General features: G+C 44.7%; 2 protein-coding genes and 1 non-coding gene across 4 annotated transcripts in view; 2 read left to right on the top strand and 1 right to left on the bottom strand.

The window, feature by feature from the left end:
* The window catches only part of LOC106608517 (F-box only protein 24), a 12,454-nt gene extending 10,582 nt beyond the window's left edge, over positions 1-1,872 (bottom strand). The window contains exons 1-3 of the mRNA XM_045721475.1: positions 1,650-1,872; positions 1,343-1,423; positions 915-1,101 (exon numbers count right to left, since the gene is read on the bottom strand). Coding sequence (XP_045577431.1) covers positions 915-1,101; positions 1,343-1,423; positions 1,650-1,733 — 352 coding nt within the window. The 5' untranslated portion in view covers positions 1,734-1,872. The remainder of the gene's footprint in view (positions 1-914; positions 1,102-1,342; positions 1,424-1,649) is intronic.
* Positions 1,873-16,211: 14,339 nt separating this feature from the next.
* lrch4 (leucine-rich repeats and calponin homology (CH) domain containing 4) lies at positions 16,212-65,138 on the top strand. Of its 2 annotated transcripts, none has more exons than XM_014206463.2 (17): positions 16,212-16,720; positions 45,723-45,867; positions 45,962-46,091; positions 47,894-47,999; positions 51,075-51,321; positions 53,013-53,109; positions 53,301-53,415; positions 54,892-54,998; positions 55,112-55,167; positions 56,618-56,770; positions 57,168-57,239; positions 57,603-57,657; positions 59,696-59,756; positions 59,873-60,066; positions 60,424-60,561; positions 60,764-60,841; positions 61,111-63,736. In XM_014206463.2, exons 1-17 carry the CDS (start codon positions 16,549-16,551, stop codon positions 61,309-61,311), a joined length of 2,127 nt encoding a protein of 708 aa, XP_014061938.1. In that variant the 5' UTR covers positions 16,212-16,548; the 3' UTR covers positions 61,312-63,736. The 2 variants fall into 2 exon arrangements, with proteins under 2 accessions (XP_014061938.1, XP_014061939.1); XM_014206464.2 differs by lacking the exon at positions 61,111-63,736 and adding an exon at positions 64,774-65,138 and having other exon boundaries at positions 16,215-16,720.
* On the top strand, positions 19,684-19,759 carry trnas-uga (transfer RNA serine (anticodon UGA)). The gene has a single exon. It is a non-coding gene; the product is annotated as a tRNA-Ser (tRNA).
* Positions 65,139-72,089: the final 6,951 nt, after the last annotated feature.

Below are 72,089 nucleotides of genomic sequence, written 5' to 3'. Positions count from 1 at the left end.
GCTGACTGCAGGAGTGTCCACCAGTGCTGTTGCCAGATAATTGAATGTTCATTTCTCTACCATAAGCCGCCTCCAGCGTTCTTTTAGAGAATTTGCCAGTACGTCCAACTGGCCTCACAACTGCAGACCACATGTATGGTGTTGTGTGGGCGAGCTGTTTGCTGATGTCAACGTTGTGAACAGAGTGCCCCATGGTGGAGGTGGAGTTATGGTATGGGCAGGCATAAGCTACCGACAACGAACACAATTGCATTTTATCTATGGTAATTTGAATGCACAGAGACACCGTGACGAGATCCTGAGGCCCATTGTTGTGTCATTTATCCACCACCATCACCATCACCTCATGTTTCAGCATGATAATGCACAGCCCCATGTCGCAAGGATCTATACACAATTCCTGGAAGCTGAAAATGTCCCAGTTCTTCCATGGCCTGCATACTCACCAGACATGTCACCCATTGAGTATGTTTGGGATGTTCTGGATCGGTGTGTACGACAGCCTGCTCCAGTTCCCACCAATATCCAGCAACTTCGCACAGCCATTGAAGAGGAGTGGGACAACATTCCACAGGCCACAATCAACAGCCTGATCAACTGTATGTGAAGGAGATGTGTCGCGCTGCATGAGGTGGTCACACCAGATACTGACTGGTTTTCTGATCCACACCCCTAACTTTTTTTAAGGTATCTGTGACCAACAGATGCATATCTGTATTCCCAGTCATGTGAAATCCATAGATTAGGGCCTCATGAATGTATTTCAATTGTCTGATTTCCTTATATAAACTGTAACTCAGTACAATCTTTGAAATTGTTGCATGTTGCGTTTATATGTTATTTCAGTGTATATTCAAACAGAGAAAAATCTGTTTGATTAGCGCCACACACTCAGTCCCTCCATCTATTCTTACATTTCAAGATGGCTGTCCTTCGCCAGTCGTTGGGCGTGGCAGCGGAAGGCTGCTGCGTTCCGGATGCCTGGCGATGGCAGAGCCGTCTCCAGAGGGAGGAGCTTAGGCTCAGCTGGTGGTAGGTGCGGCAAGTGGCTCCAAAAGCGATGACGTCACTGACTGACACTCTGGACAGAATCTCTTCCAGCTTGAGTGTGATTGGTTGGAGATTGAGATCAGTTTATGAGCAGACATACAGCAGAGACCATCATGGCACAATGTTCAAGCCCATGTTCTAACAGTGGTTAGTTTGATTCACAGTTTATGTAACAAATGAAACAATGAGAAAGTTACACTTCCTGTATGTGATCAAATGTGTGCATTAGGTCTAGTTTTGCACTTGACCATTTTAAATTATACTCTACCACACTGTGATGTAGTTATCTCACCAGCTCAGGTGGCAAAGAGCGAATAGTGGTGCAGTGCTCTACAGCATCCTTAGTTGGTGGGTTAGTCCTTCTCTTCTTTGGCTTGAAACATAGAAGCACACATTTTCACTTTTTTTTTAACAATATTCCATCTCTGAGTTTCACTTTCGGAAATACTGTACTTATCTCAACAAACCTCACTCTTAGTGATGACATCATCAAAAGGGAAAGGTCACGGTCAATGCCAATAATAACCATGTCATTATTTATATAGTGTCCACACTATAACAGTTTCACTTTCAGAAATACTGTACTTATCTCAACAAACCTTTGGTGGCGCCTCAGCTCTGTCGTATCCACACGCAAAGTTGGAACGGAGCTTTCCTGACTCTTTATTTGGCCTCTCATCCATTTCTTATTAAAAATGTTTGGATTTGATCTTTGAAAATATTAAGTGGTTCCTCCTTCTCATGTGTGCAAATATTTGAAGTACATTTTTCAGAATGTCTGTTCTTTTGAGCCATTGTTCTAGAAGTCGTCATGGTGAACTTTGTTTTGGAATCATAAGCTATTGTTGCGTGATTGTAGAACTTTGGTGATGACCCATTGTGAGGTACTTCTGTTTCCTTCTGAACAAGTGGATCCTACATTTTGACTTATTGTGTATCCCTAATAAGCCATATTATCTCACTACGTGTCCCTTTGGCAACACATTTGCAAGCAGACCCCTTCCTGATAATTCCCAACAACTTATGGTATACATCCATTATACATACGCTAGGTTGATAGAAATGGAAATCAATTGATAGATAGTTATAAAAAAATAAAATTGAACTAAACGTCCTTTCACTGTCAACTGCGTTTATTTTCAGCAAACTTAACGTGTAAATATTTGTATGAACATAACAAGAATCAACAACTGAGACCTAAAATGAACAAGTTCCACAGACATGTGACTAACAGAAATGGAAAATTGTGTCCCTGAACAAAGGGGGGGGGGGGGTCAAAAGTAACAGTCAGTATTTGGTGTGGCCACCAGCTGCATTAAGTAGTGCAGTGCATCTCCTCCTCATGGACTGCACCAGATTTGCCAGTTCTTGCTGTGAGATGTTACCCCACTCTTCCACCAAGGCACCTGCAAGTTCCTGGACATTTCTGGGGGGGAATGTCCAAGCCCTCACCCTCCAATCCAACAGGTCCCAGACGTGCTCAATGGGATTGAGATCCGGGCTCTTCACTGGCCATAGCAGAACACTGACATTCCTGTCTTGCAGGAAATCACGCACAGAACAAGCAGTACCTTGGTTCATGAAACCAGAGCGTGACCAAGGCCTCTTCGGTTTCTGGATCACTGCTGTGTTAATGTGCAACAGGCTCCTTACAGTGTGTGTGTGTGTGTGTGTGTGTGTGTGTGTGTGTGTGTGTGTGTGTGTGTGTGTGTGTGTGTGTGTGTGTGTGTGTGTGTGTGTGTGTGTGTGTGTGTGTGTGTGTGTGTGTGTGTGTGTGTGTGTGTGTGTGTGTTTGTAGTGTAAAGTCCTTAAATAAAAATATGTGAAAGTACTACTTAAGTTACATTTTGAATGCTTAGCAGGACAGGAAAATGGTCCAATTCACACACTTATCAAGAGAACATCCCTGGTCATCCCTACTGTCTCTGATCTGGTGGACTCACTAAACAGAGAACATCCCTGGTCATCCCTACTGCCTCTGATCTGGTGGACTCGCTAAACAGAGAACATCCCTGGTCATCCCTACTGTCTCTGATCTGGAGGACTCACTAAACAGAGAACATCCCTGGTCATCCCTACTGCCTCTGATCTGGAGGACTCACTAAACAGAGAACATCCCTGGTCATCCCTACTGCCTCTGATCTGGAGGACTCACTAAACAGAGAACATCCCTGGTCAGCCCTACTGCCTCTGATCTGGAGGACTCACTAAACAGAGAACATCCCTGGTCATCCCTACTGCCTCTGATCTGGAGGACTCACTAGACAGAAAACATCCCTGGTCATCCCTACTGCCTCTGATCTGGAGGACTCACTAAACAGAAAACATCCCTGGTCATCCCTACTGCCTCTGATCTGGAGGACTCACTAAACAGAGAACATCCCTGGTCATCCCTACTGCCTCTGATCTGTAGGACTCACTAAACAGAGAACATCCCTGGTCATCCCTACTGCCTATGATCTGGAGGACTCACTAAACAGAAAACATCCCTGGTCATCCCTACTGCCTCTGATCTGGAGGACTCACTAAACAGAGAACATCCCTGGTCATCCCTACTGCCTCTGATCTGGAGGACTCACTAAACAGAGAACATCCCTGGTCATCCCTACTGCCTCTGATCTGGAGGACTCACTAAACAGAGAACATCCCTGGTCATCCCTACTGCCTATGATCTGGAGGACTCACTAAACAGAGAACATCCCTGGTCATCCCTACTGCCTCTGATCTGGAGGACTCACTAAACAGAGAACATCCCTGGTCATCCCTACTGCCTCTGATCTGGAGGACTCACTAAACAGAGAACATCCCTGGTCATCCCTACTGCCTCTGATCTGGAGGACTCACTAAACAGAGAACATCCCTGGTCATCCCTACTGCCTCTGATCTGGAGGACTCACTAAACAGAGAACATCCCTGGTCATCCCTACTGCCTCTGATCTGGAGGACTCACTAAACAGAGAACATCCCTGGTCATCCCTACTGCCTCTGATCTGGTGGACTCACTAAACAGAGAACATCCCTGGTCATCCCTACTGCCTCTGATCTGGAGGACTCACTAAACAGAGAACATCCCTGGTCATCCCTACTGCCTCTGATCGGGTAGACTCACTAAACAGAGAACATCCCTGGTCATCCCTACTGCCTCTGATCTGGTGGACTCACTAAACAGAGAACATCCCTGGTCATCCCTACTGTCTCTGATCTGGAGGACTCACTAAACAGAGAACATCCCTGGTCATCCCTACTGCCTCTGATCTGGAGGACTCACTAAACAGAGAACATCCCTGGTCATCCCTACTGCCTCTGATCTGGAGGACTCACTAAACAGAGAACATCCCTGGTCATCCCTACTGTCTCTGATCTGGAGGACTCACTAAACAGAGAACATCCCTGGTCATCCCTACTGCCTCTGATCTGGTGGACTCACTAAACAGAGAACATCCCTGGTCATCCCTACTGCCTCTGATCTGGAGGACTCACTAAACAGAGAACATCCCTGGTCATCCCTACTGCCTCTGATCTGGAGGACTCACTAAACAGAGAACATCACTGGTCATCCCTACTGCCTCTGATCTGGAGGACTCACTAAACACAAATGCTTCGTATGCAAATTATGTCTGCATGTTGGAGTGTGCCCCTGGCTATCCGTAAATAAAAAATATAAATATAATTTGGTGCGGTCTGATTTTTTTATATAAAGAATTTTAAATGATTTATACTTTTACTTTTGATAATTCATTATATTTAAAACCAAATACTTTTAGACTTTTACTCAAGTAGTATTTAACTGGCTGACTTTCACTTTTACTTGAGTCATTTTCTATTAAGCTATCTTTACTTTTACTCAAGTATGACAATTGGATACTTTGTGTATGAGTGTGTGTGCCATTCACTGTCTCGCACAACACGACACGCACAGCTGGTGGTGGGCTGGTCACTTCCAATCGCATACCTATCATTCTCAGGCATTCTCTTTAGAGGGCATTCACTCTCTCTCTCTCTCTGCCCCTGTGTGTCTCTCTCTCTCTCCACCTCATTCACTCTCTCTGCCTCTGTGTGTCTCTCTCTCTCCACCTCATTCACTCTCTCTATCCCGGTCTCTCTCTCTCTCTCTCTCTCTCTCTCTCTCTCTCACCTCATTCATTCTCTATCCCTGTGTCTCTCTCTTTCTACCTCATTCACTCTCTCTGCCCCTGTGTCTCTCTCTCTCTCTCCACCTCATTCACTCTATCCCTGTCTCTCTCTCTCTCCACCTCATTCACTCTATCCCTGTGTCTCTCTCTCTCCACCTCATTCACTCTATCCCTGTGTCTCTCTCTCGCTCCACCTCATTCACTATCTCTATCCCTGTGTGTGTCTCTCTCTCTCTCTCTCCACCTGATTCACTCTCTCTATCCCTGTGCCTCTCTCTCTCTCTCCACCTCATTCACTCTCTCTGCACCTGTCTCTCTCTCTCCCTCATTCACTCTATCTCTCTTCCTTATTCTCTCTCTCGCTCTCCCTCATTCACTCTCTCTCTTCCTTATTCTCTCTCTCGCTCTCCCTCATTCACTCTCTCTCACTCCCTCCCTCATTCACTCTCTCTGACTCTCTCTCACTTCAATTTAAGGGATTTATTGGCATGGAAAACATGTGTTTACATTGCCAAAGCAACTGAATAATAAACAAAAGTGGAAAAAATAATACAAATGAACAGTAAACATTACATTCATATAGGTTTTTAAAAAAAAGACATTTCAAATGTCATATTATGTCTATATACAGTGTGGTAATGAAAGGGAAAATAAATAAACATAAATATGGGTTGTATTTACAATGGTGTTTGTTCTTCACTGGTTGCCCTTTTCTTGTGGCAAAAGGTCACACATCTTGCTGCTGTGATGCCACACTGTGGTATTTCACCCAGTAGATATGTGAGTTTATCAAAATTGGGTTTGTTTTAGAATTCTTTGTGGGTCTGTGTAATCTGAGGGAAATATGTGTCTCTAATATGGTCATACATTGGGCAGGAGGTTAGGAAGTGCAGCTCAGTTTCCACCTCATTTTGTGGGCAGTGTGCACATAGCCTGTCTTCTCTTGAGAAGCCTGTCTTCTCGTCGCCAAACCCACTGGCTACAGGTTATCTACAAGTCTCTGCTAGGTAAAGCCCCGCCTTCTCTCAGCTCACTGATCACCATAGCAGCACCCACTCGTAGCACGCGCTCCAGCAGGTATATCTCACTGGTCACCCCCAAAGCCAATTCCTCCTTTGGTCGCCTTTCCTTCCAGTTCTCTGCTGCCAATGACTGGAACGAACTGCAAAAATCACTGAAGCTGGAGACTCATATCTCCCTCACTAGCTTTAAGCACCAGCTGTCAGAGCAGCTCACAGATCACTGCACCTGTACATAGCCCATCTGTAAACAGCCCATCTATCTACCTCATCCCCATACTGTATTTATTTATCTTGCTCCTTTGCACCCCAGTATCTCTACTTGCACATTCATATTCTGCACATCTACCATTCCAGTGTTTAATTACTATATTTTAATTACTTCGCCACCATGGCCTATTTATTGCCTTAACTCCGTTATCTTACCTAATTTGCACTCATTTGTTTTCTTTTGTGCTACTGTATTATTGACTGTATGTTTTGTTTATTCCATGTGTAACTCTGTGTTGTTGTATGTGTCGAATTGCTATGCTTTATCTTGGCCAGGTCGCAGTTGCAAATGAGAACTTGTTCTCAACTAGCCTACCTGGTTAAATAAAGGTGAAATAAATTAAAAATGTAAAAAGAGTCAGGTCTGCCTACGGCGACCTTTCTCAATAGCAAGGCTATGCTCACTGAGTTTGTACATAGTCAAAGATTTCCATAATTTTGGGTCAGTCACAGTGATCAGGTATTCTGCTACGATATACTCTCTGTTTAGGGCCAAATAGCATCTAGTTTGCTCAGTTTTTTTGTTAATTCTTTCCAATGTGTCAAGTAATTGTCATGACTGTCCTGATCCGGTCAGGTTACAGGAGACCACAACCCTACAGATTATCTCTCACCCCCAACAGAGGAGGAGAGATCTAGGGGTCTGAAGATGTGGGGGTTTTATGACCCCTCACGCCCATAATAGTCTTAGGCCACAGGCAAATTCCTTTGTCCTCACTATGGAGAACTGGCCTCAGAACATTAAACATGCAATAAAGGGACTTTGGAACAATGGTGGTCATGACGATAGATATAATATGAAAATGTGTGTCATTTTTGTCTTGTTATTAAGGGTTAATAGATGATGTTATTACAAAAACATTGTACCTTTAAGAGTTTTCCCAGTATATGCCTGATGTTTATACATTGTACGTTGTGTGGAAAATGTCCAAATCAAAGAGAATGTTTTGGTAAAGATGAAATATGAAATTAGTTGTCTAAAATTGGATTTAGGTAAAATCTAGACCTTGCCTCTTAACTTGGTACGTCCAGAGAATTGCCCTAAAGGCGGTTACGCCCACTTCTGACCCGAGGGTATAAGACATGGGGTTAAGGATGAACAGATCGGACTAAGTGACCCAAGCTGCAGCAAGGTCTAAAAGATCAACGAACTCCACAACGCCACACAAGGTTGAAGACAAAGAAATCTTTTTCTACACGAGCTACGGATGAGTAGCTGTGTCTAAGCGGGTGAATTCAAGCCGAACCACCCAGCCTCCACTCTCCATTGAATCGTGGTATCTACACTGTTTCATTCCTACGCTGTGAGCTCTGAGCTACAGAGCTGTCTGTCCATCTGACCCATAAGAGCGGCAGTTCGGGGCAAGGCTAGGGTTAAAATAAGCATAGCTGACAAATGCACCCAAATGTATATTTCTCTCGTGTACTTTCTCTTTTCTCTCTCTTTTAAATCCCCATTTTGCGTAACACGCCTCATAGTGTGTTGGCCCGTTCTACTAAGTTCTAATCAATAGCCTAGACTGTGTTTTTGTGTATGTGTATCTTTTATCATCATTTTAGCTTTCTAGTAAATAAATAATCAACTAAGATTGGTGTGGTAAACTCATTGGTGGGACCCGGGTCCGTGCAGATTCCCGGATTATGCGACGTTCAGAATGAGACTGTAGAGGAAATTGATTAATTAGCGACTGTTGTAAAATCAATATTCTGATATTCTTTGAGTTAATTTGGGAAATAGAAACTCAATAAAACTAATTTTCCCATGGTGCCCCAGGTTTATGAGTTAATAATTGCTTGATTCATTTAATCACGCAATTATAAACCGTTAATCATTCGATGAGCAACAGTCGTCACATTAACTAATACAACGTCACGACATATATCTTTTTGCTTTCTCATGATTTGGTTCGGTCTAATTGTGTTGCTGTGCTGGAGCGCTGTGAAGTCTGTTTGTGAACAGAGCCACAGGACCAGCTTGCTTAGGGGACTCTTCTCCCTGTGTCTCTCTCTCTCTCTCTCTCTCTCTCTCTCTCTCTCTCTCTCTCTCTCTCTCTCTCTCTCTCTCTCTCTCTCTCTCTCTCTCTCTCTCTCTCTCTCTCTCTCTCTCTCTCTATGTCAGTGTCTCTCTCTCCCTCCCTCTGTCCCTGTGTCTCTCTCTCTCTCTCCCTCTGTCCCTGTGTCTCTCTCTCTCGTACTCTGTCCCTGTGTCACTCTGTCCTCCACTCTCCCTCTCTCTTCTGCTCTCCCTCTCTCCTCCTACACTCCTCTTTCTCTCCCCTTGTCCCTCTCTCCTCCTGTACTCCTCTCTCTCCCCTTGTCTCTTCTCCTGGACTCCTCTCTCTCCCCTTGTCCCTCCTCCTGCACTCCTCTCTCTCCCCTTGTCCCTCCTCCTGCACTCCTCTCTCTCCCATTGTCTCTCCTCCTGGACTCCTCTCTCTCCCCTTGTCCCTCCTCCTGCACTCCTCTCTCTCCCATTGTCTCTCCTCCTGCACTCCTCTCTCTCCCCTTGTCCCTCCTCCTGCACTCCTCTCTCTCCCATTGTCCCTCCTCCTGCACTCCTCTCTCTCCCCTTGTCCCTCCTCCTGCACTCCTCTCTCTCCCATTGTCTCTCCTCCTGTACTCCTCTCTCTCCCATTGTCTCTCCTCCTGCACTCCTCTCTCTCCCCTTGTCCCTCCTCCTGCACTCCTCTCTCTCCCATTGTCTCTCCTCCTGTACTCCTCTCTCTCCCATTGTCTCTCCTCCTGGACTCTTCTCTCTCCCCTTGTCCCTCCTCCTGCACTCCTCTCTCTCCCCTTGTCCCTCCTCCTGCACTCCTCTCTCTCCCATTGTCTTTCCTCCTGCACTCCTCTCTCTCCCATTGTCTCTCCTCCTGTACTCCTCTCTCTCCCCTTGTCTCTCCTCCTGTACTCCTCTCTCTCCCATTGTCTTTCCTCCTGCACTCCTCTCTCTCCCATTGTCTCTCCTCCTGTACTCCTCTCTCTCCCCTTGTCTCTCCTCCTGTACTCCTCTCTCCCCCATTGTCTCTCTCTTTTAGTCCATCTGTCACTCTCTATTCATTCTTCATTCCTGCTGCCTCTCTCTGTCTTACTGTCTCTCTCTGTCTTACTGCCTCTCTCTGTCTTACTGTCCTCTATGTCTTACTGTCTCTCTCTGTCTTACTGTCTCTCTCTGTCTTACTCTCCTCTATGTCTATTAATCTGTTAATCTCTCCCATTATGTGCCGCCCTATCGGCCCAGCATTGTCCGGGTTAGGCCATCGTCGTAAAATAAAAATGTGTTCTTAACTGATTTAGTTAAATAAAGGTTAAATAAAAACCTATTTAAAAAGCATTCTGCCATGTTAAGTTGCCATGAGTTGCCATGTAAAGTTAACATGAGCTGCCATGTAAAGTTACCATGAGTTGCCATGTAGAGTTATAATGAGCTGCCATGTACAGTTGCCATGAGCTGCCATGTAAAGTTACCATGAGTTCCATTACAGTTCCTGATTGCCATGTATTGCTTTTCTGCTCCTGTAAAGTTACCATGAGTTGCCATGTAGAGTTATAATGAGCTGCCATGTACAGTTGCCACATCATACAGTAAGAAATATTGAAGGCATACAACATAAATGCACACACGCACGCACACACACACACACACACACACACCCTGAGCTGGGCTCAGACACTCGCACGGAACATACAATTGGTCCAAAACAAAGGAAATGGTGCCACAAAGCTTAGTCAGAGCATGATGAATGTGCATGGTCCTCATTGACCCACATGCTTTGGGAGTGATGTCATGGCCCCCGAGACAGTGACCAGTCAAAGTCAGAATGGTGGTGACTGACAAAGCTCTGTCACTATCTGGAATGTAAGAGTTTGAAGTTCGCCTTGTTTTGCCCTGAGCGAGCCAATGACCTGGTGATATTTACTGGATCTGTGACGTCTCCTTTTCCTGTCCTCTTTTGCTCTACTCTCTCTCTCTATACATATCTCTCTCTCCAGCCCACCATCATTTCCCCTCCTCCCCCGTCTCACCCTCAGTGTCTCTTGAGTTTTGTAGGATGCAGCTCTGACATCACTCTTTCTCACGCTCCCTATCTTCTCCGATCCTTCTCTTTTCTCCCTGGAATTATTGGATCGGATGTGAATTTTTTTGCTCCATGGTAACAGACCAATGCATGCAAGGCATTGGGAAAAGTATTCAGACCCCTTGACTTTTTGCACATTTTGTTACGTTACAGCCTTAATGTAAAATTGATTAAATTGTCTTCTTTCCTCATCAATCAATACACAATACCCCATGATGACAAAGTAAAAACAGGTTTTAATAAATAAAAAACAGAAAGATTACATTTACATACACTACCGGTCAAAAGTTTTAGAACACCTACTCTATTCCGACTGTAGTAACCAAATAATTGCTAAACAAATCAAAATATATTTTATATTTGAGATTCTTCAAATAGCCACCCTTTGCCTTGATGACAGCTTTGCACACTTTTGCATTCTTTGGTTTTTAGTAATGTATTTAAAATAAAAAGCAGAAATATTACATTTACAGTAGAAGTCAGAAGTTTACATACACCTTAGCCAAATACATTTAAACTCAGTTTTTCACAATTCCTGACATTTAATTCTAGTAAAAAATCCCTGTCTTAGGTCAGTTAGGATCACCACTTCATTTTAAGAATGTGAAATGTCAGAATAATAGTAGAGAGAATTATTTATTTCAGCTTTTATTTCTTTCATCACATTGTCAGTGGGTCAGAAGTTTACATACACTCAATTAGTATTTGGTAGCATTGCCTTTAAATTGTTTAACTTGGGTCAAACGTTTTGGGTAGCCTTCCACAAGCTTCCTACAATAAATATGGTGAATTTTGGCCCATTCCTCCTGACAGAGCTGGTGTAAATGAGTCAGGTTCGTAGGCCTCCTTGCTTGCACACGCTTTTTCAGTTCTGCCCACAAATTTTCTATGGGATTGAGGTCAGGTTTTTGTGGTGTCCACTCCAATACCTTGACTTTGTTGTCCTTAAGCCATTTTGCCACAACTTTGCAAGTATGCTTGGGGTCATTGTCCATTTGGAAGACGCATTTGCGACCAAGCTTTAACTTCCTGACTGATGTCTTGAGATGTTGCTTCAATATATCCACATAATGTTCCTGCCTCATGATGCCATCTATTTTGTGAAGTGCACCAGTCCCTCCTGCAGCAAAGCTCTCCCACAACATGATGCTCCCACCCCCGTGCTTCACGGTTGGGATGGTGTTCTTCGGCTTGCAAGCATCCCCCTCCTCCAAACATAACGACGGTCATTATGGCCAAACAGTTCTATTTTTGTTTCATCAGACCAGAGGACATTTCTCCAAAAAGTACTATCTTTGTCCCCATGTGCAGTTGCAAACCGTAGTCTGGCTTTTTTATGGTGGTTATGGAGCAGTGGCTTCATCCTTGCTGAGCGGCCTTTCAGTTTGTGTCGATATAGGATTTGTTTTACTGTGGATATAGATACTTTTGTACCTGTTAGCTCCAGCATCTTCAAGGCCCCTTTGCTGTTGTTCTTGGATTGATTTGCACTTTTTGCACCAAAGTACGCTCATCTCTTGGAGACAGAACGCATCTCCTTCCTGAGCGGTATGACGGCTGCGTGGTCCCATGGCGCGTACTATTGGTTGTACAGATGAACGTGGTTCCTTCAGGCGTTTGGAAATTGCTCCCAAGGATGAACCAAACTTGTGGAGGTCTACAATGTTTTTTCTGAGGTCTTGGCTGATTTCTTTAGATTTTCCCATGATGTCAAGCAAAGAAGCACTGAGTTTGAAGGTAGGCCTTGAAATACATCCACATGTAGACCTCCAATTGACTCAAATGATGTCAATTAGCCTATCAGAAGCTTCTAAAGCCATGACATCATTTTTTGGAATTTTTCAAGCTGTTTAAAGGCACAGTCAACTTAGTGTATGTAAACTTCTGACCCACTGGAATTGTGATAGATATTTAACTTTTAATTCACTGTGTCTGTAAACAATTGTTGGAAAAATTACTTGTGTCATGCACAAAGTAGATGTCCTAACTGACTTGCCAAAACTATAGTTTGTTAACAAGACATTTGAGGAGTGGTTGAAAAACAAGTTTTAATGACTCCAACCTAAGTGTATGCAAACTTCTGACTTCAACTTTAAGTTATTTGACCATTTACTCAGTACTTTGTTGAAGCACCTTTGGCAGCGATTACAGACTTGAGTCTTCTTGGGTATGAAGCTACAAGCTTGGCACGCCTGTATTTGGGGAGTGTCTCCCATTCTTATCTGCAGATCCTCTCAAGCTCTATCAGGTTGGATGGGGAGCGTCGCTGCACAGCCTTTTTGAGGTTTCGCCAGAGATGTTCGATCCGGTTCATGTCCGGGCTCTGGCCCGGCCACTCAAGGACATTCACAAACTTGTCTCTAAGTCACTCTTGCGTTGTCTTGGCTGTGTGCTTAGGGACGTTGTCCGGTTGGAAGGTAAACCTTCTCCCCAGTCTGAGGTACTGAGCGCTCTGGAGCAGGTTTTCATCAAGGATCTCACTGTACTTTAATCCGTTCGTCTTTACCTCTATCTTGATTAGTCTTCCTGCCGCTGAAAAACATCCCCACTGCATGATGCTGCCAACACCATGCTTCACCGTAGGGATGGTGCCAGGTTCCCTCAAGACGTGACGCTTGGCATTCAGGACAAATAGTTAAATCTTGGTTTCAACAGACCAGAGAATCTTGTTTCTCATGGTCTGAGAGTCTTTAGGTGCCTTTTGGTAAACTCCAAGCAGTCTGTCATGTACCTTTACTGAGGAGTGGCTTCCGTCTGGCCACTCTACCGTAAAGGCCTGATTGGTGGAGTGCTCCAGAGACAGTTGTTCTTCTGGAAGGAACTCTGGAGCCCTGTCCGAGTGACCATCGGGTTCTTAGTCACCTCCCTGACCAAGGCCCTTTTCCCCCGATTGCCCAGTTTGCCCGGGCGGCCAGCTCTAGGAAGAGTCTTGTTGGTTCCAAACTTCTTCCATTTAAGAATGATGGAGGCCACTGTGTTCTTGGGGACCTTCAATGCTGCAGATATTTCTTTGCATCCTTCCTCAGATCTGGGTCTCGACACAATTCTGTCTCAGAGCGCTACGCACAATTCCTTCGACCTCATGGCTTGGTTTTTACTCTGACGTGCACTGTCAACTGTGGGACCTTATATAGACAGGTGTGTGCCTTTCCAAATCATGTCCAATCAATTGAATTTACCACAGGTGGACTCCAATCAAGTTGTAGAAACATCTCAAGGATGATTAATGGAAAAAGGATGCAGCTGAGCTCAATTTCGAGTCTCATAACAAAGGGTCTGAATACTTCTGTAAATGAGGTATTACTGTTTTTATTTTTAATTAATGTGGAAAAAAATTGAACTGTTTTCACTTTGTCATAATGGGGTATTGTGTGTAGATTGATGAGGAATGTGTTTTATTTAAATCAATTTTAGAATAAGGCTGTAACGTAAGAAAATGGGGAAAAAGTCAATGGGTCTGAATTCTTTCAGAATACCCTGTATAACTTAGCAATGTGAATGCCTCTAGGGTTTATGACCTCTATGTGGCCAGCATCTGGTCCAGGTACATAATGTCCTTTTAACCCTTTTCCCTGTCACTAGTTCATTTCTGCTGCCATTATGGTGACTCAGGCTTTACGACTCCCAAAAACCTGTGTCCAGTCCAGATACAAAATGTGTAATTTTAACCCTTTTACTAAACATCATTTCACTTCAATAGCCAGTATTAATTTGACAACAACATCATCTGACCTGATTGCCAGTCAATTACGAAAACCAGTGCATCTAACATAGCAGGGATGAGAGGACAAATGGAGGGAGGGGAGGAAGTGGGGTGGGGGAGGGGGGGCAATGTTAAAGGACCCTGAGAACGAGGGGGAGGGGGCAGTCATCTGGTCAAGGGGGAAGAATGGATGAAGAAGAAAAAGCAAACGGGGTAAAAACCAAAACCCTACAGGAGGTTTGGTCGACAATACAGCCAAAAAGCCTACAGGAGGTGCTGTCGACAATACAGCCAAAACCCTACAGGAGGTGCTGTCAACAATACAGCCAAAACCCTACAGGATGTGCTGTCGACAATACAGCTAAAACCCTACATGAGGTGCTGTCGACAATACAGCCAAAACCCTACAGGAGGTGCTGTCGACAATACAGCCAAAACCCTACAGGAGGTGCTGTCGACAATACAGCCAAAACCCTACAGGAGGTTTGGTCGACAATACAGCCAAAACCCTACAGGAGGTGCTGTCGACAATACAGCCAAAACCCTACAGGACGTGTTATATGGACAATACAGCAAAAACTATACAGGAGGTGCTGTCGACAATACAGCCAAAACCCTACAGGAGGTCCTGTCGACAATACAGCCAAAACCCTACAGGAGGTGCTGTCGACAATACAGCCCCATAATGGCCGAAATGGAGTGAATGGAATGTCACATGGAACCCATGTGTTTGATGTATATGATACCATTCCACATATTCCACTCCAGTCGCGAGCATGTCCTCCCCAATTAAGATGTCATCAACCTCCCGTGATGTGTGCTTGTGCCACACAGGAGATTGGTGGCACCTTAATAGGGCAGGACGGGCTCGTGGTAATGACTGGAGTGGAATCAGTGGAATGGTATCATATACATCAAACACATGGTTTCCAGGTGTTTGGTGACATTCCATTTACTCCATTTCGGACATTATTTTGAGCAGTTCTCCCCTCAGCAGCTTCCTGTGGGACACATACTGTATGTATGCATAAACACACACACACACACACACACACACACACACACACACACACACACACACACACACACACACACACACACACACACACACACACACACACACACACACACACACACACACACACACACTGTTGGTGTAAACAAATCTGCGTGCTCACACACATATCCATGAGTCTACTAATGACGTGACGAGACATGCTAATCTAACATGGTTTTACTGAGCATGGCTGTGACTCTGGAAATAAAGGGACAGTAATCTGTGTAACACATTTAGAGCTCTGGAACTCAGGGGACAGTAATTTCTGTAACACATGTAGAACAAAGAGTTTCCACTAGCTTCTATAGCCACAAAGTCAGATTCTACAGCCACAAAGTCAAAATTGGCATAAAAAAAATGTGTTTTTTGCTATTAATTTAAGGTGAGGGTTAGGTTTAAAATCACATTTTAAGAAGATAAATTGTAGAAAAGGGCAGGATTTATGACTTTGTACCTATAAAAGCTAGTGATTACCAACAAAGAGGCTAGATAATGTTGTTACATTATACCAGATGGGGTACAAATTGGAATTCTGCTGGAGGAATTTCCCTGGGGCCACACATATCTCACTAATGAGAAAGAATAACCTGTATTCAATATGGGAAATATGACATTTGCATGTAGGGAATTAATTTTACATTTTTAACCAACTGGCAAAAATGAAATGGATGGATATGAACGGTTTACCTGGCAGCTCCAGTCACAATAATTATTGGTCCACTCTTCAATTATCTACCCAGAACCATCCTACTGTATCTGATTGGTGTATATTTCCATCAATATAATCTCAGCTCTTTTGAAATCCCTTTACATGCACGCCCTTTTTTCTTCAGACCCCGCCTTGAGTCCATTCATCTCGGTTGAGATATGGGTGTTGTCCCTGTCAATCAAACTCCTTCTCGTCGTAGGCTTCTCCCACGGCTCCTCCGCTTCCCTTTGCGCTGCTGCTGCTGCTGCTGCACCCCTTTCTGACAGCTACTAGTACCGCTTTCTCGAAGGCAACCGGACCGCAGACAATCCTCGCTGTGGAAGATTAAGAAATAGCATATATATTTTTTTGTTGGTCGGATTTATTCATTGTCCTACTTCGAAAAGTTGTTTATCGGACGAAGAGACGGATGGTTTTGGAAGTCGTTCTGAGGGATACGAAAGTATAAAGGAAGGTTTTCTTTTCTTTCTTTCCCCTTCTTTTTTTTTTGACCTAAACACAGTAACATAAAGAGACATATATCTACCGTTCATGGCTGCTGGGGAAGGTGCCCAGCTGCCGGCAACAATAGCGGCTAGCCGGTGCGTGGAGAAGTCGCTAGAGGAGGCTGCCGGGAGCGGTGCTCTGAACTTGTCGAACCGTAAATTGAAAGAGTTTCCCCGAACCGCCCGGAACTATGACTTGTCGGATATTACAGCAGCCGGTGAGTTGTGTTTTAGTGTCTGTTTTGTTGTAGATAACGTATTTTTTTTAATTTTTAAATTTAAATTTTTTCAATTTAGTTGACAATTCATATGACGTGGACAGTCTTTTGTTAGTGTTGTTGTTGTTGTCACCTGTGTGTGTTGTAACTATGGCTAGCTAACAAGCTAACGTTAGCAACACATCCGTGAAAAGACGTACATAAAAAAAACAAAGTTAAAAGTGTAACGTTACGAGCGAATTCATTATTTTTCCAAGGTTCCTTGACACTATCTAAAGATGTTGGACTGCACATTTAAGCCACAACTTCTTCAACTAACATTTTGTTTATTCTTTCAATTACGGAGATATATTTTTAAAATGTGTTTTTATTCGAGTTTATATTCTTGTTCTTCTGGGTGTCAAGTTGAAGCAAATTTCCCCTTCGCTTCCTGTATGATGAAGGGAGTTGCTTGCTGGTCGTAATGGTTGTGTATGAGCCTGACAAAATGCCACTATTCTATCTCCTGTTTTTGAGGTTCCCTTCTTTCATTTTGTCAATTCACAACACTATCACAATGGATTGAAAGGCAATTTTATAGATGACAATAACACTGTAAAGTTTAATGGTGCCTAAAATGCCTGTAAGGTTGATTTTTGACAGTGCCATCTAAAGGAGAACTAACTCGTCCTCGCTTTGTTGAAAGAAGATTACCCAATCCAGGTTGCAGCCTGAAATCAATCTTATCTACCCAGTGTTTCGAAACAACACTCCTCTCTGCTGCTTTTCTGCACTCTCTGGTAATTATAACCATCTGCTCAAAGGACCTAGACCTTATACAGTGAGGAGATACATTGGACACACACACACACACACATACATAAATACACACACACACACACCCAGCTGCCATCTGTAATCCAACAACAGTAATGGATACTGTAGTGATGAATGTATCCAAGGCCTTAGATAACAACACTATCTTGATGTACGCTTGTTTATACAAAGCGTAGCTCATATTATAAACTAAGAACTAAAGGCAAGCCGTTTTTTTTTATTATATATATTTTATATATATATATAAACATTGACATATGTTATTAATGGTGTCCAATGAGCTCTTCATTGTAACCACCTCCTAATGAAAGCTGGTTATGCATTTTAATAATACAGTTTGTCGTGAGATGCACGTTGCTGCAGTCTGTTCCAACTCCGTAATACGTCTGTCCTGTCTCTGTCATCCAATTCAGTGACTTCATTTTTCTGGTGGTGTTATGATTACAGTGTTGTTCCCTTTTTTTGAATTGGTCGTAATAACACGTTACTCCAGACACACACACACGACGTAGCTCATACCTGGTCTTTTAGATAATGCTACTCTTTCAGTTTGAATGAGGTGCTTGCTTGGGCACACCCCACCCCTCTCCTCTAATCTGTCTGGATGCGCAATGACACAGCATTCCTGTGTGCTGATGTACAGTGAAAGCTTGAGTCTGCAACTTTTTTTATTTCAGACTGTGTTTTGCTACTGTGTTCATGAGAGATTTAGGCTGGCTCACTATAATTGCCAGTGATGAAATAGACAGTTTTTGTGTGTGTGTGTGTGTGTGTGTGTGTGTGTGTGTGTGTGTGTGTGTGTGCGTGTGTGTGTGCACGCTGGTTAGTGGGACAGGTAGGGGTTTGACAGTCAGGTATGGTCTTACCCCTGACTGTGGAGTAAATGTCTTAACTGTAAAATGACGTGCCTTTTTACATCACCAGACTAACACAACAACGGGAAGTCCTCAAGAAACAGAAAGGCTGTAATCTTCATAGTGGTGATCGTGGATCGATGATGACGAAGTCAGAGAGACGTTTAGATTTGTAGTGGACAACTAACAGAGAGTCAGAACAGAGGCCTTGTACGTGTCCTATTCTAAACTAGTCTTCAAAAGAAATGGCACCTGGAAGTTGCCTTATTGATAAGAACAACCTGTGTGGATGGATAAGGGATGACTAAAGTTCCCTAGCTAGTGCTATGGATTGAAGAGTGCAGAATTGGGGACAAGATCCCAAGCAGGCCCTATGGTGTTTATGATAACAGTGACGGTCTCCCTCTCTGTTATTCCCCCCCCTCTCCTGTGTGGAGCAATTTCCCTTCAGGAAGTTCAGGGGTTCAGTCCCCGCCCCCTCCTCGCCCTTACACACGCGTACATGCTCTTTGGCTCCTGTAGGAAGGATAGTGTTCTACCGAGCCAGCGAGCAGAGCAGGCCCATCCAGGACAACAATCCCCAGCTGTGTGCCCCTCTCTCTGGCTGCAGCCCTCTCCCTGCACCCCTCCGAATAAGACCCCAAAATAATACTGATCTACACCCAGATTTGGGTAGCTAGTGTTGTGCAGTGGCATTTTAATAATTACCGACGGCGGTGTTTTGGGCTGCCCAAGCTGACATTGTCTAGCAATAACCCAAACAGAATTAAACCTAGCCCCTCAGCCTCATAAGTCTGAGCAGACATTGAAAACTACTCACAGCCTAACCCAAATTCTGAACACAGCTTGCAGGGAACAGTGAAAGGATAAGTTTTCTGTGACCTGAGCATGCCACCATTCAAATCAAATGTTATTTTGTCACATGCTTCATAAACAATAGGTATAGACTAACAGTGAAAGGCTTACTGACGGGCCCTTCCCAAAATAAGGACAATTGAAAAATAACAAAAGGAATAATAATAATAACACAATAAATAAATAAATACACAATAACTTGGCTATATACACAGGGTACCAGTACCGAGTCGATGTGCAGGGGTACGAGGTATTTGGTGTAGATATGTACATGAGGGTAGGGTTAAAGTGACTAGGCAACAGGATAGATGATAGACAGTAACAGCAGTATTTGATGAATCATAGGAGTTAATCCTGGTAGTAATTGGTTAACTATTTAGCAGTCTAGTATCAACAGTAGTAGGCTAATGTTGTTTCAGGGAGAGCATGACGACTTAAGGTCCCGTGTGGCTCAGTTGGTAGAGCATGGTGTTTGAAACGCCAGGGTTGTGGGTTCGATTCCCACGGGGGGCCAGTACGGAGAATGTATGAATGAAAAATGTCTGAAATGTATGCATTCACTACTGTAAGTCGCTCTGGATAAGAGCGTCCTGCTAAATGACTAAAATGTAAATGTTAAGAAATAGTTGTTGCTGGGACCTCTGTAACACTATCATAGGATCTCTTTTGGGAGGAGAGAGAGAGAGAGAGAGAGAGAACCCTTGCAGCTGAGAGATACATTAATTAAAGGAAGGGGGATGGGAGGAAGGGATGGGCGGAGAGGGGGGAGGTAGGCCCTTTGATGGTGTGGGCTGCTTGCATTGTCGTGTTGTGTTCCCTTAAAGGGGTTTTACTTGAGCGGGAACCCTTTCTCTCGCTCTCTTGAGCCCCCAACCCCCCTCTCTTTGTCTGAGTCATGGTTTTAACCAGGCTCTTCTCTCTCTCCCTCGTGCTCTCTCTGTTAGTCTCTCTCCCCGTGCTGTCTCTTTCTCTCCCTTGGGCTCTCCCATTCGATCTATCTCATTCCTCTACCTCTCCTTCCCCCCATTCCATCTCTATCGGATCCATAAAGAGCACTGTGTCTGTCCTGTAATGTGTGGTCTCTGTCCCATTTTTTAAATTGTTTTTACATGTTGGTCATTTAGCAGACGCTCCGACCCAGAGCGACTTCGTCAGTTCATTCCACTAGGTAGATGGGGCCCCGATGTGGTTGATTATCACAGTAAAACGTTTATGTAACACTTACTGCCAACGGTGTTTTGAATATTCTTCCAGTTTTCCTTTCTCCGTGTCTCTGCAGTTACTAGACTGCTAGACGAGTTATGACATATCACACACAGAAGAGATGGCATGAGTTTTTTTATTTTTATTGAGTGCATATGCTCAAGATCAGCCAAATCTGTGTGTGTGTTCAGGTTTAGCGCTCGGTTGGGTGGAGCCTGTCGTCATGGGAACCGTGCCCACACTGAGGAGGTGTACTGGCAAGAGGAATGTTCCAGAGGATTTCAAATTAAAAAATCATTTTTTTTCCTTTCTCCAAAACCATTTGAATCCTCTTTGTCCCCTTCCCTGCTCACAAACACCTGTTTTTTAAAAGGTGAGCTGCGTTCAGGGGCCGGTGTTTTGGCTCAGTTAACGAGCCTTTTGGAGGTTGTTAGTGAAGAGATTGTTGGCTCTTACAAATATATGTGCTCAGGTTGTCAGCTCGTGACTAATGGTGATTCACCACAACACTGAAAACAACTAAGCTAGGCTATAGGCCTGTAGGAACATTGATCTCTGTGTGTGTGTGTGTGCACAGTATTAACCTCATTCTCTCCTGTAGTCCAAGGTGAGCTATGACTCACTAGTTTTGATTGAACTCAATAGATATTCATTGATCCGTCCACACAAAAGGTGAAAACCCATTTAAAGTCTGCCCAACGTCCATCCAGTTTCTTGTTTCTCGTTCACGTGAATGACACTCCAGAGAGAGCACTGTGTCGACCTAGCCTTTTCTGTCGTTTTGTTGAAGGCCCAAGTGGCCTAACCAGTCTTTCACCTCCCTCCTAACTTGTTTCCTTGGGCTTGTTCATGAAACTGTTTACCATTGTCAGTCGCCAGTTACCATGGAGAAGCTAGGGAACGAAAGGAAGGGGTTACATCCCAAATGGAACTCTATTCCCTATATAGTGCACTACTTTAGACCAGAGCCCTATTCCCTATATAGTGCACTACTTTAGACCAGAGCCCCTATTCCCTATATAGTGCACTACTTTAGACCAGAGCCCCTATTCCCTATATAGTGCACTACTTTAGACCAGAGCCCCTATTCCCTATATAGTGCACTACTTTAGACCAGAGCCCCTATTCCCTATATAGTGCACTACTTTGAGTCCCGGCCGAAAGTAGTACACTTTATAGGGAATGGTTTGCTATTTGGGATGCACCCATAGACTCTCACCAGCAAAACATATTTTATTTTTTTATCTTGCTAGGCTCCCATTTCTGTGAGTATAATGAGCTAAGCTGATTGAAGCTGTATGGTTATTGTTACAGTAGCTTTAATGGGGTTGTTGTGCTAGACCTGACGACACTGATTTTGAACATGTGTTTGAACAGTTTAACTGTGTCTGTGCTGTAGAAGAGGAGAACATCTGTGACCCGTTTCAGGAAGCTACATGTACAGTTAAAGACGGAAGTTTACATACACTTAGGTTGGAGTCATTAAAACTGATTTTTCAACCACTCCACAAATGTCTTCTTAACAAACTATAGTTTTGGCAAGTCAGTTAGGACATCTATTTTGTGCATGACACAAGTAATTTTTCCAACAACTGTTTACATACAGATTATTTCACTTATAATTCACTGTATCACAATTCCAGTGGGTCAGAAGTTTACATACACTAAGTTGACTGTGCCTTTAAACAGCTTGGAAAATTCCAGAAAATGATGTCATGGCTTTAGAAGCTTCTGATAGGCTAATTGACATCATTTGAGTCAATTGGAGGTGTATCTGTGGATGTATTTCAAGGCATACCTTCATACTCAGTGCCTCTTTGCTTGACATCATGGGAAAATCAAAAGAAATCAGTCAAGACCTCAGAAAAGAAATTGTAGACCTCCACAAGTCTGGTTCATCCTTGGGAGCAATTTCCAAACACCTTAAGGTACCACGTTCATCTGTTCAAACAATAGTACGCAAGTATAAACACCATGGGACCAGCCATCATACCGCTCAGGAAGGAGACACATTCTGTCTCCTAGAGAGGAACGTATTTTAGTGCAAATCAATCCCAAAACGACAGCAAAGGACCTTGTGAAGATGCTGGAGGAAACGGGTACAAAGTATTTATATCCACAGTAAAACGAGTCCTATATCGACATAACCTGAAAGGCCTCTCAGCAGGGAAGAAGCCACTGCTCCAAATCCGCCATAAAAAAGCCAGACTATGGTTTGCAACTGCACATGGGGACAAAGATAGTACATTTTGGAGAAATGTCTGATGAAACAAAAATAGAACTGTATGGCCATAATGACCATCATTATGTTTGGAGGAAAAAGGGGGACGCTTGCAAGCCGAAGAACACCATCCCAACCGTGAAGCACGGGGGTAGCAACATCATGTTGTGGGGTGCTTTGCTGCAGGAGGGACTGGTGCACTTCACAAAATAGATGGCATCATGAGGCAGGAACATTAGGTGGATATATTGAAGCAACATCTCAAGACATCAGTCAGCAAGTTAAAGCTTGGGTCTTCCAAATGGACAATGACCCCAAGCATACTTCCAAAGTTGTGGCAAAATGGCTTAAGGACAACAAAGTCAAGGTATTGGAGTGGCCATCACAAAGTCCTGACCTCAATCTATAGAAAATTTGTAGGCAGAACTGAAAAGGTGTGTGCGAGCAAGGAGGCCTACAAACCTGACTCAGTTACACCAGCTCTGTCAGGAGGAATGGGCCAAAATTCACCCAACTTATTGTGTGAAGCTTGTGGAAGGCTACCCAAAACATTTGACCCAAGTTCAACAATTTAAAGGCAATGCTACCAAATACTAATTGAGTTTATGTAAACTTCTGACCCAGGAATGTGATGAAAGAAATAAAAGCTGAAATAAATCATTCTCTCTACTATTATTCTGACATTTCACATTCTTAAAATAAAGTGATCCTAACTGACCTAAGACAGTGAATTTTTATCAGGATTAAATGTCAAGAATTGTGAAAAACTGAGTTTTAAATGTATTTTGCTAAGTTGTATGTGAACTTCCGACTTCAACTGCATGTCTCACTTCACTACTTCACAGGAGAGCCATTTGAACCTTTTTTTGTTTTGTTTATCAAAATATATTTTGTGGGCAGAAATGCCATCTGGAACATGTGATCTTTCATGTGTCTTAATAACAAACTTGTATTACATCTGTAAATGCGAATAAAAATGTTCAATAAATTCTGAGCCTAGTTGGTTTAGCTACAGAAAAATACAGGATCCTTCCCGCTAGCCCTGATTGGCTGAGATAATGGATTGGCTGGACATGCCGAGAGATGAGTTCTGATTGGTCTACCATGTAGCATGCTTCTGTCTATAACATGAGCTGCTAAGTATGTGAGTCTACCGTAGCTTAATAAAAAAAGATTTAATGAAGAACTGAATGTTTTGCTACTGCTCTCAACATTGCTGCCCTTTAGTTAATTGGACAATCGACAAAGTTCAGTCAGAAAACGTTGTGATCGTCCCATGCTGACTTTCTCTGACTCTGAAAATGAATCAGACTAGTTGGAATTCCGAGTTGGATGACCGTTCAAATCGATTTCTTTTTTCTCTCACAGTGAGTTTTAAAAAAAAGTTCCCAGTTGTTTTGAACGTGGCATTAGAGTTGTGATTAAGGTTCATTGTTTTGCCAGCTACATGTCTAAACAAAACAAAAACTGCCCTATGCAAGTAACCAATTCACTGTACCGTTTATTGCTTCTGTATCCTGTGCATGTGAAGAATAATCTTTGATTTTATTTGATTGTGTGTGTGTGTTTACCAAAGACGGTAATGTGAACAACATGACCTGTACCAAAGTCAGATTAGGATAAAGGCCAAGGACTGGATAAAGTGTATTTTTACCTGGAGTTTTTCCTTATTATAGACTACTACTTTTACCACTTTTAGTCTTGAAATCTTTGGTTGTTTACTACAATGCCTCACTCACTCTGTTTAGCACATGGCCTCACATGTGAACACTTAAAGAGATGGGTGGGGTTAAAGCTTAAGAGGGTGTGAACGATGCTGAATGGGCGTAGACAAAGAAGAGCTCTCTAGCAGGTACCAAAACATTCAAGGGTCATTTTCTCAAAAGTGGGTTTACAAGTTTATCAACTTTCAAAGCTGAATTACTTTCATTGTTCCTCAACTGCAGTGTATGATATACCATTTTGTAGCTCTGAGTCTACTTAACCAATGTAATAAATAACAATTTCATATTTTGCTACATAGAACCAAATCCGTGTGGTGGGTCACACTGTCAGTTGGTTGCATCTGTTTCACTTTGAGTGTTGTTTTATCTCTTGAGCAGTGCTCTTGCTTCTCCCCCCACTCTTGCATTTCCGTCACACTGCGGATGTGGGTGTGCATGCTCACTCAAACTTCTGCTTTTTCTCCGCTTTTCTACTGAATCCTCTCTCTCTCTCTCTCTCTCTCTCTCTCTCTCTCTCTCTCTCTCTCTCTCTCTCTCTTTGAGCCCTGTTCTCTCTCTTTGAGCCCTGTTCTCTCTCTTTGAGCCCTGTTCTCTCTCTTTGAGCCCTGTTCTCTCTCTTGAGCCCTGTTCTCTCTCTCTCTGAGCCCTGTTCTCTCTCTCTCTCTCTGAGCCCTGTTCTCTCTCTCTCTCTCTGAGCCCTGTTCTCTCTCTCTCTGAGCCCTGTTCTCTCTCTCTCTCTCTCTGCGCCCTGTTCTCTCTCTCTGCGCCCTGTTCTCTCTCTCTGCGCCCTGTTCTCTCTCTTTGAGCCCTGTTCTCTCTCTCTGAGCCCTGTTCTCTCTCTCTGAGCCCTGTTCTCTCTCTCTGAGCTCTGTTCTCTCTCTCTCTCTCTCTCTCTCTCTGAGCCCTGTTCTCTCTCTCTCTCTCTCTCTCTCTCTCTCTTGAGCCCTGTTCTCTCTCTCTCTCTCTCTCTCTCTCTCTCTCTCTGAGCCCTGTTCTCTCTCTCTCTCTCTGAGCCCTGTTCTCTCTCTCTCTCTCTCTCTCTCTCTCTCTCTCTGAGCCCTGTTCTCTCTCTCTGAGCCCTGTTCTCTCTCTCTCTCTCTCTCTGAGCCCTGTTCTCTCTCTCTCTCTCTCTCTCTCTCTCTCTCTCTCTCTCTCTGCGCCCTGTTCTCTCTCTGCGCCCTGTTCTCTCTCTCTCTCTCTCTCTCTGCTCTCTCTCTGAGCCCTGTTCTCTCTCTCTCTCTCTCTCTCTCTCTCTCTCTCTCTCTCTCTCTCTCTCTCTCTCTCTCTCTGCGCCCTGTTCTCTCTCTCTGAGCCCTGTTCTCTCTCTCTCTCTCTCTCTGAGCCCTGTTCTCTCTCTCTCTCTCTCTCTGAGCCCTGTTCTCTCTCTCTCTCTCTCTCTGAGCCCTGTTCTCTCTATAAGGGTTAGGGTTAGTAAATCCTGTTAGTCGGCTCTCTCTCACAGCACAGCAGATGGTGAGGGGAATCCCTTTCACTCCCCGGGGGAATTAAGGAAAGATGAAGATACTTGGGTTCAATGTCCTCCAGCCCCATAGACACAGAACTACCAGGGGTGTATTCAGTCAGTGACGTGAAGCCTTGGCAACGTTACGCATAGGAATGGAATGAATAGAACAGACATCATTCCTTATTCTACCTGAAAATCCATATCTGTTTTAAATCTACACCATTCCTATCTACACATTCTGCAACGGTCGTCCTGAACAGGCCTCTGAACTGTTGCGCTTTTCAATGACCTCATCACTGTGTGTTTCGATGTATCTCTGTGGCGTTGCCAGGTTTGAAAGGTCCTCACCTCCCTCCCTCCCGGTGTCATAGATACTGCTGCAGTGCCCTGGGCTCCGCTGAGTAATTCTTAGAATAAAAGGTTGTTGTCTGGCAAACCGAACAAGTTCAACCCCAAACAGCTTTTTGACCGTTTTTTTTTAAAATATTTTTTTTCAGTAAGTAGTCATTGCATGTCTGTACACCCTGTAGGTTTCTAGAGTGGTAGTCATCTAGCTCAGTCAGTTACTCACACTGACTATATCTAGGCTTTTCTAGGCCACTCTAACCTAGGATCCATCAAATAGCACCCTATTCCCTACCGTACTCACTCTGTTTAGCACATGTGAACACTTAAAGAGATGGGTGGGGCTAAAGCTTAAGAGGGTGTGAACAATGCTGAATGGGCGTAGACAAAGAAGAGCTCTCCAGCAGGTGTACCAAAACATTCAAGGGCCATTTTCTCAAAAGTGGGTTTACAAGTTTATCAACTTTCAAAGCTGAATTACTTTGTCATTGTTCCTCAACTGTAGTGTATGATATACCATTTTGTAGCTCTGAGTCTCTACTTAACCAATGTAATAAATAAATGCTGTCCTAGTCTTGTTGACCAGTGTATGTTTTACAGTAGGCTGTGTAACCTTCAGGCCAAAATGACCTGTTCTAGTTCACTACAGCCCATCTGCTGAACAAGTACCCAGTCACCCTGGAGTCTCCCGCTGTGGTGCACAAAGCACATTCTGTCAACTTGGGTAATAACCTAGCTACTGTTGCATTACCCTAGGACAGTTTCTCTTGGGGATGGGCCTGTAAGCCAACCGTTTAGGTAATGGCCCTATCTGAAAGCCCTGTGTTTGTCTGTCAGTGCACTAATGTTGTAAGTAGTGTGTGTGTGTGTGTGTGTGTGTGTGTGTGTGTGTGTGTGTGTGTGTGTGAAATAATAATTGAATGGACTTGTGTGGAGCGGTATAGTCTCTCCTGTTCTACTCTGATCTGTTCTGAATAATGAAAGCAGGCACCGGCTATATGTGTGTGTCTGTGTGGCTCTGCCATCTTATGTAACTGAAAGCCATAAGCTTCCTGGGGTGTTGACTTTGGTGTATCCAGATGGTTTATTCACTGGGGCTCTGTGCCACATGAGACCGCAGGGCCGGCTGCGTTTAGAGGGAGTGTGTGTGTGTACGGAGAACCAGACCCCACCAGCAGCCCTACAGACAGCATACCATAGTTTAGTTCAGTCAGACAGGACATTGAGTATTACAGAGCTTCCACAGGGAGGATAATGAATTCACTTTCTGTTCATCAAACCAACACTACACTACACACGCCATCGATCTTCATGTAACCCTTTTACAACTCTCAATAACCCAGATTTGAATGTAAATGAAATCGTCTAGCAACAACTGTGGGTGAGGTGAGGGAGTGTATTAGTGATACAGCTGTTTTCCCATTGGAACCAAAGCAACAGCTCATTTCTGCCAGAGACTAGGGGATACAACAGTTGTTGACAATGACGTCAAATCGTACCCCCCCTCCACTTGTTCTCTCCTCTCCTGCTGCTACCGCTTAACCAGTTCTGACACCCGGCACGCTAGCCAACGGTCGTCATGGTGATTGGAGGGGTGTTCACACTTTCCATGTCTCCGTTCCGTCTGTATGTCACATTCCTCTGCTGTTTCCGTTCGTCCGTCCGTGGTGGTTTGATTATTTCACTTGCACGTTGTGATATTTCGTACTGTTTCCTGTTTGGCCAAACTCAGATGATTGTGCATGCAGCTAGTCTGTTGGATCAATATGTTATTTGAGTGAGTTCGCTGTCCTCGTCTGGTCTGATAGCAGATCAATGTGTGCTCTAGCCAACTCCTCTGTTTTCATGCACAGATGTGTGTCATGACAACGATTGACAGTTGTCTGAAGCAGTTGACTTTAAATAAAAATAAAAAAATAATAATAATTGTGTTCAAAACTACACAGTACACAATTGATATTACACATTCTGTCATAACAATACAAACAAAATAGACTTTTTTTTGTACAAACAAAATAACTATGTATATAGGCTACTGTCAGGAGGTCATAGTTATGAGTACACAAAATCAATCATACAGGAAGTAGCGGTTTACACTACAATAACTTTACACAATACAGTAATGATATTGTCAGAAAATAAAGTATCGTTGTTCACATTAGTTAGTATAATGTAGATGCGTCCCATGCTTCACCTGTGGAAGCCCACCCACGGCTACTGATCGCTCCATACGAATAATATCCTGAAAATATGCTAATCGTGTTTTTAAGGTGAGATGATTGTAGGGGTAATTAAAGCACTGGGGATGACTTATTCTGTACAGCCTGCTGCTGCTGGTGAGGTGATCCCATAGACATGTATATGGATAGAGATCTCATCTTTATCTGAGCCATTCTGGCGTCTGACCACAGCGCCATCAAGGCTATCCCCAATTTTAAAGTAATCATTTTTCTTCATCTTTTGTGTTTTGGAAAAAGTGTAAACTTTAATATATTCTCCATTGCTGATGTAACCAGGCCTACTTCCCCCTTTATCTTTTTAGAATTTTTTTTTTTTTGTTTAATTTTTTGCATGCTTCTCACTGCCCTGGGTTACTCTGCATTTACATTTTAGTCATTTAGCAGACGCTCTTATCCAGAGCGACTTACAGTAGTGAATGCATACAATTTCATACATTTTTTTTTTTTTTGTGCTGGCCCCCCGTGGGAATCGAACCCACAACCCTGGCGTTGCAAACACCATGCTCTACCAACTGAGCTACAGGGAAGGCTTTGCATACAAAACGCTGAGACACAGGTGAAGGGACTGGAGGAGAGTGGGAAGGAGGGGAGGAAGAGAGACTAAGGCCCTGGCCTCTGGAATGTTTGGATGGCCATATGCCACATGTTGACCCCTGCTGCTGTGCTGACGTTCCAATGACTCCAATCTGACTTGGATTAGGCCTAGGGACGACCCCCCCCCGCCACTTTCAGTGCACACGTCTCTACACAACATGCAGTATAGGCTACATGCGAACACACAGGTAGAGAGAGTCTCTCACTGCTGCAGCTCCTGTGGTGTTAGATTGTAATTTTAAGCTACAATCTAAATGGTGTTTTTCCTCTCACCTGCAGGGCTGGTATCTGGACCCTGTTTACACATGTCTGTGCATAAACACACTGTGTGTCTGTACGTAACTCTCTCTTCGTGCTGTCTCTCTAGCCGCTGTAACTGTGTTGCTACATCCTGTTTGGTAGTTCCGCCGCATCAGTGGTTGGCAGGTTTCTGAGGGCTGATATTGCCATTGGCAACGTTTTGACACATAAGGTAAACACCAGATCAGATGACAGGCCTCCTAAAATGAGGAAGCTAGTCTGGATGGAATCATTGTTGCTTTGTGTAACATTAGTTCAGACGAAAGCCCTTACTGTACTTACGTTATTAGGGATCAGTACAATAGAGAGAGAAAGCCATAGGCCTATTTTTGTTTTCACACACCAGCCTACAAAGGCTCTTTTTGTTTTGCAGAATTGCAGTCACACATTCATTATGAGTATTGGGAATAACATTCATTATGAGTATTGGGAATAACACAAATGGGAATTGGCCTACTATGCATGGGTAATTTGTGCACACGTTTTGTCCTGGCCACAAAGAAGTACCCTGAATCCCGTAGAAGTAGGCTGGAAGCAGCTGTCGTAGCTACACTCGTCTCCTTGTACTTTTCAAGTGTTTCTGGCAGTCGTAAGACTGGACTTGAGCAACGGCACGTTGAGTCCCGGCCCTGAAGGATTCAAGCCTGTCGTGATTGAACTGTGTTTTTAGTTGAGTCTCTCTTTCTCACACCATCTCTGTTCAGGTTTTTTTCTGATGTATATATTTTTGGGGGGCTGCTCTTTCACTCCCTTTGTCCATGTCTTCACTCTGGCATTATCTCCCCTCTGTTATTCACTTCATCCCTCCCTCTCTCTCTCTCTCTCTCTCCCCCATGATGATTCAGTACCTGATATGTGTGGGCGTAAGTAATTATCTCTCTGAAACACACAGAGGCCCCGGTTCCCTCTTGCCTTGGATTTCAGTGTGGTGTTGAGGGGTGAGCGGAGTGCGTGAAGTTTCTTGGCTGTGGGATCCGGAATAAATCACATCTGCCGTATTTGGACTTGGACACTGTTTCTCTTTTATCATGGACACGGACAGAGAAACAGTCACACTCTCACACACACAGCTTCTCACCCACACCTACTTCAATCTGACGCGGATGTGCATGCAAAGACAGAGAAACAGTCACACTCTCACACACACAGCTTCTCACCCACACCTACTTCAATCTGACGCGGATGTGCATGCAAAGACAGAGAAACAGTCACACTCTCACACACACAGCTTCTCACCCACACCTACTTCAATCTGACGCGGATGTGCATGCAAAGACAGAGAAACAGTCACACTCTCACACACACAGCTTCTCACCCACACCTACTTCAATCTGACGCGGATGTGCATGCAAAGACAGAGAAACAGTCACACTCTCACACACACAGCTTCTCACCCACACCTACTTCAATCTGACGCGGATGTGCATGCAAAGACAGAGAAACAGTCACACTCTCACACACACAGCTTCTCACCCACACCTACTTCAATCTGACGCGGATGTGCATGCAAAGACAGAGAAACAGTCACACTCTCACACACACAGCTTCTCACCCACACCTACTTCAATCTGACGCGGATGTGCATGCAAAGACAGAGAAACAGTCACACTCTCACACACACAGCTTCTCACCCACACCTACTTCAATCTGACGCGGATGTGCATGCAAAGACAGAGAAACAGTCACACTCTCACACACACAGCTTCTCACCCACACCTACTTCAATCTGACGCGGATGTGCATGCAAAGACAGAGAAACAGTCACACTCTCACACACACAGCTTCTCACCCACACCTACTTCAATCTGACGCGGATGTGCATGCAAAGACAGAGAAACAGTCACACTCTCACACACACAGCTTCTCACCCACACCTACTTCAATCTGACGCGGATGTGCATGCAAAGACAGAGAAACAGTCACACTCTCACACACACAGCTTCTCACCCACACCTACTTCAATCTGACGCGGATGTGCATGCAAAGACAGAGAAACAGTCACACTCTCACACACACAGCTTCTCACCCACACCTACTTCAATCTGACGCGGATGTGCATGCAAAGACAGAGAAACAGTCACACTCTCACACACACAGCTTCTCACCCACACCTACTTCAATCTGACGCGGATGTGCATGCAAAGACAGAGAAACAGTCACTAGTTATCTTTTAGGTCGATTTGGTTTCGGTTATAAAAAATAAAAAAAATCACGGTTTTCGGTGGAGATTTTTTTTTCTTCATTTTAACCATTTAAATGCGTTATGTGTGTTGAATACTGTAACAACAATTAATACAAGTCCCATGTTGGTAGTAACTGTCCATTACTGCTGATCACTTATTAACCATCATTCACATTCATCTACTTTAATAAAACATTTCAGTTGTGTTTATTACATTTGTTTTATTTGATGACTTTGTTATTTCATTCCAAGTCGTCTCATCTCTATAGAGCTGCTGTCTGACAAAATCACTATTTTAGTAGTTCTTCAAAGTTAATAAGGCATACTACTATGACTGCTGAATACCAACTATCAATCACTTAGATCATGTATTTTCAGCTAGAGATACCTGGTGAAGCAACTGCTCCGTATCCCTCTGGATCGTCCGTCTTCTATTTTCTCTCCGTGTTCTCCCCACACAGACCGGACAAGTAGGCGCACAATGGATTATGGTCATTGTAGTTAATTAACACATATTGTTGTGCCTTGAACTATATAGATTATTGGCCTGTTGGAAACAACTCCCTACTACATGGCACAGTTTGGGCTTGATCTGATTTGTCTCTAGAGAAACTACAACTCCCTACTACATGGCACAGTTTGGGCTTGATCTGATTTGTCTCTAGAGAAACTACAACTCCCTACTACATGGCACAGTTTGGGCTGGATCTCTTTTGTCTCTAGAGAAACTACAACTCCCTACTACATGGCACAGTTTGGGCTGGATCTGATTTGTCTCTAGAGAAACTACAACTCCCTACTACATGGCACAGTTTGGGCTTGATCTGTTTTGTCTCTAGAGAAACTACAACTCCCTACTACATGGCACAGTTTGGGCTTGATCTGTTTTGTCTCTAGAGAAACAACACAAAATATAATTGAACCGACGTTGGTCAATTAGTTTGAATCATTGAACACACACATTGTAAACATATATGGATGTCTGAACTTTTTGTTACTTAAAACCTGTTGAGGACAGACGTTCCGCTAGTGGGACCCCTCGCCAACAGCCAATGGAATAGCAGGGCGCAAAATACAACACAACAAAAATCTCATAATTCAAATTTCTCAAACAATCAACTATTTTACACCATTTTAAATAATCTTCTCGTTAATCCAACCACATTGTCCGATTTCAAAAAGGCTTTACGGCGAAAGCATAACATTATGTTAGGAAATCACCTAGACAAGAAAAACCACACAGCCATTTTCCAAGCAAGGAGAGGCATCACAAAAACCAGAAATACAGCTAAAATTAATCACTAACCTTTGACGGTCTCCATCAGATGACACTCCCAGGACTCAATGTTACACAATACATGTATGTTTTGTTCAATAAAGTTCATATTTATATCCAAAAACCCCATTTTTACATTGGCACGTGATGTTCAGAAAATGTATTGCCTCCAAAACTCCCGGTGAATGAGCACATCAATTTACAAAAATACTCATCATAAACGTTGATAAAATTTACAACAGTTATTGAAAGAATTATAGATACACTTCTCCTTAATGCAACCGCTGTGTCAGATTTCAAAATAGCTTTAAGGCGAAAGCACATTGTTCAATATTCTGAGTTAGAGGTCGACCGATTTAATCGGAAGGGCCGATTTTCAAGTTTTCATAACAATCGGAAATCGGTATTTTTGGACGCCGATTTTGGCAATTTTTTAAAGTGTGTGTGTGTGTGTGTATGTATACACTGCTCAAAAAAATAAAGGGAACACTTAAACAACACAATGTAACTCCAAGTCAATCACACTTCTGTGAAACCAAACTGTCCACAACATGCTGTTGTGCAAATGGAATAGACAACAGGTGGAAATTATAGGCAATTAGCAAGACACCCCCAATAAAGGAGTGGTTCTGCAGGTGGGGACCACAGACCACTTCTCAGTTCCTATGCTTCCTGGCTGATGTTTTGGTCACTTTTGAATGCTGGCGGTGCTTTCACTCTAGTGGTAGCATGAGACGGAGTCTACAACCCACACAAGTGGCTCAGGTAGTGCAGCTCATCCAGGATGGCACATCAATGCGAGCTGTGGCAAGAAGGTTTGCTGTGTCTGTCAGCGTAGTGTCCAGAGCATGGAGGCGCTACCAGGAGACAGGCCCGTACATCAGGAGACGTGGAGGAGGCCGTAGGAAGGCAACAACCCAGCAGCAGGACCGCTACCTCCGCCTTTGTGCAAGGAGGAGCAGGAGAAGCACTGCCAGAGCCCTGCAAAATGACCTCCAGCAGGCCACAAATGTGCATGTGTCTGCTCAAACGGTCAGAAACAGACTCCATGAGGGTGGTATGAGGGCCCGACGTCCACAGGTGGGGGTTGTGCTTACAGCCCAACACCGTGCAGGACGTTTGGCATTTTCCAGAGAACACCAAGATTGGCAAATTCGCCACTGGTGCCCTGTGCTCTTCACAGATGAAAGCAGGTTAACACTGAGCACATGTGACGGAGTCTGGAGACGCCGTGGAGAACCTTCTGCTGCCTGTAACATCCTCCAGCATGACCGGTTTGGCGGTGGGTCAGTCATGGTGTGGGGTGGCATTTCTTTGGGGGGCCGCACAGCCCTCCATGTGCTCGCCAGAAGGTAGCCTGTCTGCCATTAGGTACCGAGATGAGATCCTCGGACCCCTTGTGAGACCATATGCTGGTGCGGTTGGCCCTGGGTTCCTCCTAATGCAAGACAATGCTAGACCTCATGTGGCTGGAGTGTGTCAGCAGTTCCTGCAAGAGGAAGGCATTGATGCTATGGACTGGCCCGCCCGTTCCCCAGACCTGAATCCAATTGAGCACATCTGGGACATCATGTCTCGCTCCATCCAACAACGCCACGTTGCACCACAGACTGTCCAGGAGTTGGCGGATGCTTTAGTCCAGGTCTGTGAGGAGATCCCTCAGGAGACCATCCGCCACCTCATCAGGAGCATGCCCAGGCGTTGTAGGGAGGTCATACAGGCACGTGGAGGCCACACACACTACTGAGCCTCATTTTGACTTGTTATAAGGACATTACATCAAAGTTGGATCAGCCTGTAGTGTGGTTTTCCACTTTAATTTTGAGTGTGACTCCAAATCCAGACCTCCATGGGTTGATAAATTGGATTTCCATTGATTATTTTTGTGCGATTTTGTTGTCAGCACATTCAACTATGTAAAGAAAAAAGTATTTAATAAGATGATTTCTTTCATTCAGATCTAGGATGTGTTATTTTAGTGTTCCCTTTATTTTTTTGAGCAGTATGTGTATGTATGTATGTGTGTATGTGTGTATGTGTGTATGTGTATGTGTATGTGTATATGTGTGTGTGTGTATATATATATGACCTTTTATTTAACTAGGCAAGTCAATTAAGAACCCATTCTTATTTTCAATGACAGCCTAGGAACGGTGGGTTAACTGCCTTGTTCAGGGGCAGAACGACAGATTTTTACCTTGTCAGCTCAGGGATTCAATCTTGCAACCTTACGGTTAACTAGTCCAACGCTCTAACCACCTGCTTTACATTGCACTCCACGAGGAGCCTGCCTGATACGCGAATGCAGTAAGAAGCCAAGGTAAGTTGCTAGCTAGCATTAAACTTATCTTATAAAAAGCAATCAATCAATCAGAATCACTAGTTAACTACACATGGTTGATGATATTACTAGTTTATCTAGCCTGTCCTGCGTTGCATATAATCGCTTAGGTACACGTTACTCCAACCATAAACATCAATGCCTTTCTTAAAATCAATACACAAGTATATATTTTTAAACCTGCATATTTAGTTAATATTGCCTGCTAACATGAATTTCTTTTAACTAGGGAAATTATGTCACTTCTCTTGCAAACAGAGTCAGGGTATATGCAGCAGTTTGGGCCGCCTGGCTCGTGGCGAACTGTGAAGACTATTTCTTCCTAACAAAGACCGTAATTAATTTGCCAGAATTGTACATAATTATGTCATAACATTGAAGGTTGTACAATGTAACAGCAATATTTAGACTTAGAGATGCCACCCGTTAGATAAAATACGGAACGGTTCCGTATTTCACTGAAGGAATAAACGTTTTGTTTTCGAAATGATAGTTTCCGGATTCGACCAGATTAATGACCAAAGGCTCGTATTTCTGTGTGTTATTATGTTTTGATAGAGCAGTCTGACTGAGCGATGGTAGGCAGCAGCAGGCTCGTAAGCTTTCATTCGAACAGCACTTTCGTGTGTTTGCCAGCAGCTCTTCGCTGTGCTTCAAGCATTGAGCTGTTTATCACTTCAAGCCTATCAACTCCCGAGATTAGGCTGGTGTAACCGATGTAAAATGGCTAGCTAGTTAGCGGGGTGCGCGCTAATAGCGTTTCAATTGGTGACGTCACTCGCTCTGAGACTTGGAGTAGTTGTTCCCCTTGCTCTGCAAGGGCCGCGGCTTTTGTGGAGCGATGGGTAACGATGCTTCGAGGGTGGCTGTTGATGTGTTCCTAGTTTGAGCCCAGGTAGGGGCGAGGAGAGGGACGGAAGCTATACTGTTACACTGGCAATACTAAAGTGCCTATAAGAACATCCAATAGTCAAAGGTATATGAAATACAAATGGTATAGAAAGAAATAGTCCTATAATAACTAAAACCTAAAACTTCTTACCTGGGAATATTGAAGACTCATGTTAAAAGGAACCACTAGCTTTCATATGTTCTCATGTTCTGAGCAAGGAACTTAAATGTTTGCTTTTTTACATGGCACATATTGCACTTTTACTTTCTTCTCCAACACTTTGTTTTTGCATTATTTAAACCAAATTGAACATGTTTCATTATTTATTTGAGGCTAAATTGATTTTATTGACTTATTATATTAAGTTAAAATAAGTGTTCATTGAGTATTGTTGTAATTGTCATTATTACAAATACATTTAAAAGATCGGTCCTCCAATAATCAGTATCGGCGTTGAAAAATCATAATCGGTCGACCTCTAATATAAACAGGTGTGTGCCTTTCCAAATCATGTCCAATCAATTGAATTTACCACAGATGGACTCCAATCAAGTTGTAGAAACATCTCAAGGATGATCAATGGAAACAGGATGCACCTGAGCTTAATTTCGACTCCCATAACAAAAGGTCGGAATACTTATGTAAATGTATAAATTAGCAAAAAGTTCTAAACCTGTTTTTGCTTTGTCATTATAGGGTATTGTGTGTGTGTGTGTGTGTGTGTGTGTGTGAGCGAAAAAAAGATTATTTTTTTTAAATACAGTTTAGGATAAGGCTGTAGCGTAACAAAATGTGAAGGGGTCTGAATACTTTCCCAATTCACTGTGTGGTATACCTCCCAAGCCTAATTGTCACATGAATGAAGAATAGTCATGTTCCTTCTACTCATGTGCTGGCCTGCATCCTTTTCCATTATCCAGTCATTTCAAGCCAATACTGTTCACATTTTGAACATGAGGTTATTTTGGGCAGTAACTTGACTGGCTACGTAACTCCCTCATCTCTCTCTCTCTCTCTCTCTCTCTCTCTCTCTCTCTCTCTCTCTCTCTCTCTCTCTCTGACTTGTAGTCAGTGGTATAATATGCGACTGGGTCTGGTCTTTGTGTGGTGAGGTGACACAGACAAGGCCCCCCTCTTACCTCATGTATTCGGTGTTCATCATATCAGTACCAAGGCTGATATTCATAAAGGTCTGCTCCTTTTTCTTAGTGCCCACGTTTTGACGGCTAGGGGTCAGGAGGTCAACGCCTCTGAGACATGAGTGATTTCAGTCCCCTTCTTTAGTTTTTTTTTTGCTACACCCGTCCACCTATAATTAGTTTTTCTAATTATAAACCCATCGTCAACTAATAGTTTAGAATAACAGTTAGACTTGGACTGTTGTTTAACAAGGATGTGTAATTGAATTAGCATTGTGGATGGTCTAGACATGTGCTGCTGTGTGAATGTTTTGTTTCAGAGCGAGCGATAAGGTTTTGAGCCAACGTAGCTCATTTGTCAGGTTGATTTCCTCCCCAGTCTGTTAGGGGGTTTGAGGGCCAGTCATATGTGACCTTGGTGTTGAGTCATCACAAGATCCGCTCCATCACCATGGTTACGCAGTATGGGGTCATGCAAGGTCAAGCGGAGCTTTTTAAAGTGCCTATAGATTAGTCTGGTTACATGCTAGCCTTGTGTGTGTGTGTGTGTTTCTTAAAAACCCCAAAGGGCCCAAGGCTGGGTTTCTACTAAGCTAACATGGAATTGTTTTAAGAAGGTCATTCCAAGGATCATTTGATTTAAGAATTTTAGGATCTCTAAGCATCTAAAAAAAAAGAAAGATGTATACAAAAACTATTTGATGAAACATAGAATTTGGCCTTACTGCTATTAGCCCATAAAAACACATGCATTATATATTCATTAATGGAACAACAGATTGTAAAACATTTTAATAAAAAGGAAGTTTGTTTTTACTCTTCTGTTCTATAACTGAAAAATATAAGAAAGTTCAGGATGTATACGGTACATTCAGAAACTATTCAGACCCCTTTATTTTTTTCCACGTTTTGTTACAGCCTTATTTTAAAATTGATTTAAATAAACAGAAATCCGCTGCACCGCTATTTTCAGGTTTCTCCAGAGACGTAGAAGTCCGGGCTCTGACTGGGCCACTCAAGGATATTCAGAGACTTGTCCCGAAGCCACTCCTGCCTTGTCTTGGCTGTGTGCTTAGGGTCGTTATCCTGTTGGAAGGTGAGCCTTCGCCCCAGTCTGAGGTCCTGAGTGCTCTGGAGCAGGTTTTCATTAAGGACCTCTCTGTACTTTGCTCCGTTCATCTTTCCCTCGATCCTGAATAGTCTCCCAGTCCCTGCCGCTGAAAAACATCCCCACAGCATGATGCTTCCACCACCATGCTTTACCATAGGGATGGTGCCAGGTTTCTTCTAGATGTGACGCTTGGCATTCAGGCCAAAAAGTTCAATCTTGGTTTCATCAGACCAGAGAATCTTGTTTCTCATGGTCTGAGAGTCTTTTAGCTGCCTTTTGGCAAACTCCAAGCGGGCTTTCATGTGCCTTTTTTAACTGCGTTGCTTTGGTCTGGCCGCTCTACCATAAAGGCCTGATTGGAGGAGTGCTGTAGAGATGGTCGTCTTTCTGGAAGGTTCTCCCATCTCTACAGAAGAACTCTGGAGCTTTGTCAGAGTGACCATTGGGTTCTTGGTCACCTCCCTGACCAAGGCCTTTCCTCCCCATTTGGCCAGGCGGCCAGCTCTAGGAGAATCTTAGTTTGGAACCACTTCTTCCATTTAAGAAAGAGGGAGGCCACTGTGTTCTTGGACCTTTAATGCTGCAGAAATGTTTTGGTACCCTTCCCCAGATCTGTGCGTTGACACAATCATGTCTCGCGCTATGGACAATTCCTTCAGCCTCATGGCTTGGTTTTTGCTCTGCCATGCACTGTCAACTGTGGGACCTTTATATAGACAGGTGTGTGCCTTTCCAAATCATGTCCAATCAATTGAATTTACCACAGGTGGACTCCAAGTTGAATAAACATCTCAAGGATGATAAATGGAAACAAGATGCACCTGAGCTCAATTTCGAGTCTCATAGCAAAGAGTCTGAATACTTATGTAAATGTCTTTTTTTTTTATACAATTTTGTTCATCCTAGAGGAAAACAACCATCAAGTACATGTTTGTGAAAGCATTTCACAGTAAGGTGTACAGCTGTTGTATTTGACACACGTGACGATATGTGTAACCACAACTGTTGGGACAGAAGTTGCCTGAAGTCTGTACTGCCGATCTGCCAAGTCCTCTAGCTTGAACAGACAGATTTTGACTGGTCGTGTTGGCGAGTAGCCACTCTGATTTAAACTCAAAAATTGAAATCTCTGGTCTCCACGGAACCCTGTTAGTTGGCCGCCGCCTCTCTCTCTCTCGAGCTCTGTTCTGCTCTGGAATGCCAGCCGGATGCAGGACATTTCAATACCCGCTGTCAGCACAGCCAGCTCCCATTCCTCAAAAAAACGAAGCTTTTCCCATGTGTACGATCGTTAGATAGCGGCTGTGTCAGTTGTTCGTTATCGCACTTGGGCCGGGGAAAGGCCTTAAACCGCCCTGCCACATCTCAGCTACAGATGGGAGGCCTCAGTTTCGAGTGGGACTTGGACAAGAGAGAGGTGTGTGTGTGTGTGGGGGGGGGGGGTGTATAGGGGTTGCGAGTGAGTTTGTTCCGAAACACTTCCTTGCCAAATCAAACAGCAGGACAAAAGCTCTGGAGTGAGAGCGGAGTGTCGGTCGGTCCGGCCGGGAATAGGACTTGGAGGGGGGAGTGGATTGAGTACGGGGGGAGGGGAATAGAGGACGGGGGTAGAAGATGGGAGGAGGGGTTTCTTCAGGGGAGAGTGCAGGGACTCTGAGCACACAGGATCAACACTCCATTCACCCCTCCATTGTTCACCCAGCCCCACTCTAGCAGTAAGACAATGGAGACAGAAAGGGAGAGCTCTTAGCATAACGACTTGTATATACAGTACCAGTTAAAAGTTTGGACACACCTTCAAGGGTTTTCTTTATTTTCACTATTTTCTACATTGTAGAAAGACAAACTATGAAGTAACACATATGGAATGATGTAGTAACTAGAAAAGTGTTAAACAAATCAAAATAGTTTTTTAGGTTCTTCAAAGTAGCCACCCTTTGCCTTGACACTTTTGCACACTCTTGGCATTCTCTCAACCAGCTTCACCTGGAATGATTTTCCAACAGTCTTGAAGAAGTTATCATATGCTGAGCACTTTTGGCAGCTTTTCCTTCACTCTGCGGTCCAACTCATCCCAAACCATCTCAATTTGGTTGAGGTCGGGGGATTGTGAAGGCCAGGTCATCTGCTGCAGCACTCAATCACTCTCCTTCTTGGTCAAATAGCCCTTACACAGCCTGGAGGTGTTGTGTCATTGTCCTGTTGAAAAACAAATGATAGTTCCACTAAGTGCAAACCAAATGGCGTTGCGTATTGATGCCAAATGCTGTGGTAGCCATGCTGGTTAAGTTTGCCTTGAATTCTGAATGAACTGTGGACTGTGTCACCAGAAAAGCACCCCCACACATTACACTTCCTCCATGCTTCACAGTGGGAACCACACATGTCGAGATCATCCATTGACCTACTCTGTGTCTCAAAAAGACACAGCGGTTGGAACCAAATATCTCAAATTTGGACTCATCAGACCAACGGACAGATTTCCACCAGTCTAATGTCCATTGCTTGTGTTTCTTGGCCCAAGCAATTCTCTTCATCTTATTGGTGTCCTTTAGTAGTGGTTTCTTTGCAGCAATTCGGCCATGAAGGTTTGATTCACGCAGTCTCCTCTGAACAGTTGATGTTGAGATGTGTCTGTTACTTGAACTCTGAATTATTTATTTGGCCTGCAATCTGAGGCTGGTAACTCTAATGAACTTATCCTCTGCAGCAGAGGTAACTCTTGGTCTTCCAGTGGCGGTCCTCATGAGAGCCAGTTTCATCATAGTGCTTGATGGCTTTTGCGACTGCACATGAAGAAACCTTCTTGAAATTTTCCGATTAACCTGTTGAGGACAGACGTTCCGCTAGCGGAACCCCGTTCCGCCTGCGGAACCCCTAGCCAACAGCCAATGGCATCACACGGCGCGAAATACAAAACCAACTAAAATACCACAATTCAATGTTCTTAAACAATCAACTATTTTACACCATTTTAAAGATAAGACTCTCGTTAATCTAACTACATTGTCCGATTTCACAAAGGCTTTACAGCGAAGCAAAACATTCGATTATGTCAGGAGAGTACATAGACACAAATAATCACACAGCCATTTTCCAAGCAAGCATATATGTCACCAAAACCACAGCTAAATGCAGCACTAACCTTTGATGATCTTCATCAGATGACACTCCTCCTAGGACATTATGTTATACAATACATGCATGTTTTGTTCAATCAAGTACATATTAATATCAAAAACCAGCTTTTACATTAGCATGTGATGTTCAGAACTAGCATACCCACCGAAAACTTCCGGTGAATTTACTAAATTACTCATGATAAACGTTCACAAAATACATAACAATTATTTTAAGAATTATAGAATTATAGATACAGAACTCCTTTATGCAATCGCGGTGTCAGATTTTAAAATAGCTTTTCGGCGAAAAGCACATTTTGCAATATTCTGAGTACATAGCTCGGCCATCACGGCTAGCTATTTTGACACCCACCAAGTTTGGGACAACCTAAACTCAGAATTACTATTAGAAAAATTGGATTACCTTTGCTGTTCTTCGTCAGAATGCACTCCCAGGACTTCTACTTCAACACCCAATGTTGTTTTGGTTCCAAATAATCCATAGTTATATTCAAATAGCTCCGTTTTGTTCGTGCGTTCAGGTCACTATCCGAAGGGTGACGCGCGAGCACATTTCATGACAAAAAAATTCAAAATATTCCATTACCGTACTTCGAAGCATGTCAAACGCTGTTTAAAATAAATTTTTATGCTATTTTTCTCGTAAAATAGCGATAATATTCCAACCGGGCAACGTTGTATTCATTCAAAGGCTGAAAGAAAAAAAATGGAGAATTCTCGTGAAGGCGCATCTCCAGTGTCACTGTCCCCAGGCTGACCACTTACAAATTCTCCTGCTGTTCTTCGCCCAGAGACAGCAGACACCCCATTCCACTTTCTGGCGGCTTTAGAGAGCCAATGGAAGCCTTAGAAAATGTCACGTTACAGCACAGATGCTGTATTTTTGATAGAGATGCAACATAAGGACAACAAATTGTCAGACAGGGCACTTCCTGTATGGAATCTTCTCAGGTTTTGGCCTGCCATATGAGTTCTGTTATACTCACAGACACCATTCAAACAGTTTTAGAAACTTCAGAGTGTTTTATATCCACATCTACTAATTATATGCATATTCTACTTTCTGGGCAGGAGTAGTAACCAGATTAAATCGGGTACGTTTTATATCCGGACGTGAAAATACTGCTACCTATCCCAAAGAAGTTAACTGACCTTCATGCCTTAAAGTAATGATGGAATGTCGTTTCTCTTTGCTTATTTGAGCTGTTCATGCCATAATATGGACTTAGCCCTATTTGGTAAAAGACCATCTACTGTATTCCACCCCTATCTTGTCACAACACAACTGACTGGCTCAAACACATTAAGAAGGAAATAAAATCCACAAATTAACTTTTTTTTTTTTTTTTTTTTAGAAGGCACACCTGTTAATTGAAATGCATTCCAGGTGACTACCTCATGAAGCAGCTTGAGAGAATGCCAAGAGTGTGCAAAGCTTTCATTAAGGCAAAGGTTGGCTACTTTGAAGAATCTCACATATAACATATTTTGATTTAACACTTTTTTTGTGTGTGTTGGTTACTACATGATTCCATGTGTTATTTCATAGTTTTGATGTCTTTGCTATTATTCTACAATGTAGAAAATAGTAAAAATAAAGAAAAACCCTGGAATGAGTAGGTGTGTCAACTTTTGACTGTTAACGTTGCTGTATTTACACTACCGTTCAAAAGTTTGTGGTCACTTAGAAATGTCCTTGTTTTCGAAAGAAAAGCACTTTTTTTTTTGTCCATTAAAATAACATGAAATCGATCAGAAATACAGTGTAGACATTGTTAATGTTGTAAATGACTATTGTAGCTGGAAACAGCAGATTTTTTAATGGAATATCTACGTAGGCGTACAGAAGCCCATTATCAGCAACCATCACTCCTGTGTTCCAATGGCACGTTGTGTTAGCTAATCCAAGTTTACCATCAAGCATTGCAAAGAAAAAGCCATATCTCAGACTTGCCAATAAAATGAAAAGATTAAGATTGGCAAAAGAACACAGACATTGGACAGAGGAACTTTGCCTAGAAGGCCAGCATCCCGGAGTCACCTCTTCACTGTTGACGTTGAGACTGGTGTTTTGCGGGTACAACTTAATGAAGCTGCCAGTTGAGGACTTGTGAGGCGTCTGTTTCTCAAACTAGACACTCTCTAATGTACTTGTCCTCTTGCTCAGTTGTGCACCGGGGCCTCCCACTCCTCTTTCTATTCTGGTTAGGGCCAGTTTGCGCTGTTCTGTGAAGGGAGTAGTACACAACGTTGTACGAAATCTTAAATTTCTTGGCAATTTCTCAAAGGCCTTTGTTTCTGGCCATTTAGATCCTGTAATCGAACCCACAAATGCTGATGCTCCAGATACTCAACTAGTCTAAAGAAGGCCAGTTGTATTGCTTCTTTAATCAGAACAACAGTTTTCAGCTGTGCTAACATAATTCCAAAAGGGTTTTCTAATGATCAATTAGCCTTTTTAAAATGATGAACTTGGATTAGCTAACACAACTTGCCATTGGAACACAGGAGTGATGGTTGCTGATAATGGGCCTCTGTACGCCTATGTCGACATTCCATTAAAAATCAGCCGTTTCCAGCTACAATAGTCATTTAAAACAAGGACATTTTTTTTTAAGCGACCCCAAACTTTTGAACGGTAGTGTGTGTGTGTGTGTGTGTGTGTGTGTATAGGCAGGATATACTCCTAATAGCCATTGTAAGGTCTCACACTCACTTGCATAGCTATTGTATGGACATGTACGCTCATTCCTGCTTACTGTATACACACAGTGTACTACACATACTCATATAGGCTACCCCTAGTGCCATCAGCTACTGGGTGAATCACAAGACACACACACAATCAGGATTCCGCTGGAATGTTGGCGTCCATTTTTAGTGGCGCATGTGAAAAAATGTTATTTTGGTGAGCGTAATGAAATCCCTTTTTATCAGTGGTGTAAAAATACTTGAAAGTACTACTTAAGTAGTTTTTGGGAGTATCTGTACTTTACCTCACAATTTATATTTTTGACAACTTTTACTTCACTACATTCCTAAAGAAAATGCATGTACTTTATACTCCATGCATTTTCCCTGACACTCAAAGGTACTCATTACATTTTGAATGCTTAGCAGGACAGGAAAATGGTCTAATTCACACATGTATCAAGAGAACATCCCAACTGTCTCTGATCTGGTGGACTCACTAAACACATGCTTCGTTTGTAAATTATGGAGTGTGCCCCTGACATTTACCTAGAACACGGTGCTGGTCTGGTTTGCTTAATTACATTTTTACTTTTGATACTGAAGTATATTTTAGAAATTACATTTACTTTTGATATTTAAGTATATTTAAAACCAAATACTTCTCTAATTTTACTAGGATTTTACTGGGAGACTGATGGTGCGAAAAGGAGACACAAATGCTGGAGAGAGGAAAAGGGAGAGGACTTGGATGTGAGAGTAGGATAGAGGGAGGGAGAATGTTGAGAGAGTTGACCGGGGCTTCCATCCATCCATCCATCCATCCATCCATTCATCCATTCAGAAAGGTGCTGCAGCTGCGAAGCAGGCTATTCAGCCTATATTTGGAAAAGCCCAGATTGTGTCTGTGCTCTCAAATGGACACACGGCCTTGGTGGAGTCCTGTCTGCCAGGATCTGTCAGTGGAATCTCAGTTTGCATCTTTGAGCTCTTTTGTTCATGTTTGGCCAATGCTTTGGAAAGGGTGGGTTTTTCCCTACTCTGGTTCAGATGCGTTCATATTGCTGCGTTCATATTGCTGATGAAGAATCCAACATTTCAAACTATGACTATGACTGCTGGCGATGCCCAAGAACCGTGTGTGTGTTGCTGTGTGTGCTGGTCTGACGAGCCGTTCAATTAATTGATCCTTTGTCTCATGTCAGTATCATTGATGTGTGATTGGTCCTTTTCTGTTTCTCATGGCAATATTATTGACTGTGATTGGTTCTCTTCGTCTCTAATAACACTATCATTGATCGTGATTGATTATTTTTGTTTCTCATGGCAGTATTATTGACTGTGATTGGTTGCCGTTGTCGACTCTACCAGTGTTATTGACTGTGATTGGTTGCCGTTGTCGACTCTACCAGTGTTATTGACTGTGATTGGTTGCCGTTGTCGACTCTACCAGTGTTATTGACTGTGATTGGTTGCCGTTGTCGACTCTACCAGTGTTATTGACTGTGATTGGTTGCCGTTGTCGACTCTACCAGTGTTATTGACTGTGATTGGTTGCCGTTGTCGACTCTACCAGTGTTATTGACTGTGATTGGTCCTTCTCGTTTCAGACCTTTCTAAGAACCGTCTGTGCGAGCTGCCAGAGGAGCTGTGCCAGTTCATCTCCTTGGAGACGCTCAGCTTGTACAACAACTGTGTTCGCTCCCTCACCCCCAACCTCTGCCACCTACAGGCTCTCACCTACCTCAACCTCAGGTAACATCCCTTTTCCTTCACTCCTTCAGTTGCCTGCGCGTCCGTGTATTGCTATTCATAATTGTTCTGTGTGTGTGTGTCCCCGTCGTTGCAGCCGTAACCTCCTCTCCAGCCTGCCCCCCTCGATGTGTCAGCTCCCCCTCCTGAGAGTCCTGATCGTCAGCAACAACAAGCTGTCGGCCCTGCCCACCTCCATACATACCCTCACACACCTCCGACAGCTGGTACGTAGTAATACACACCCCCTGCCTCAGGTTACCCACTGACCCACTGCCTCAGGTTACCCACTGCCTCAGGTTACCCACTGCCTCAGGTTACCCACTGCCTCAGGTTACCCCCTGACCCACTGCCTCAGGTTACCCACTGCCTCAGGTTACCCCCTGACCCACTGCCTCAGGTTACCCACTGCCTCAGGTTACCCACTGACCCCCTGCCTCAGGTTACCCCCTGACCCACTGCCTCAGGTTACCCACTGCCTCAGGTTACCCCCTGCCTCAGGTCACCCACTGACCCCCTGCCTCAGGTTACCCACTGACTCAGGTTACCCACTGACCCACTGCCTCAGGTTACCCACTGCCTCAGGTTACCCACTGACCCACTGCCTCAGGTTACCCACTGACCCACTGCCTCAGGTTACCCACTTCTCCAGGTTACCCACTGACCCACTGCCTCAGGTTACCCACTGACCCACTGCCTCAGGTTACCCACTTCTCCAGGTTACCCACTGACCCACTGCCTCAGGTTACCCACTTCTCCAGGTTACCCACTGACCCACTGCCTCAGGTTACCCACTGACCCACTGCCTCAGGTTACCCACTTCTCCAGGTTACCCACTGACCCACTGCCTCAGGTTACCCACTGACCCACTTCTCCAGGTTACCCACTTCTCCAGGTTACCCACTGACCCACTGCCTCAGGTTACCCACTTCTCCAGGTTACCCACTGACCCACTGCCTCAGGTTACCCACTGACCCACTTCTCCAGGTTACCCACTTCTCCAGGTTACCCACTGACCCACTTCTCCAGGTTACCCACTTCTCCAGGTTACCCACTGACCCACTTCTCCAGGTTACCCACTTCTCCAGGTTACCCACTGACCCACTGCCTCAGGTTACCCACTGACCCACTGCCTCAGGTTACCCACTTCTCCAGGTTACCCACTGACCCACTTCTCCAGGTTACCCACTTCTCCAGGTTACCCACTTCTCCAGGTTACCCACTGACCCACTTCTCCAGGTTACCCACTTCTCCAGGTTACCCACTTCTCCAGGTTACCCACTGACCCACTTCTCCAGGTTACCCACTTCTCCAGGTTACCCACTTCTCCAGGTTACCCACTTCTCCAGGTTACCCACTTCCCCACTGCCTCAGGTTACCCACTTCTCCAGGTTACCCACTTCTCCAGGTTACCCACTTCCCCAGGTTACCCACTGCACAGGGCTGTCTGATCTCTGTTTTCTCTAGGTATCTGTCACTGTCTCTCTCTCTCTCTGCTCTAGTTATCTCTCTTGCAGTCTGTTACTCTGGTCATGTTTACTTTACGTTCTCTATCTGTTCCTCTCTTCTGTCTGTCCTGCCATCTATCTTTCCTCTCTTTACCCTCACTGGCTGGCTCACAGTCCTGTCTGTCTTCCTCTCTCTCGCTGTCCTGGCTGTCCATCTTTCTGCTCTCTACCCTCTCTGGCTGGCTCACAGTCCTGTCTCTCTCACTCTTCATCTTACAATTCCTGTCTGTCTTCCTGTCTTCCTCTCTCCCTCTGTCCTAGCTGTCTCTCGCTGTCCTGGCTGTCCATCTTTCCACTCTCTACCCTCACTGGCTGGCTCACAGTCCTGTCCGTCCGTCCCCCCCCCCCATTTCTAACGTACTGCATCTCCCCTCTGTCCTATCGCCCCTTTTCTCTCTCTTTACCTTCTCTCTCTCACGTTCTTTCTCTTGACCTTCTTTCTTGCATAGTCTTTGGGGTATAGCCATGGCCTGGGTTGCTGTTAGTAACTTTTGATGAATTGGTTTTCCTCTGTCCTGTAGGATGTGAGTTGTAATGGCCTGCAGTGTTTGCCTGTGGAGCTAGGTCAGCTGGAGTGTCTGAGAGACCTCAACTTGAGGCGGAACCAGCTCACCACGCTGCCAGAGGGTGAGAGACACACACACACCTGACCTTTGACCCCTACTTTCAATTAATATACCAGTGGTATTCAAACTTTTTCCAGCAGGTCTGTGTTTTTCTCAAAAATGTCTCGCGATCCCACCCCAAATCGAATGACACAATCTTAAAGGGATAGTCCACCCCCCAGAAATAAAAAAATCATAACTCGTATCAATTTGGTGAGAAGCCGATCGTCTGTCAGTGGGTAAAATAACAATTCTCCCCGCTGTGATTTAACTTCTAAGTGGTCCGTCAGTGAAATCCTGAAGGAACGCGTCATAGCCACATGGTTCTCGTCACTGGAGAGGAGGGGTAATACACGATCACATTTCATAAAGCTTTTAAAACGGTTGCCTCCAGGCCAGATCACCACATCAGCCAATAGATGGTATGGCCGTACCTGTCTAGAACACATACATCTGTTTTTTTCTATCGTCATGACAAAATGTTTATTTAGGTTAGACGTGCTCAATCTAAACAGTGTACATAATTATTAAGTAATATCTCGCAATGCGCCCTGTGTGAGTGTGGGAAAGGGCTGTTGTTGTCATAGCAACGTACTCTGCATCGCTCTGGGCAAAGGTGAACTGAAAGTCGAACTCTGTGAGAGATTCCTAAATGGATAGGGCAGTTTGTTTAGGCGATTTTTATTTTATTTTTTTTAAATTATTTTTTTTAATTATTTTTTTTACCGCTAACTAGCTACTTCACATGCTGATATTCACTTTGGTATTATTGTGTGTAGCTAGCTAGCCAGCTAGCCCAGAGGGAGAACATTGCATTGTGGGTTTTCTAGTTGATTTGAGCAGCAGAAGATCTCCACAACAGTTTTAGCGTGTCGCTACCGACCTTGTTCACAAAAAATGTCTTCACATATTAGTGTTTTAACATTTATTAAGCATAGGATTTAGTGGATTATCCCTTTACAATCTCTACATCAACAAATAACCTTCAATTCATTACACATTCATCTCTTGTCAAAATGAAAAGAAACCAATAATACATTTACTCTATAAAATGTCATTTTTCTAATTAAATTTATCAAAAACGTTAGATTATAATTTTGGGATAATATACAATCTTTTTATTTCTAAAACCAATTTGGCTGCAGTTTACCCTCGGCCACACTAGGGGTTGTTACCCGACTCTGTGTGTCAACGTGTCCCTGCCCTCTATAGCTTTATCCCTCTATACCACTAAGCTACTTTGGTACTTAATCTTGTTATTGACCCTAGCACTAGATCCTGGACCTGTCTGTAATGCCCCCATGAGACTGTCATCCGTTCTTCCCTATATAAAGTCTCATTTATACCGTACTACGCAATGCAGGAACCCAAAAGCAAAACAGTGATCTATTTACTTGTGGAATTGTGGGGCTGTACACATCTGCATATTATGGCTACACAACCGTGCAAAATGGTGATTATGGTGCTGTTTTGTTTAGAGATGTGCAGTACGTAACGCAAGAACTACACATGATACACTACATGACCAAAATGTATGTGGACACCTGCTCGTCAAACATCTCATTCTAAAATCATGGGCATTAATATGGAGTTGGTCCCCCCCCTTTGCTGCTATAACAGCCTCCACTCTTCTGAACATTGCTGCTATAACAGCCTCCACTCTTCTGAACATTGCTGCAGTGACTTGCTTCCATTCAGTCACGAGTATTAGTAAGGTCGGGCACTGATGTTTGGCGATTTCGGCCTGGCTCGCGTTTTAATTCATCCCAAAGTCGTTAGATGGGGTTGAAGTCAGGGCTCTGTGCAGGCCAGTCAAGTTCTTCCAAACCGATCTCGCTTTGTGCACGGTGGCATTGTCATGCTGAAACAGGAAAGGGCCTTCTCCAAACTGTTGCCACAAAGTCTAGAATGTCATTGTATGCTGTAGCGCCATGGAAACCCATTTCATGAATCTCCCGACGAACAGTTCTCGTGCTGATGTTGCTTCCAGAGGCAGTTTGGAACCTCCGTACTGAATGTTGCAACCGAGGACAGACAATTTTTACGTGCTTCAGCACTCGGCGGTCCTGTTCTGTGAACTTGTGTGGCCTACCACTTCGCGGTTGAGCCGTTGTTGCTCCAAGACATTTCCACTTCACAATAACAGCACTTACAGTTGACCGGGGCAGCTCTAGCAGGGCAGAAATTTGACCAGCTGACTTGTTGGAAAGGTGGCATCCTGTGACGGTGCCACGTTGAAAGTCACTGAGCTCTTCAGTAAGGCCATTCTACTGCCAATGTTTGTCTATGGAGATTGCATGGCGATGTGCTCGATTTTTATACACCTGTCAGCAACGGGTGGGGCTGAAATAGCCGAATCCACTCATTTTAAAGGCGTGTCCACATACTTTTTTGTGTATAGTGTATAAATTAGGCTAAAGTCCAACTGTTTCTAACCCAGAGGTTGACACTCTACTAACCCTAATGTCTCTTCTCTGACCCTGTTGTCAAACAGACCAGACTACTTCAGAGATATAGGTCTAAGTACCATTGCCAGATCATTTTACCCTAAACAAAACCATACAGTACTTGTAAACAAACAGCAGTGAAATCCCCCAGCGAAACAAGCCAGCTGCTTGTGACCGTATGATCTGTACTTTACCAGTATAGCTCTGGCCTCATAGCACCCCTCCACACACTAATCCTGTCCTGAGCTCTTCTCCAGCTTCTCAAAACAATATAACATGGGTTACAACCACTGTAGCAACTCCATTTGAGTCAACACGGTTTGACAAAAGATCATTCAGGCCTTTATTTGAATTGAATAAAATCATAGTTTTTAAATAAAAGCCCCCCTCCCCCTCAAGGCTATTAAAACATTGAATTGATAGTGACAAAAGTACATTTTATTATTTCCCATGATAGTCATTTCCATAATGATTAGATATCATCTTGATACTAAACTTAAACCCACCACCCATCTCTCTCTCTCGCTCTCTCTCTCTCTCTCTGTCTCTCTGTCTCTCTGTCTCTCTCTCTCTGTCTCTCTGTCTCTCTGTCTCTCTGTCTCTCTGTCTCTCTGTCTCTCTGTCTCTCTGTCTCTCTCTCTACCGCTCAGAGTTGTCCGAGTTGCCCCTGGTCCGGTTAGACGTCTCCTGTAACCACATCTCCCACGTGCCCGTGTGCTACCGTCACCTGCACCAACTCCAGACCATAGTCTTGGACAACAACCCCCTGCAGCAACCGCCTGCCCAGATCTGCTCAAAGGGGAAGTACCACATCTTCAAGTTCCTCAACATTGTGGCCTGCAAGAGGAGCCAGGAGGAGCTGGAGAGAGCCCTGAGACCTACAGGCTTCACTAGCTGGTGAGAGAGGGAGGAGGGAGAGAGCCCTGAGACCTACAGGGTTCACTAGCTGGTGAGCAAGGAGAGGGGGAGGGAGAGAGCCCTGAGACCTACAGGCTTCACTAGCTGGTGAGAGAGGAGAGGGGGAGGGAGAGAGTCCTGAGACCTACAGGCTTCACTAGCTGAGGAGAGGGGGAGGGAGAGAGTCCTGAGACCTACAGGCTTCACTAGCTGGTGAGCAAGGAGAGGGGGAGGGAGAGAGTCCTGAGACCTACAGGCTTCACTAGCTGGTGAGCAAGGAGAGGGGGAGGGAGAGAGTCCTGAGACCTACAGGGTTCACTAGCTGGTGAGAGAGGGGAGGGAGAGGGGGAGGGAGAGAGCCCTGAGACCTACAGGCTTCACTAGCTGGTGAGAGAGGAGAGGGGGAGGGAGAGAGTCCTGAGACCTACAGGCTTCACTAGCTGGTGAGCAAGGAGAGGGGGAGGGAGAGAGTCCTGAGACCTACAGGGTTCACTAGCTGGTGAGAGAGGGGAGGGAGAGGGGGGAGCCCTGAGACCTACAGGGTTCACTAGCTGGTGAGAGAGGGGAGGGAGAGGGGGAGGGAGAGAGCCCTGACACCTACAGGGTTCACTAGCTGGTGAGCAAGGGAGGAGGGGAGAGGGGGAGAGCCCTGAGACCTACATGGTTTAATAGAGGGAGAGGAGAGGGAAGAGAAGATATAGAGTTGATCTAATAATCTTTACTTTGGTACCTTTTTAATGTAACAGTTAATTACATGATGACAGGAGGGAGGGAGATAGCAGAGGAATCACATGGAGAAAAAATAGGTCAATGAATAATAACAGATCAGTAAGGGCCTGTACAGCCGCTGGCTACCGAGGCCTACCGGCCTGTACAGCCGCTGAGTCAATATACAAAATAATATTAGCCTGACCCTCACCGATAGTACCACACAGTTCCCTTTTCCTCTTGAACATTTACTGAACAATGACATTTTGCTTCAATATTTTATTGAGTATTTATGCCTATTGTGAACCGTAGCTTAATGTTTTTCTGAACAAAAAATGTCAAACAATAAACCTGAACTGACACCTTGCGTATGCTTTTATAAAAATACACTGTACAATTACGCTACTACCCTTGAATAATGTATTAAACAATTATGTTTTTCTAGAGCATCTAGACCTATTCATTAGAAAAGGCTTATTGCTGAAACCAAAAAAACGATGCAAAACAATGAATAGATCTCTTGTAGGCCGACTGCCTGTGGTGGCTAATAGCCTTTATACCTGCATATGAATTAAATAAAACATTGAATAAAAATAATAAAATCAGCTTCGAAAATAACAAAGTTTGGGAATCCTAAGTACTCGTTGTCCAGTTATGAGTCTGTAATCGCCTACTTTGTCTTTCGCTTGCAGCACTGTGCCAGGTTTCAGGCAGCCCTAAAGCTTACTCTTACACTGCAATGTCAGATACAGATAACGGAAGGAAAAAACTCACTGTATACTGTAGATATGAATTTCACAAGTGTTATTCATTTATGGATTTTTTTTAATGCATTGTTCTGTTTTTTTTATTCAAACCGCACGCCACCCACGGATATAACCACGGGGATTGCAGGTTTTGAGTCAACCCACGCATCACCAGTGTGTGGAGTGTGTGCTGAATACTGATGTAGGTGTGTGTATGGTTTTCATGTCTCCCGACAGTCTGTCGGACCATGAGCTGTTCTCAGTTCAGTATGGAGGTTTGGACTCTGGCTTCAACAGTGTGGACAGCGGCAGCAAGAGATGGTCTGGGAACGAGGTGAGACAATCTAACGGTTAATTTGTTGTGTGTGTGTCTACCTTGCGTGAAGAACAGTGGTACTACTATCTGTCGTAATGATTGGCCTTAAATCAATTAGACGTTTTTCTACAGATGTCTTAAACCTTACAAAACGTCAAATGTGTCAGACCTGCTTGTCCCACTTTCTCCTTCCCTATCTGTGTCTCCAGTCTGCAGATGACTTCTCAGAGCGCTCCCTGCGTATTGCTGAGCTCACCAGAGACCAGAGGAACCTGGAGGAAGAGGTGGAGGACGACTCTTCCCTCACAGAGACCCCAGACACGGGTGAGTAGTGGACTCCAACACACCCCCTTTAAACTATCACACATTATAACATCAGTTAGTCACACACCCTGGTCCGGGCAGAGATACAGGCTTTTATTACGGCCAAGCACTAACCCCTTACAACCATTAGACATTACGGTCCATCTTCTGAGACCGATTTAGCTATTACTCCTGGACTGCAAAGCGTTCTCAATGGAGATTCTCCATTTAAAATCTGTGTCTGAGGGGGAAAATGGGCTAAAATACAGTCACTGGAGAATCAATGGGTTTTATTTCTGACTGGTCTCCTTGTGATGCTATCTAGTGGTTCATGTCCTCTAATCAAGATTCACAGCATTACTGGCCCAACGCTCTAACCACTAGGCTACCTGCTGGTTACTGGCCCAACACTCTAACCACTAGGCTACCTGCTGGTTACTGGCCCAACGCTCTAACCACTAGGCTACCTGCTGGTTACTGGCCCAACGCTCTAACCACTAGGCTACCTGCTGGTTACTGCCCCAACGCTCTAACCACTAGGCTACCTGCTGGTTACTGGCCCAACGCTTTAACCACTAGGCTACCTGCTGGTTACTGGCCCAACACTCTAACCACTAGACTACCTGCTGGTTACTGGCCCAACGCTCTAACCACTAGGCTACCTGATGGTTACTGGCCCAACGCTCTAACCACTAGACTACCTGCTGGTTACTGGCCCAACGCTCTAACCACTAGGCTACCTGCTGGTTACTGGCCCAACGCTCTAACCACTAGGCTACCTGCTGGTTACTGGCCCAACGCTCTAACCACTAGGCTACCTGCTGGTTACTGGCCCAACGCTCTAACCACTAGGCTACCTGCTGGTTACTGGCCCAACGCTCTAACCACTAGGCTACCTGCTGGTTACTGGCCCAACGCTCTAACCACTAGGCTACCTGCTGGTTACTGGCCCAACGCTCTAACCACTAGGCTACCTGCTGGTTACTGGCCCAACGCTCTAACCACTAGGCTACCTGATGGTTACTGACCCAACGCTCTAACCACTAGGCTTACCTGATGGTTACTGACCCAACGCTCTAACCACTAGGCTTACCTGCTGGTTACTGACCCAACGCTCTAACCACTAGGCTACCTGATGGTTACTGACCCAACGCTCTAACCACTAGGCTACCTGATGGTTACTGACCCAACGCTCTAACCACTAGGCTACCTGATGGTTACTGACCCAACGCTCTAACCACTAGACTACCTGCTGGTTACTGGCCCAACGCTCTAACCACTAGGCTACCTGATGGTTACTGACCCAACGCTCTAACCACTAGGCTACCTGCCTCCCCATAAGCACACTCACTGAGGAAAGGGACATGCTTATTGTAACAAAACAGGAATAGAGACAGACGGCGCTTTGTTCTTCTAAATCTTGGTCATATCCTCAGACATTCTGTAATATCTCTCCCCACTCCTCCTCTTTCCTCTCTCTTTTCTTGGTTTTCACAGTGAATGGGGAGGCCAAGCAGGTGGATTTCATAGACCGCAGCGTCACCGAGGAGAAAGAAGACTGCAGGACGAATCGTCCCACTCCCCCCCTCACAGCGCCCCCGCAGGTTAGGAGGACACCTTTATGAATGCTTATAAAGTTTATTCTTTTTTATGTGTTTTTATAAACATCTTATGAAGAGCAGATGTGTATCTAACAATGACATGGTGGTGTTCTCAGGAGAACACAGAGGAATCCTCACCACCACCCCAAACACAAGACTCTTCTAGAAGCAGGTGAGACACACACACACACACACACAGGAGGTTGGTGGCACCTTAATTGGGGAGGACAGGCTCATGGTAGTGAGTGGATTCAGTGGAATGATATCAGCAACATCAAATCCAAGGTTTCCAGGTGTTTGATGCCATTCCATTTACTCCGCTGCGGACTTTTGTTATGAGCTGTCCTCCCCTCACCAGCCTCCTGTGTCTCACACACACACACACACACACACGACCATTGATACTGCACAAGGATACATCACTCTCAGCCGTGTAACCACAAGGGTGTGTGATCGTGATGTTTGTGTGTGTCGTTGCCATATTCGACTGTGTTCCTGCAACAGTTTCACTGCGGATTCAGCAGTTTTGACTGGCTGGCTATGTGTACACAGTCTCATACACAGCAACCGCCCGTCAGTGTTTTCAGATTGAAAAGGATAGTCTTTTGATCACACTCTCCCCCTGCCTTGTTTTACAAGGTCAGCCTCTCTCAGGGAGTGTTTGAGGAGCTGGGAAAAGTCAACAGAGTGCGGTTCCCATTACTAACACCACTGACTGACCCAACCAGAGGAAAATCCCCCCCCCCCAGCCCCTTCCCCTTCCCGCCCCTTCCCCTCCCCAGCCAATCGGAAGCACTTGCCATCAAATATTTGCCATTTTATATATAATTTTTTTGTTACATTTTTGACATCTTAAATAAAGAAGTTGCAATGTATTAGTTAACCCCTCTCTATCTCAATATTACATATTTTAACATTTTGTCAAGAGTTTTGAAATAAATCTAATTGTTTTACAGTATAATTTTATTTTGTAATCTTTGGTTATAGATCAGGTTTTGACCTCCATTCGAGTACATTTTATATATTTTTTAAAATGAAATACAATCAAGAAGTTGCAATGTGTTAGTTAACACCTCTATATCTCAATATAACGTGTTCATGCCCATCTCTGGTTGTTGGGTTGGCTGCAGAGGTTCAGGCAGTGGATTGAAGGGTTATGGCAGGGTTTCCCAAACTCTGTCCTGGGAGACAGCAAGTGGTGCACGTTCTGTTTTTTTGCCCCTAGATCTACACAGCTGACTCAATCAAAGCTTGATGATGAGTTGATGATCTGAATCAGCTGAGTAGTCTTAGGGAAGAGAAACTAAACGGGCGACCTTTGGTGCGAGTTTGGGGAAACGCTGGCTATGGGGTGGAGTCCTGGGACAGTGAGGAAAAGGCCATTGACACTTATGTGACATCAAGCTACTACAACCAACAGCTAACCGCTGGCCAGCTTTCACCTGAATAGGATGCTATGTTGATGAGTAACGATATGACATCACAGTATTTGGTGTTTGTTCAGTCAACAATCCCTTTTTATATTTTGACTTTTTGCTACCTTCCACCCCTCTTTCACTGTGCTTTTTATACGCTCACCCTCTTTCTCCATATCCTTCTCTGTCTCTCTCTCTTCCCCCCAGGTCTACTGTCAGTGTGGAGGTAGGAGGGGGGCTGTCGCACCCGTCCCCCTCCAGTCCCACCCTGGAGGAGAGGAGGAGACCAGGTACCCTGCTCATCTGGCAGGAGAGGGAGAGAATCCATCAGCAGAGAGACCACACGGCCAGAGACAACGGGTGAGGAGGGAGAGAGGACCCAGTAGCAGCAGGCGGGTCAGAGACAACGGGTGGGGAGGGATCCTTTCTACAATGGAAGCTGGCTGTTAAGGCTGGACACAAACCATATACTTTAAAAAGCTATAATCAAAGTGTCTTTATTTAAAAAATGTTAACAGGATAATCAACAGAGTTGGTACAACAAAATATAACAAGTAAGATCCCACCCCAATTAAAGTTTAGATTTTTTTTAAGGTCATTGTAACAACTAATCTATTAAGAACCAGCTGCTAGTCAAATTGTGTGTGGTGATGGACTTATGGTGTGAATATTTCAAACGTCGAACAGTTGTAGACAACTTTATATGGAAACAACCACCTTTCCATTTCATATCTGATTTCTAAACATCTCCTTCCAGTTTACTGAAGATTACAACGGCCAAAACAGGAAGTCATGTGGCGACGCTGTCACAGACAGGAAGTAGCTCGAGGTAAGAGACCTTAAATCTTACATGAACCAAGCTAGTCCAGGGAGTGAGAGAACACTTTTCCTGCCTGAATTGAAGCATGCGACGTGTGAAATGTTCATTTAGGCTGCATTTAGTCAGGCAGCCCAATTCTGATTTTTTCTTCCAGCAGTTGGTCTTTGCACCAATCACATCAGATATTTTTCAGAGCTGATCTGATTGGTCAAAAGACCAATTAGTTGGTAAAAGATCAGAATGGGTCTGCCTGTCTAAGCGCAGGCGTCTTTCTTTAGTCAAAGCTCCTGTTATGTTTATTAGCAGCAGATGCGTGTGCACAGTGCCTGATTTGTGGTATTTTCTTTCTGAATGTGCTCTGTCTCCCCCTAGTGGTAGCTCACCAGAGAACATCCACACCCAGAACGGGCTCAGGCAACGATGTGCGGTCAGTCTTTCAGCCAACTCTTTATACTTTCATCTCTCTTGTAATATATATATTTTTTTACTTTATTTTTGTCTTGATGGGTGTTGTGTTACTATTTAGTATCAGCAGTATAATTCATAGTCTGGTCCCAGATCTGTTGTCTCCTCCTATAGTCTGGTCCCAGATCTGTTGTCTCCTCCTATAGTCCGGTCCCAGATCTGTTGTCTCCTCCTATAGTCTGGTCCCAGATCTGTTGTCTCCTCCTATAGTCTGGTCCCAGATCTGTTGTCTCCTCCTATAGTCCGGTCCCAGATCTGTTGTCTCCTCCTATAGTCTGGTCCCAGATCTGTTGTCTCCTCCTATAGTCCGGTCCCAGATCTGTTGTCTCCTCCTATAGTCTGGTCCCAGATCTGTTGTCTCCTCCTATAGTCCGGTCCCAGATCTGTTGTCTCCTCCTATAGTCCGGTCCCAGATCTGTTGTCTCCTCCTATAGTCCGGTCCCAGATCTGTTGTCTCCTCCTATAGTCTGGTCCCAGATCTGTTGTCTCCTCCTATAGTCTGGTCCCAGATCTGTTGTCTCCTCCTATAGTCTGGTCCCAGATCTGTTGTCTCCTCCTATAGTCTGGTCCCAGATCTGTTGTCTCCTCCTATAGTCTGGTCCCAGATCTGTTGTCTCCTCCTATAGTCTGGTCCCAGATCTGTTGTCTCCTCCTATAGTCTGGTCCCAGATCTGTTGTCTCCTCCTATAGTCCGGTCCCAGATCTGTTGTCTCCTCCTATAGTCTGGTCCCAGATCTGTTGTCTCCTCCTATAGTCTGGTCCCAGATCTGTTGTCTCCTCCTATAGTCCGGTCCCAGATCTGTTGTCTCCTCCTATAGTCCGGTCCCAGATCTGTTGTCTCCTCCTATAGTCCGGTCCCAGATCTGTTGTCTCCTCCTATAGTCCGGTCCCAGATCTGTTGTCTCCTCCTATAGTCCGGTCCCAGATCTGTTGTCTCCTCCTATAGTCTGGTCCCAGATCTGTTGTCTCCTCCTATAGTCCGGTCCCAGATCTGTTGTCTCCTCCTATAGTCTGGTCCCAGATCTGTTGTCTCCTCCTATAGTCTGGTCCCAGATCTGTTGTCTCCTCCTATAGTCTGGTCCCAGATCTGTTGTCTCCTCCTATAGTCTGGTCCCAGATCTGTTGTCTCCTCCTATAGTCTGGTCCCAGATCTGTTGTCTCCTCCTATAGTCCGGTCCCAGATCTGTTGTCTCCTCCTATAGTCCGGTCCCAGATCTGTTGTCTCCTCCTATAGTCCGGTCCCAGATCTGTTGTCTCCTCCTATAGTCTGGTCCCAGATCTGTTGTCTCCTCCTATAGTCTGGTCCCAGATCTGTTGTCTCCTCCTATAGTCCGGTCCCAGATCTGTTGTCTCCTCCTATAGTCTGGTCCCAGATCTGTTGTCTCCTCCTATAGTCTGGTCCCAGATCTGTTGTCTCCTCCTATAGTCCGGTCCCAGATCTGTTGTCTCCTCCTATAGTCCGGTCCCAGATCTGTTGTCTCCTCCTGTAGCCCGGTCCCGGGCCGTCGGCTCCTCCTCCTGTAGCCCGGTCCCGGGCCGTCGGCTCCTCCTCCTGTAGCCCGGCCCCGGGTCTGTTTGTGCTCTTGCCCAACTCATTTGCTGTCATTTTCAAGCCAAACATGTGACGGGGTGCATGATAGCACAAACAGACTGTCACCCAGGCTGTTTAATCCACACCTGATGTTAATCATGTCTGACTGGCACCCAGGCTGTATAATCCACACCTGATGTTAATCATGTCTGACTGGCACCCAGGCTGTATAATCCACACCTGATGTTAATCATGTCTGACTGGCACCCAGGCTGTATAATCCACACCTGATGTTAATCATGTCTGACTGGCACCCAGGCTGTATAATCCACACCTGATGTTAATCATGTCTGACTGGCACCCAGGCTGTATAATCCACACCTGATGTTAATCATGTCTGACTGGCACCCAGGCTGTATAATCCACACCTGATGTTAATCATGTAATTGCCTCACTTCCCCTTCAACAGAGTGCAGATCAGATGTCACTGTCTCATACGTCACCGGTTCAGCGCTCTGTTAGCCGATCAGGTACACACCAATACAGTTCACCTGCCATCTCCTATCTGCTAGTACAGACAACACCGATGTTAGTTAACACAACGTGTGTGTGTGTGTGTGTGTGTGTGTGTGTGTGTGTTTATCAGACGTTCCGTCGTCTCCCAAGACGTCATCCCCTCCAGGCCTGAGTCAGAAACCCAACAGTTTCCTGTTCCGCACCTCATCCCGCTGCAGCGTCAAGAGTCAGTTCTCCATCTCAGGCTCCACACAGAGTCTGGTAGAGGCAGGCCGCTCTGAGTCTCGCTCCGTGTTGAGACCAGATGTAGTACAGCTACGCAAGGTACGGTTTACCTCCTACCTTATCTCTTCTGTCTCTTTAATGCCTCTCCACTTATACTCTATCAATTTAAGGGGCTTTTTATGGCATGGGAAACATATATGTTAACATTGCCAAAGCAAGTGAAATGGATTAAAACATGAACAGTAAACATTACACTCACAAAAGTTCCAAAAGAATAAAGACATATCAAATATCATATGTCTATATACCGTGTTGTAATGATGTGCAAATAGTTAAAGTACAAAAGGGAAAATAAATATAGGTTGTATTTATTTATTTATCTCCATCTCTCTGTATCTATCTCTTTCTCTCACCCTCCATCTCTGTATTTCTCTCTGCCCTGTCCATCTCTGTCAGACTCTGGAGTCGAGGTTAAAGACCGTCCTGCCAGAGGATCTAGGTGAGGCGTTGTCCAATGGAACGGTCCTCTGCCAGCTGGCCAATCACGTGCGGCCTCGCGCTGTGTCCATCATCCACATTCCCTCCCCAGCAGTGGTAAGCCAATTCCAGACATGTACTGTAAAATTCTACTCAGTTTAGGATAAATAAATAGACCGGGACTTGATTTGATCAAAAAGTGAACAATATGGTATTTGTTTTGATGATGTGTCTGTCTGTGAGACTGTGTTAACACTGTCTGTGACTGTGAGTCTGTGTAGTTGACTCTGCCTGATGTTCGGTCTCTCTGTCCCTTCAGCCCAAGCTGAGCACGGCCAAGTGTCGTCTCAACGTGGAGAACTTCATCTCTGCCTGCCGTAGGCTGGGGGTCCCGGAGGTAAGGACTCTTTCCTCCCTTTATTTCCTCCTTTTGTTCTTTCTATGCTTCATCACATGTCATGTTGTCCCCTTGGTCACGTATGTTAGTCTTTTTCTCAGCTCTGAGATGATCCAGTTATGCTTTACAAACTGTTTTTGTTAGCTACCTGTTGCATTGTCCTTCTGTGCTTGAAGCTAATTATGTTTGCCTTTGTCTCTCTGTTATCTGCCATCTTCCATTCATTTCTCTCTGTTATCTGCCATCTTCCATTCATTTCTCTCTATCAGACGGAGGTGTGTGTGTTGTCTGACGTGTATCTGTGTAAGCTGCCTGCTGTGCTGCGCTGTGTGGAGGCCCTGGTGAAATGTGAGGTGGAGAGGGACACCCCCTACAACCCCTGCTCCTCACTGCTCTCAGAGGGCTTCTTGATCTTCTACAGCCTGGTCATGATCCTGCTGTACACACTGTACTACCATCTGGTATCATAGATACTGAGGACTCTGTTCTACACTGTAGTGTGTGTGTGTGTGTGTGTGTGAGAGCGAGCACTTGGACCGATGTGAATTTGACCACCTAATGCGAACATCCACAGACAACCCGGACTTAAATAATCCACCATGAATTCCCTAAAAACACACAAACGCACGCACGCGCGCGCGCAGCTGTCCTGGCATGAGGTATGCAGGGTGAGAGGCAGGCCTCACAACACAGGATGGACTGTCAGCTGCCCCATCCAACGTTAACAGCTGCTGTCAAAATGTACAGAACGTGACAGTACACACACAGCCTCAGCAGAGCACACTGTGTGTACGTACAACATGGAACCATGTGATTCACAAAATAACCACTGAATTCATGTCCTTTAAAGTTGAGAGATTGGCTCTGGCCCAGATTTATGTCGTCTGAAATACCTTTTAGATAAAAGGGCCCTTCGAAACATGACAACCTATGTGAATGATTAGCAGAGAAAGACATTTTAGTTAAACCATTACAGTTGTAATACAGAAACACTCACATTTATATTTTTAAAGGGCTTCCCTACATGACTGCCTTTATCCCTCTGATGCACTGCATGTCTCTGTCTGACGATGTCTCTGTCTCACGCTGTCCTGTCTCCAGTGAGGGGAAAACCCCTGTACTCAGAGAATTGGGAACACCCGTTGTAACCCTTGAGGCGATTAGAAAACAGGAAAGGACCACGTTTATCAAATAAGAGGACATTTTGTGACCTAGACTCCAACATTTTGTTGAAAGGATTAAGACATATTCTCGTGGAAGCCATTTTGGGGAAATGAGACCAATCCATTCGTGCCTGTTGTAACTGAGTGCCAGTAAGAGTGCTCACTAACCAACACCTTCCACTGGTTTCTGCCTGCCGTGTCTGACTGTGGCCACCAGGGAGCTGTGTTGCTACACACTACATTACACCGACTGCTATCCCCAATGCTTTTATGTCTAAAAACTGATGGTACAGAAACATTTCCAAGCTTCTAATGATTTATGGTAACTACTTTTTGCTGTTGCTGTTTGTTTGGTCACCGGCTTAACGTGCTTCATGTTTGTAAAAATGTAAACAACTAATTAAATTATTTTTTTTGTCTTATTTATATTTTTTAAAGATTTGTTTAGTGTTTTTTTTCTTTTTTTCTGTCTGTTGCAGTGCTTTGGGAAAGAGCATTGGCCTCATAGATAAAAGCTAACTGAAATCAATTGGTTTAATTTGCTTCCTGATTGAGTCAGATTACTGGTCTTAGCCGTTCAATGGGACCACTTCTCCAAAGCTCGCACGAATAAACATTTAGATAAAGATGATGGTTAGCTCGTATCAGTCAGATAATTAACTTAAGTCTGAACTGTCATGTGATCTGCTCTTACAGTTTAGGCACTACATTTCCCATCAGCCCTATTGTGTACAATGTTGCTGTGGGTACTCTTGGGAAGCTATGTTTTTTTTGTGCATTGTTGAGGCCTCCGCTTTCTCCAGCGTAAGGCTAAGTCATAGCTTACCGAGTGCTCTGTGAAAACTCTGATATCCAAGCTAATAGAGCTCGCCAGCTTGTGGTCTGGTTCGTTTAGCCTTTTCAATGGTCCAAATGAATGGGGAAGGAAATGGGGGTTAACACGTAAGGTTATGAGAGAAAAGTCATGTCAACTAACTGATATTATGAAGCGTTTATCTGAGTTTTTACTACATAAATCAAAATTCACAAAGCGACGTTAACCGATGAAGGTTCTCTCATAGAACAAGACCTGTGTGTTAACGCCATTTCCGTTTTCCCCCATAGGCTTTGAGTTAGTGCCTACAAAAAGACACCATTGTCAAAAATACTGAGGTGTAATACATTTTACACACACACACACACAATGTAAATAGAAGGCAACATTTCACCTTGTATTTGAGGTGTGTCTCTTACTCCGAGGTGTCATCCTAATACTGTAATCAGGACTTTTTCATAGGACGGTGATGTGTGCATATTGATAGAGCTTAGTCACCTTGCATGAAGTAGGCAAGAAGAGCGGCCATTTTGGTGGTCGAGGCTAGGTGGTTCCAACTCGTCATCCTTCTACTCCCGTGTCCCGAAGGGATATGTAGAAATTACCCATTTCCTCTCTTTTGTCTGTTACATCATTTTTGGCGCATAACCACAGTCAGTCGTTGTTGGAATTGCATTTGCGATTTAAATATTTCAACCAAAATGAGTTTTTTTTATAAAAATAAACTAAAAAAAGGTGGAACCACCACCATTATTCACTGGTTTAGAAATGAATTCTATTCTTTAAAATGTTAACTGAACAGAAATACTGTTGTATTTTGTAATATTTATATCATACCTATGTATTTAAATGAGTTTATATAAAATCTATAGTTTTTCTCCTCTGTAATGAAATTATTAAATAAGGAATTTAACCATTTCCAGTGTCATCTCTGCTTTTGAAGTTGTCGGCTTTTTTGCTGCTAAAATGTTTTTTGTTTTGTAACTTGTATTCCTACTGTCAAGCTTTTGTGCATTCTGCCATGCGCTTCAAACTCTGCTCTGCCCTGTGGATACCAGGTTTACTACTGTCATTTGTGTGCTGCCCTCTAAGTGGAGAAGGTACGTTTGTGCAGCAGCTCACAGAACAGAGGTAATGATTGCACCCTCGCTGCATGTTTGGACTGGGGTTAGTAGAGGTGGATACATTTACAGGGCTCTCAGGTCTTTCCTCTTCCTTGTCCTCTCCTCTCGAACCCTCCACTAATTTAGTTTTCCTTGATTAGATCGGACCAGGTACCTTGGGTTGCAACCTGTGTTTAGTCCCCTCCACCGAACCTCCCTACATGAATTGGCTTTTATTTGATGCTCAAGTGTCACTGGTCACAAGCTCCACCCACTGACTGAGATATTATCCAATGAATTCCATTTGCTCTCTAACTCCCCTGCGTTCTCGGGCTCTTTCAATTCATCTCTCCTCGATTCCTCTCCTTCTCAAAATGCATTGGACTTTGAACCTTTTACCTCCAATACGATTTGAAGAGTTGAGGAATCAAGGCAAGATCGATTTGAGAAAGAGCCCTCACCTCTTTTGAAAGTTGAGCGGGAAGTGAATGTCCTCTAGGTTTTCCACTGATGATTTGCGAAAGATGAGAGGACGGGAGAATTCAAGAAAATACTTTTTAAAAGCCCAATTTGTACCTTTTTCTTCCCCTATGGTCTCCGCTCCATGGTGGATAAAGAAATGGGTACTTGATGTAGTGTGGTCCTTGTTTGAGCATGCAGTGGATGTGGTACATGAGTGTACAAGTATTGAAGTTGAATGGTGGACGTCTGTGTGTTTTTGCTCCTTAAGTAACTGATTGTGTGACCGTAATGGTTGTTTTGACTACAGGTTAACAAGTCATTAGGTTGGTTGTATCAGATGTACATGATCATGTACAGTGTGTGTGACTTCTCTCCCTCTTCCCACCCCAGGACACCCTGTGTCCCTGCCAGCTGATCCTGGACGGTGAGGGTCTGTCGCGGGTCGCCCAGACCGCCCAAGCCCTGCTGGACCTCCCGGTGTCAGGACCCCGCCGCGCCGCTGCCCCAACCGGGCTGCCCCAACAACTGCCTGCTCAGAATCTTACCAGCACCCAGTAGTTATCATTACAAACAAAATATAATGCAGTCTGCTGTATGGGAGTCTGTAGTGTGTGTTTTCTTTCATTCTTTGCCCATGTCCGTTTTGCGGTCTAAACAGCTGCATTTTAAGAGGTAGCATACAGAGAATGGTACAACTTCCCCATAAGACTCAACTACACTGTCACATTTGAAGAATAAAATCTCAGGAAACTGTCCATGGTTGTATTTCTTTAGGTTTTGTATATGTGTTACTGTATTTGTCTACAGGGCCCCATTTCAACACAGACCTCAGGTGATAATTGTAGCAACATCACCATCAAACCTGCTGTTCTCAGAAAATGTCGTGGGGGGGGTAAACCTGCTGTTCTCAGAATATGTCGGGGGGGGGTAAACCTGCTGTTCTCAGAACATGTCGAGGGGGGGTAAACCTGCTGTTCTCAGAAAATGTCGTGGGGGGGTAAACCTGCTGTTCTCAGAACATGTCGGGGGGGGTAAACCTGCTGTTCTCAGAACATGTCGAGGGGGGGTAAACCTGCTGTTCTCAGAACATGTCGAGGGGGAGGGGGGGTAAACCTGCTGTTCTCAGAACATGTCGAGGGGGAGGGGGGGGTAAACCTGCTGTTCTCAGAACATGTCGAGGGGGGAGGGGGGGGTAAACCTGCTGTTCTCAGAACATGTCGAGGGGGAGGGGGGGTAAACCTGCTGTTCTCAGAACATGTCGAGGGGGAGGGGGGGTTAAACCTGCTGTTCTCAGAACATGTCGAGGGGGAGGGGGGGGTAAACCTGCTGTTCTCAGAACATGTCGAGGGGGGGGTTAAACCTGCTGTTCTCAGAAAATGTCGAGGGGGAGGGGGGTAAACCTGCTTTTCTCAGAACATGGGGAGGGGGGGTAAACCTGCTGTTCTCAGAACATGTCGAGGGGGAGGGGGGTTAAACCTGCTGTTCTCAGAACATGTCGAGGGGGAGGGGGGGTAAACCTGCTGTTCTCAGAACATGTCGAGGGGGAGGGGGGTAAACCTGCTGTTCTCAGAACATGGGGAGGGGGGGAAAACCTGCTGTTCTCAGAACATGTCGAGGGGGGAGGGGGGGTAAACCTACTGTTCTCAGAACATGTCGAGGGGGAGGGGGGGTAAACCTGCTGTTCTCAGAACATGTCGAGGGGGGAGGGGGGTAAACCTGCTGTTCTCAGAACATGTCGAGGGGGAGGGGGGGTAAACCTGCTGTTCTCAGAACATGTCGAGGGGGGAGGGGGGGTAAACCTGCTGTTCTCAGAACATGTCGAGGGGGAGGGGGGGGTAAACCTGCTGTTCTCAGAACATGTCGAGGGGGAGGGGGGGTTAAACCTGCTGTTCTCAGAACATGTCGAGGGGGAGGGGGGGTAAACCTGCTGTTCTCAGAACATGTCGAGGGGGAGGGGGGTAAACCTGCTGTTCTCAGAACATGGGGAGGGGGGGTAAACCTGCTGTTCTCAGAACATGTCGAGGGGGAGGGGGGGTAAACCTACTGTTCTCAGAACATGTCGAGGGGGAGGGGGGGTAAACCTGCTGTTCTCAGAACATGTCGAGGGGGAGGGGGGGTAAACCTGCTGTTCTCAGAACATGTCGAGGGGGGAGGGGGGGTAAACCTGCTGTTCTCAGAACATGTCGAGGGGGAGGGGGGGTAAACCTGCTGTTCTCAGAACATGTCGAGGGGGAGGGGGGGTAAACCTGCTGTTCTCAGAACATGTCGAGGGGGGAGGGGGGGTAAACCTGCTGTTCTCAGAACATGTCGAGGGGGAGGGGGGTAAACCTGCTGTTCTCAGAACATGTCGAGGGGGAGGGGGGTAAACCTGCTGTTCTCAGAACATGTCGAGGGGGAGGGGGGTAAACCTGCTGTTCTCAGAACATGTCGAGGGGGAGGGGGGGTAAACCTGCTGTTCTCAGAACATGTCGAGGGGGAGGGGGGTAAACCTGCTGTTCTCAGAACATGTCGAGGGGGGGGGTAAACCTGCTGTTCTCAGAACATGTCGAGGGGGAGGGGGGGGTAAAACTGCTGTTCTCAGAACATGTCGAGGGGGAGGGGGGTAAACCTGCTGTTCTCAGAACATGTCGAGGGGGAGGGGGGTAAACCTACTGTTCTCAGAACATGTCGAGGGGGAGGGGGGTAAACCTGCTGTTCTCAGAACATGTCGAGGGGGAGGGGGGGTAAACCTGCTGTTCTCAGAACATGTCGATGGGGAGGGGGGGTAAACCTACTGTTCTCAGAACATGTCGAGGGGGAGGGGGGGTTAAACCTGCTGTTCTCAGAACATGTCGAGGGGGAGGGGGGGTTAAACCTGCTGTTCTCAGAACATGTCGAGGGGGAGGGGGGGTAAACCTGCTGTTCTCAGAACATGTCGAGGGGGAGGGGGGTAAACCTGCTGTTCTCAGAACATGTCGAGGGGGGAGGGGGGTAAACCTGCTGTTCTCAGAACATGTCGAGGGGGGAGGGGGGGGTAAACCTGCTGTTCTCAGAACATGTCGAGGGGGAGGGGGGGTAAACCTGCTGTTCTCAGAACATGTCGAGGGGGAGGGGGGGTAAACCTGCTGTTCTCAGAACATGTCGAGGGGGAGGGGGGGGTAAACCTGCTGTTCTCAGAACATGTCGAGGGGGAGGGGGGGGTAAACCTGCTGTTCTCAGAACATGTCGAGGGGGAGGGGGGGTAAACCTACTGTTCTCAGAACATGTCGAGGGGGAGGGGGGGTAAACCTACTGTTCTCAGAACATGGGGAGGGGGGGTAAACCTGCTGTTCTCAGAACATGTCGAGGGGGAGGGGGGGTAAACCTGCTGTTCTCAGAACATGTCGAGGGGGAGGGGGGTAAACCTGCTGTTCTCAGAACATGTCGAGGGGGAGGGGGGGTAAACCTGTTCTCAGAACATGTCGAGGGGGGAGGGGGGGTAAACCTGCTGTTCTCAGAACATGTCGAGGGGGAGGGGGGTAAACCTGCTGTTCTCAGAACATGTCGAGGGGGAGGGGGGGTAAACCTGCTGTTCTCAGAACATGTCGAGGGGGGAGGGGGGGTAAACCTGCTGTTCTCAGAACATGTCGAGGGGGAGGGGGGTAAACCTGCTGTTCTCAGAACATGTCGAGGGGGAGGGGGGGTAAACCTACTGTTCTCAGAACATGTCGAGGGGGGAGGGGGGTAAACCTACTGTTCTCAGAACATGTCAAGGGGGAGGGGGGGTAAACCTGCTGTTCTCAGAACATGTCGAGGGGGAGGGGGGGTAAACCTGCTGTTCTCAGAACATGTCGAGGGGGAGGGGGGTAAACCTACTGTTCTCAGAACATGTCGAGGGGGAGGGGGGGTAAACCTGCTGTTCTCAGAACATGTCGAGGGGGAGGGGGGTAAACCTACTGTTCCCAGAAAATGTTGTGGGGGGTAAACCTGCTGTTCTCAGAAAATGTCAGAGGAGGAGGGACGGAGTAATGTTCCCCTTTAATTAATCATCTGCCGCTTGAATCATGAACCAATTACCAGTGGAGACTAATTAACAATCAGCAGTAATTGCTCCGTCGCACTCCCGATGGCGGTACTGGTCTGCAGGCTTATCACATCCCTTATATAAGACACCATGTACGTAGCGTGCACACATTCTCTGTCTCTGTCTCTCTATGTCTCTGTGTCTCTCAGTCCCCACTCTGTTGAGAGAGACAGAGATAAGAGCCTGTCTATTCCTCTCACGTCCCGGGCGGAAGCCCCCACGAGAGCCGGCTTGTTGCTCGTAAGCGCCGTGTCGGAGAGTGGAGTGTCTCGCTGACATTTATCGGCTGTAATTGAAGCCGTGAATGAACCCCCGTGCCAGCACTCAAGCTTCATGGAAACGGTACTGCGGTCCAACCTCATTTGTGTTAGGAAACTACGCCATACTGATATTAATACAGATTTAGGATAGGGATATAAGATTTATTGCAGGTTTTTGGAGCACCAAGACTTGTGATGAGTTTAACTTGCAGTATCTTGTCTGGTGCCATTATCCTTTTGAAAAGGTTATTAAAGATGGAACAAGGTGTTGTGGTTCAGATAGGGGACAAATACGAGGTCGCACAAGATATCATTAGTGCTTCTTCAGTTTCATTAGGCTGAATCTTTACTGAATACATGAACAGAAATCCTCTGAGATATTTAAACAGCTGTATTGTTCAATAAACTATTTTACTCGTGTACATTTGGCAAAGTGGATTATTAGCTTTTCAAAACATGAACTTCGAAACAGTCACAATTAAATTGTACAATGCTGTGTCTAAAATTGCAAACAAACGTTCCAATGCTGTAGTTTACCTAAATCTCCTGCAAGACTCCACAAGACTCTTGAACAGTGTCAAACAAACTCTTTGGGCAACACTGGGTAAGTCCATACCGTCCTGGAATCAACTTCAAGAACAACTTCAAACTGCTCTTTATCTTTTGCCTTCACTTGTATACTAGGTTTGAGAGGCAATATTCGACTGGTTCCTTTGCTCGATATACAGGTAACTGCCAAAAATAAAGGAAACACTTGAGTAAATGAGGGATTCAAAGTATATTAAAATCGGGTGGTTCCTGAGGTAAGGAATTAACATCCCATCATGCTTAGGGTCATCTGAAGGGGTGTATGGCCTCGGGGGGGGCAGGGAGAATCTGAAGGAGCGTAGGGCCTAGGGGGGCAGACGGACCCACCCCCAATCCCCCACCTGGACAAAGAAAGGACAGACAGACACTTATTTGTATGACTCCGATACGCTGATGTTTGTAAGATAGATGTATATAAAAGAGGACCTAATAGACGTATATAAAAGAGGACTGAACCTCTATTTTGTGGTGTATTCACATGATGCCAGTTTTCCTCCCAGCAACATCCTGATAATGCTGTATTGGGGTCTCTGTGGACTAAAACAACAGGGAGAAGCTGGTTAGCTTTATAGCTTAACGTAAAGAGACTAGATCATATACTGAGTGAAGAGGAGTACAGGTAGTTCCTGGGGGGGGCTGTTCTGACGGTTCCTGTCTTGTCTGCTGCTGCTGCTGCCGTCTCATGTTTTCTCTGTGAACTATAGGAGAACGAGAATGCTGCAAGCTGAGATGAGCCAGTTGCCATCTGTGCTGTACAGAAACACCAGGGCCCCATCGATCAACACCTAGTTATACTGAGGGGAAACGGGGAAGTAGCCTACCTCATTATACTGAGGGGAAACAGGGAAGTAGCCTAACTAGTTATACTGAGGGGAAGTGGGGAAGTAGCCTACCTGTGTGTTGCAGTGCGGTCAGATGGGGCACGATTGCTCTGATATCCACCACCTCATGAATCTCTCTGCTTCTAGGAGAGAAAGGTGAAAGAACACTGAATACCTGTATAACAAGGCTGATACATTTCTCTCACACTGTCTCTCTCAGTTTTCTATCTCACACACACAAACCTTGATGTAACACTCACTGACTCTTCGGACGAGGGTTGTCAAACCCTGGTATGGATTGTCTGCATTGTTCTGAGGGGGTCTTCTTTCAGTGAGGTCATCGAAGCTGAGGAAGCCTGGGATTGGGTGACGGTAGAGGACCACTTGACAGAGGGTGAGGTGTCTAGGGAGAGGGACCTCACCGTGGAAACGATTGCCAAAACCATCAGGGTGAGGCATCTCCTGCAGCCTGTAGAACTGAGGCATCTGCTGCAGGACATGAGGAGAGTTCATAGGAAAAGTATGAGATAAACCAGGGTTTCTCAAACGGAGGTACTGCAGGGGGTCTGCGGCTAAGGGTGGCATGAAGCCTAATGGTTAGAGCATTGGGCCAGTAACTGACAAGGTAAAAATCTGTCGTTCTGCCCCTGAATAAGGCAGCTAACCCACTGTTCCCTGGATGGTGATTAAGGCAGCTCCCTGCACCTCTCTGATTCAGAGGGATTGGGTTAAATGCAGAAGACACATTTAAGTTGAATGCATTCAGTTGTACAACTGACTAGGTATCCCCCTTTCCCTAGATCTCAGTATATATATATATATATATATATATATATATATATATATATATATATATTACTAACAACAACAGATTAAATGGATTTTGACCAAGGGATCTGTGGAATAAATTTAGAGTGTGGAATACAATACAGTAATATTATTCATCGAGAATGTATCTTCTTCAACATGGGACTGGGAGGCTCACAGAAATATTGCTATCCACAGTAAAAATGTTCAGCTCAATAATTATTGTATTCCCCAAGATAATTTTTAAAACATAAATGCAGTGTAATTTAAGCTTTAAATCTGCAAAGTTCTTTTTGTTTCATGATGAAATTTGTAGAATAGCAGAATATTGGGGTGGCAGATAACCTAGTGGTTAGAGTGTTGGGCTAGTAACCGAAAGCTTGCTGGATCAAATCCCCGAGCTGACAAAGTGAAAATCTGTCGTTCTGCCCCTGAACTGTTAAGGATCTGTCCCTTTTTTTCAATTTTCGCCTAAAATGACATACCCAAATCCAACTGCCTATAACTAAGGCCCTGAAGCAAGGATGTGCATATTATTGGTACAATTTGAAAGGAAACACTTTGAAGTTTGTGGAATGTGAAAGGAATGTAGGAGAATATAACACAATAGATCTGGTAAAAGATAATACAAAGAGAAAACCAACCGTTCTTTTGTACTTTTTTGTACCATCCTCCATCCTCTTTGAAATGCTAGAGAAAGGCCATAATGTATTATTCCAGCCCAGGTGCAATTTATATTTTGGCCACTAGATGGCAGCAGTGTATGTGCAAAGTTTTAGACTGATCGAATGAACCATTACATTTCTGTTCAAAATGTTGTATCAAGACTGCCCAAATGTGCCTAATTTGTTTATTAATAACTTCATGTTCAAAATTGTGCACTCTCCTCAAACAATAGCATGGTATTCTTTCACTGTAATAGCTACTGTAAATTGGACAGTGCAATTAGATTAACAAGAATTTAAGCTTTCTGTCAATATCAGATATGTCTATGTCCTGGGAAATGTTCTTGTTACTTACAACCTAATGCTAATCGCATTAGCCTACATTAACTCAACCGTCCCATGGAAGGGACACCGATACGTTTTTTAACCCACTGTTCCCTGGTAGGCCATCATTGTAAATAAGAATTTGTTCTTAACTGACTTGCCTAGTTAAATAAAAAAATATAAACATCTATGCCCTATG

The sequence above is a fragment of the Salmo salar genome, chromosome ssa07 (assembly GCF_905237065.1).
Source record: "Salmo salar chromosome ssa07, Ssal_v3.1, whole genome shotgun sequence".
NCBI lineage: Eukaryota > Metazoa > Chordata > Actinopteri > Salmoniformes > Salmonidae > Salmo > Salmo salar.
The sequence above is the reverse complement of the archived record's forward strand: the minus strand, read 5'-3'. Positions and strand labels throughout refer to the sequence as shown.

Bases quoted from the DNA above. Each gene is read 5' to 3' on its own strand.
- lrch4 (XM_014206463.2), top strand. From the start codon at position 16,549: ATGGCTGCTGGGGAAGGTGCCCAGCTGCCGGCAACAATAGCGGCTAGC. The intron at 57,240-57,602 runs GTAAGAGACCTT...GTCTCCCCCTAG, and splicing joins CAGACAGGAAGTAGCTCGAG to TGGTAGCTCACCAGAGAACA. The intron at 60,842-61,110 runs GTAAGGACTCTT...TCTCTCTATCAG, and splicing joins GTAGGCTGGGGGTCCCGGAG to ACGGAGGTGTGTGTGTTGTC.